This window comes from Melanerpes formicivorus, unplaced genomic scaffold (assembly GCF_026170545.1).
Source record: "Melanerpes formicivorus ecotype bairdi unplaced genomic scaffold, bMelFor1.0.p_v2 SCAF_19, whole genome shotgun sequence".
Classification (NCBI taxonomy): domain Eukaryota; kingdom Metazoa; phylum Chordata; class Aves; order Piciformes; family Picidae; genus Melanerpes; species Melanerpes formicivorus.
This window is the reverse complement of record NW_027142371.1, coordinates 15,267,697-15,328,644: the sequence shown is the minus strand read 5'-3', so window position 1 is coordinate 15,328,644 and position 60,948 is coordinate 15,267,697. Positions and strand designations below refer to the sequence as shown.

Here is a 60,948-nt window from a genome sequence, read left to right as displayed (position 1 = left end):
GGGAGCCCCACTGGCAGACAGAGAAGCAGCAGCAGCTGATGAAGCAGGCTGAGTTTATGCCAACCTTACACTAAGCACTTCTGCTGGGGGGGTTCTCTCTCAGTGCTCTAAGCAATGTGAATTTAAACAGCATCCAGCACTCCAGACACCAGGTGGGGGCTGCAAGAGCCTCCCTGAGCCCCTGGCAAGAGCCTCCTGTCCCACACAAGGCTGACACTGGTTGCAGTGGGTAGGCAAACCCCACAGCACAAGCACACTTGGCAGCCCCAGGGGTCCAGCCAGGCTTCCTCAGTCCCCTGGCAATGCCAACACCACCACAGGGCACAAAGCAGCTGAGAGAGGCAGGCCCCCTGCCCGAGCAGTGCACAGGGGACAGATGCTCTCCCAGAACCCCCCCAGGGGCACACTGCTGTCCCTCTGCACCCCCTCCAGGGCTGGGACAGGAGTGCCTGTGGAGACACACCACACCTGTGGTGCTTAGCAGCTGGCACACAGGGGTTTGACCCCTCCCTGCCACAGGACCTGGGGGGTTCTGTGTTCTGTGTTCTGAGTGCAGGCCGTGCTCCACAGCCCCTGCCCCGAGCCTCAGAGCATCACTTGCTGAGGACAATGAGCACTGATAGCCAAAGCAGTGTGAAAAGGCTGCAAACCCAAAAGGGGAGACTGAAGAGGAGACTAAAATGGCTCTAAAGCATCACTGTGAGGAAGCAGCAGCACTCTCCTCCCACCCCCAGAGGCAGGGAGGTCGACAGCAACAAATGTATGTACAGACAAATAGGTAACAACTCCCCACAGACACCGCGGGCAGAAGGGACCTGGCATCTCCTGGGGGCAACACCCCTGCATTCAGCTTTGTCCTGGCTGTGTTTGGGGGATCCCCCCACCCCCAGGAGGGAAGGGGCTCCAGCTCCAGCACCTCCTCCCGCAGGAGGCTCAGCACCTGAGCGTGCTCCACGGCCCGGCAGGAGCTCCTCCTGCTCCCCCTCAGCCTCAGCGGCTGCCCCGCGGCACACAGCTCGGCAGCGCTCCTGAACAGCAGCCTGCAGCTCTCCAGATCAGCCTCCCCCTCTCAGGAGGCGCTGGGAGAGGTGCTGAGGAGGTCCCACTGAGGCAGAGCTCTCAGGCAACTTGCAAGGACAAACACAACTTGTAACAAACAAGACAGACAGACAGACAACAACAACCTAAGGGTTTAACCCTGGCAGCCCACCGGGGAGGCCAGAGGTGCCCAGGGGGAGTCTGGAGGGAAACATTCTGCAGGTGAAGCCAGGGGAGGGCTGTGGTGCCTGCAGGGCCCCCTGCAGCAGGGTGCTCTCCATTCTTCCCAGCACAACTCTGCACTTAGCTGGGGGCCATCTGGAAGTGCAACTCATGCTAGAGGCCAGGGCTCACTTGCAGCTCACCTACAGGAGCAGGAAAGAGTGGGAAGAGCGGGGATGAACCCAGGAGGTGTCCTGCTGACACCAGCTCTGCTCTGCAGGGGACACCTTGGAGCAGAGACAGGCCAAGAGCAGCTATGCCAACAGGGAAGGATCTGCACTGCAGGGGTCGGAGCTGGGCAAGCTTCAAACAGCTCCAGGGCCCAGGAATGTTCATCTACAAACCTCTTTTCCTACCACTCCTCCTCACTGGGGTGTCTCAGACTGCTTTCTGCTGCAGCATCAGCTCCCAGCAGCGTGCACACAGCCCCCACAGCCCCAGCTGGGAGGAGGGTGGGCTCCCAGGCTCAGGCCTTGCCAAGGGAGGCCTGAGCCAGCAAATGCTGTCTCCTGCCACAGAATATAGGCAACAGCTTCTCCTCTGATCCTCTGGTGCTGGGAGTGACCCCTGGGGCATCACACACCAGAGCCACAACCTCCTGCCAGCCCTTCCACTCCAGTGGCAATAGCCCAGAGGGGTTGAGAGCTAATTCCCAGTGAACACTGAAGAGAAGCCCAGGGGGGTCAGACCTGCTCCACTGGCTGTGTGTCAGCAGGGTGGCATGGAGGGCAACAAACTGCAGCACACAGGGCAACAGCCTCCTCCTCCTGAGCCCCTCTGAGCCCTCACAAAGCTCCAAGCCCCAGCACTTCATCCCTTTTAACCAAGAGCATCACCTGCACAGCAAAGGGGGACCTGAACCGGTGGCACTGGGGGCTCAAGGCTTGCAGCTCCCCAAGCACAGGCTGCAGGCAAAGGCAGCAAGGACAACCAATGTGACATCCATTTTTAAGCCCAAAAGACTGCCAAGGGGTCAAGCAAAGGCTTGGAATTAAATAAGGGTCCCTCCCTGGGGGTGTTCAAGGTCAGGCTGGATGAGGCCTGGAGTGACCTGATCTAGGGGAAGGTTGGCAGGGGGGTGGCAGGGGGTAGATGATCTTTTAGGTCCCTTCCAACCTAAACCATTCTATGAACCTTGAGCCAAACCACTCTGTCCTCAAGGCCACCCAGGAGACCTCTGCAGCTAGGGGAAAAAGAAGGGAAAAGTTATCTCCCAATAATGCACCAAACTTCATCAGGTCTGAGAGGTCTGCTGGGAAGGGAGGAACAAGGCTGCCACTGAAGTCCAGCCAGCCCCTTGTCAGCTCCTGGGACCTGAGGGGACATCACAAACAGGGGAGAAGGGAAAGGAAAAGGGGAGGGACACCCAGGGGAGGGACACCCAGGGGGAGGGGAGGGACACCCAGGGGAGGGACACCCAGCAGAGACTTGGTGACACAAACCCACAACGATCAGAACAAAACCAGCTGTAAGTAAGCACTGAAAGACAAAGCTCTCTGGGAGCTGCTGTAGCCCCTGGCTCTGTCACAAGGATTATTAACAGCAAAATAAAGCCCAAGGAGACAACAGCTGCCCCCACCCCCCCCAGAGGAACAAGCTTTTTGAACAGCTACATCTTGGCTTCTAGAGCAGAATCCAAACCAGATTTGGTTTCACTGCAGTGCAGGAAGCCTCTCAGTGGTGTCCCTGCAGTCCCTTCTGAGGGGCACACTGGTGGGGACAAACCCAGAGGCCAGGAGGTGTGCAGGGCACACATCAGCCAGGCAGCAACAGGAGGTGGATTGCTCTCAAGCAGCCTTCTGAGTCCTTCACAAAGAGGCTCATGAGAAAAGGAAAGGTTGGGTGTGTGAGGAAAGCTTGAGCAAAAGCCACCCAGGCCCCACTGCTCTCTCAAACTCTCAGGTTAAGAAGCCACATGTTTAGACCCCAGGGATTTCTGCCCTTAGCATTGGTGCTGTTCCCTCCTTGCCTGCATTGCACACCCTGCAGGACTCAGCCTGCTGCAAGCCACCAGCCCAGCTCCACTTTGTGTGTCTCATCCACCCCAGCACCCCCCAAGAAAAGCCACCTGAAGGAAACAAACTGTTGCCCTCTGGCCTTCAAAGCACCCAAACCCGACCCAAAAGAGGATTGTGTTGGAAGGGAGAACCCCAATAGCCACCACCCAAGCTGGGTCTGTGGCCACACCACCCCTGAAGGCCACCTCAGAGGTGAAGAGCTGCTCATCAATTAATGCTCCCCACACCCTAAACTCTCCTCTGCTTTGTCTGTCTGCTTCCCAAGGTAGGTTTGTTTCAGCTGAGAACCAGCAGCAAGGAGGACTCCACCTCTGCAGCACTGGCACCTGGGGGGGTTTGGTTCTTGGCTTTGTAAACTCGTGGAGATAGTGGCAGAGGAATGGGAGGAGGAGGAAAGGATTTGGTTGGTTGCACTCCAGTGGAAGCCTCAAGCTTTTGAGAGGCCTTGAAGAGCTCAGCTGTACAGAAGAATGCTGACTGCTGGCAAACTTCAAACCTCTTTTGGGTTTGCTTTTGGGTCTGTTTTTGTTTTTCAGGCCAGTAGCACTGCTTGGAACTGCAGAATGTCTCCATCAGAGGGACAGCTCAAGACAGCACAGCACAGACACTGAGCAGAGCTCCAGACATGCTAGGGAACAAAAACCAGGAGGAGGAAACAGAACAACCAAGAAAAACCAAAACCAGGGGGGGAGGGCACCCAAAAAGGAACCAAATGAAGACCCTAAGCAGACTGCTTTAAATCCTGCATGCTACAGCACTTCAGCTCATCACCAAGGTACAACACTGGAAGGGGACAGGAGGCTGAAGGGATTACAAAAAGGAATCTCCCTGGCAGGTTGGAAGCTGCCTGCTGGCTGGGGCAGAATGAATTCCCCTCCCCACCCCACCTCCCCATTCTCTACTTCTAATGTTCATGATTCTAGTGTTGAGTTGGCCATGGAATTCTGAAGAAGAATAATTAATAATAATAATAACAACAACTCCTTTTCCTCCGTCCCACTGAGGGGCTCCTCGGCCTAGTTGAAGCCGTCGGTGTGGTAGCTGGGGTGGGAGTCAGCTGTCAGCTGGGTTGTCTCTGTGGCTGATGCTGGCTGGATCACTATAGGTGTGTCTGAGGCCTCTGGAAAGGGAAGACAAAAGGGTTTTAGGGCACCCAGGAGAAGAAAACACAGAAGAATGGAAAGGGGTTGAAAGAGGATCTTAAAGGTCATCCAAGGCCAGCCCTCCCCCCCTGCCAGGGCAGCATCACCTAGAGCACATCACACAGGAATGCAGTGGGGAGGGGAGGGGGGGAGGGGGGGTTGGAAGCTCTGCACACCAGGAGACTCCACAACCTCTCTGGGCAGCCTGCCCCAGGGCTCTGCTCCCTCACACCAAACAACTTTCTCCTCAGGGAACCTCCTGGCTGCCACTCTGTGCCCATTGCTCCTTGTGCTGTCCCTGGGCACCACTGAGCAGAGCCTGGCCCCAGCCTCTTGCCCCCCCAGCTCCTTTAGCTCCGGCTGAGCACTGCTTAGCTCCCCTCTGGGGCTGCTCTGCTGCAGGCTCTCAGTCATTCCTCCTCTCAGAGCTGCTCCAGGCCCCTCAGCATCTCTGTAGGCTTCACTGGACTCTCTCCAGCAGCTTCCTGTTGTGTATTTAACTCTTGTGCCACAAGCAGTCCCTCACCATCATCCACAATCCAAGACCTGTACTGATGCCTATCAAGCTTCTCAACCAGCACCCCCAGCTCTCAGAGCCTGAGGACCACTGCAGAACCCCCCAGTGTCACTTACCCCTTTCATCTGACTGCAACTGTGCCTCCAAGTCCTCTGGAGAGACGTAGTACTCCTGCTCCTCACCTTCAGGAGGTTTAGGTTTACACTTCCCACAGCAACAATTACAGCAGCAGCACAGACAGCAACAGCAGTAGCAGCCTGTGATGAGCCCACAGAACACAAACAAGGCCTGCAGGGGAGAGGAGACAGAGACATGGTCAAAAGCTGTGCCCACTGAGTGTGTGAGCCTCAGGAGAGGGAAACCAGAGAGCAAAACTGCAGCCACAGAGTTCAGCAGCTAGAGTTTGCCACTCCTGCACCAGGACAGCCAGGAAAAGATGGGCAGAGCTGGCTGGGGTTTATTTAAGCTGAGAACCAGCAGCAAGGAGAAGTCCAGCTCTGCAGGACTGGCATTCTCTGGTTCCTGGCTTTGTCAACCTGCTGAGAGAACAAGGCAGGAGCAGGAGGAAGAAGAGAAGCTCTGGTTGGTTGCACTCAAATGAAAGCATGAAGGGAGATCAAGACCAGGACCAGGCTTGCTTTGCAACCAGGCAGCAGACATCAGCAAGGAGAACACTCCCAAAGCCTCTGCAAATCTACTACAGGCTGCAGGCTTCCCTGAGAAGTGAGGGCTCTGGGAGGCCCTGCAGCACTGACAGCCACAAAAAGCTCTCCTGAACTGCAACACAGAGAGAAGGTTCAGACTCAGCCTGGATGGGAAGGGACTCTCAAAGCTCCTCCAGCCCAACCCTCCTGCAGCCAGCAGGGACATCCCCAGCTGGATCAGGCTGCTCAGGGCCACAGCAAGTTTGGTCCTGATTCATCTCCAGGGATGGGGCCTCAAGCACCTCCCTGGGCAGCCTGTTCCAGTGTTCCACCAGCCTCACTGCGCAGAGCTTCCTCCTGAAGTCCACTTCCAAACCCCTGCCCCTCAGCCTATCCCCACAGCCCCTCCTGAGCAGTCCCTGCCCAGCCTGCAAGTCCTCCTCAGATACTGAGTTGCAGCTCCAAGGTCTCCCTGGAGCCTTCAACTCTTTCAGCCTGTCCCCACAGCAGAGCTGCTCCAGCCCCCCTGATGACCTCTGGCCCCTCTCCAGCAGATCCATGTCCCTTTGCTGGGGGTCCCACAGCTGGCCACAGTCAGTTACAGAGGTTAGAAACTCAACCTGAACCCAGTGGGAAGGGAGCTCCTCAGCTCTCCTGCCAGCCCAGAGCACCTCCTCCCTGCCCTCCTCCTTACCTTGGCCCACCAGCTGGACAGCACAAAGTAGGTGTTCACATTTTCCTCCCCAAACTGCTCTGCCACATAGAGCCCCAGGGAGCCATACTTGTCATAGATGTTCCTCTTGGTGGCATCAGTCAGGATGGCATGAGCATTATTGATCTCCTTGAACTTCTCTGCTGCCTCTGGGTTATCAGGGTTCTTATCAGGGTGGTATTTCAATGCCAGCTTCCTGCAGAGAGAGAATGGAGATTGGCAGCAGATTAGGATTTGGGATTTGGGCTCCTGGGGGTTGATTATTTTTCTCTCTTGGCTTTTTTTTGTCAGCTCTGTTGCCTCTCCCTCAACTTCCAGGTGGTTTCCTTCATGGAATGAAGGAAATTATGGAATGAAGCTGGAGGTGGGGAGATTCAGGCTGGATGTGAGGAGGAAGTTCTTCACCATGAGAGTGGTGAAACCCTGGAATGGGTTGTCCAGGGAGGTGGTCGAGGCCCCGTCCCTGGGGGTGTTTAAGAGCAGGCTGGATGAGGCTCTGTCCAGCCTGATCTAGTGTGGGGTGTCCCTGCCCATGGCAGGGGGGTTGGAACTAGATGATCCTTGTGGTCCCTTCCAACCCTGAATGAAACTATGAAACTATGAAACTATCTCTGATCCAACCTCCCTGATGGTTCTCCTTCAGCTGATACCAAAAGGCTACAGCAGGGCCCTGCTTAGCTCCCAGGCTTCAGCCTGGCTGCACTTGGCCCTCACAAAGCCAGTGGGGAAAAGGAAAAGGAAACTGAACCTTCCTTTCTTCCTGTCCCACCCCTCAGACCCATTTCCACCAGGGAGTCTGGCTCTGCTAAAGCAAAGCCCAAGCTGCCAGGGACAGGGAAAGGAAGCAGCCACACCACAAGCCTGAGACACAGACCCAAAGCCTGACTAACAGCCAGGCTGCCACAGCTCCTCTGCAGAGCTGAGCACAACCCCACAGCAGTCACTTGGGGTTAGTCACCAGGTCCTGGGCAGGAAGAAAGGACCTCCCAGACCCAAATGCCTCAGAGTGCTGGGAGGTGAGGAGATCACAACCTCCCCAGACCCTGCTGGATCTCTGACAGCCAAATGACAGCCCCCAGGCTCTCCCACAGCACCAGGTCAGGTGAAGCACTGAGCAGCTGCTGCCCCTGCCAGGGCTGGGGGCAAGCTCTGGCTTCTCTCTGCCAAAGCTTTGCACCATTTGCCATTCTTCAGTCCCAGCACCACTCCCAGAGGTGGCTTCCTGCACTCAGGGAGTGAAAACAGCACAAAGCTACCCAGGGGATTAAAAGTGAGTATTAGGGATGAAACCAGGAGGCTGCTGGGGCACTGCACCCAGGGAGGGAGCTGAGGCCTCATGGCTGGAGCTGTGCAAGGGGAGGCTGGAGAAGGCTGTGAGCAAGCTGCTGCAGGGCAGGATGTCCCTGCTGAGGGCAGGGGGTGCACTGGGTGGCCTTTGGAGCTCCCTTCCCACCCAACCCACTCTGTGACACACATCTTCAGAGCAGAGGAGTCAGGAAGGGCTGAGCAGCTGCACATGAACCAGGAAGGAAGGTTTTCACACCCTGCAATGTAAAATGTTTCATAGTTGCTAACCTGAACATTCCCTTCAGGCCCTGAGCCTGGCTGCAGAGCACCCACAGAATGCTGCAGTCACAGAGTGGGTTGGGGTGGAAGGGAGCTCCAGAGCTCACCCAGCCCAACCCCTGCCCTCAGCAGGGACATCCTCCCTGCAGCAGCTTGCTCACAGCCTTCTCCAGCCTCACCTTGCACAGCTCCAGCCATGAGGCCTCAGCTCCCTCCCTGGGCAACCTGCTGCAGGGTTCCAGCAGCCTCCTGCTGCACTTCCTCCTCACCTCCAACCCTGTAGCCCTTCAGCTACTGGCAGCTGCTCTGGGGCCTGCCTGGAGCCTTCTCTTCTCCAGGCTGAATGTCCCCAGAGCCCTCAGCCTGTCCTCACAGCAGGGAAAGAAGTTTGGGTAAATGTTAAAAGCCTGAAAGAAAGCAACTGGAGAGAGAGAATCCTCATGTGAAGGCAGCTGCTGACCTCTAGTTGTCATCTGCACACACTGCCACTGCACAAGGCACTCTGCAGGGTCCTAGACCATGCTGGAGGTGCAGAACCAGTGACACTGAAGTAGATTCTGGGGGCATGTGGGAAGGGAGGGTGCTGGAAGGCTCCTTTGTTTGTTTGTTTTCATCTGGTCACTGGGAAGCCATTCTGTGTGTCCAGCTCAACCTGAGGGCTCCCAGCAGGCTGCAGAGGGACTGCTCCCAAAGGCCTGCAGGGACAGCACCAGGGGCAGGGGTTTGAAATGAGAGCAGAGCAGATTGAGATTGGAGGTGAGGAGCAAGTTGTGCCCCAGGAGGCTGCTGGAACCCTGCAGCAGGTTGCCCAGGGAGGGAGCTGAGGCCTCATGGCTGGAGCTGTGCAAGGTGAGGCTGGAGCAGGCTGTGAGCAAGCTGCTGCAGGGCAGGATGTCCCTGCTGAGGGCAGGGGGTTGACCTTTGGAGCTCCCTTGCAGCCTAAAGCATTCCAGGATTCTCTGGGCAGTGCTGCAGAGCTGTGGTCCTGCAGGGGACACAAGGCTGTGTCACAGGAACAACTTAAAACTCTGCTCAGCTTCAGATGAAGGCCTCCCAGCAGGCCCCTGCCCTCCCCATGCCCAGAGGGAAGATCTAGGATTCACTGCACTCAGCCAGAGCTCAGCTGCCTCTCCCTGCTGGGTTTGCCCCCAGCTTTGTCAGCAGGGGCTTGAACAAACCAACCCAAGCCCAGCTCAGCTGCTCAGGACCTGACCCAAGGCAATCTGTGCTGCTGGGGAGCAGGTCTGAAGCCTGACCCTTCACCTGTATGACTTTTTGATGTCATCTGAAGTAGCATTCTTGTCCAAGCCCAGCACGTGGTACAGGGATTCCCCAGAGGTAGAGAGGGAGCGCTGCCTCTGGTCTGCCATCTTCAGCTGCCTGCAGAGACACAGCTGGGCCCTGCCAGGAGGAAAACAAGGCTGAAGGAATGCCTAGGCAATGAGCAGTGCAGAGCTGAGTCACCAAACCATCCTTAAAGCTAGAGTTTGTGGGGGAGCACTCATCTTGCACAGGGTTTGCCTGTGCCCTGAAGAGGCTCAGTGGGTAGGGGAGGTCAGAAGGAGCAAGCCTCAGGGAACTGTCACTGAAAGGCAGCCTTGAACTGCCAGCAAGGCAGCCACAGGCACCCTGAGGGCCTTCTGAGCTCCCTTCCCACCCACAAGCACCCTGAGGGCCTTCTGAGCTCCCTTCCCACCCCAACCATTCTGAGACTTCCATTTCCTATTGCAGACATTCTGTTACATTAAAAACCCCAAACCCCAAACCTCCACACAACTCCAACCCCCCCAAACCCACACACCCCCCACCCCCCCAAACCCACACACCTCCCACCCCCCAAACCTCCACACACCTCCCCCCCCCCAAACCCACACACCTCCCCCCCCCCAAACCCACACACCTCCCACCCCCCAAACCTCCACACACCTCCCACCCCCAAACCCACACACCCCCCACCCCCCCAAACCCACACACCTCCAACCCCCCCAAACCCACACACCTCCCACCCCCCAAAGCTCCACACACCTCCCCCCCCCCAAACCCCAGCCCCCCACCCTGTCACTGCCCCCAGGCCCAGCAGGCTCCCTGGGCCACCCAGCTGGGGTCACTCTGCAGCCCATGAGGACACCCTTGGCCCCTCAGGGACACCTCCCCTCTGCTGACTGGGAGCCAGGGAGCAGCCACTGAGCATCTCTCGTGGCAGCCATGCTGTGTGACCAGGGATTAACCTCCTGCTCCCAAGCCAGGTGTGAGAGGCCCTGGAGGTGGCCCCTGTGCCACAGCACAGCAGCTGGGGGGTCCTGAGGAGATTAGCCCCTGCCAGGCAGCACTGCAGTGAGGATGAGCACTGAGGGAAGGCTCCTGGCTATTTCTGGCTCCTGGCTTTACAGCCAGCCTGCAGCAGCTTAGGGAGCCTCTGGCAGAGGTATTTAAAGCAGCAGCCCCTTCTAACTGAACCTCCACCTTGCATAACAAGCCAAGAACTGCAGCCTGTAACAGGCCACCTGAAGGGAGGCTCTCAGGCACCACATCCTGCACTGCCTGGCCCCTGGTGTGACCTCAGGATGGGAAACACCTCAGAACAGTCAGCCCTGCCTGCACCAGCCCATGGGGAGCATCATCTGCCAGTGTGACTTGGGGACAAGGGCAGGGATGGAGGGGCTGCAACCTTCTTGCTCACCTGAGCTCACTGGTAGCTACTCTCCACCTTTGGCCTCCCCAGCTTTAGACCAGCTCAGCCCTGGACACTGTGTCCAGCTTCTCTGAGGGGAACACACCAGCTGAACTAGAGTGGCCTAGGTTGGAAGGGACCTTAGAGAGCATCTCCTCCAGAGCAGGGACCAGGAGAGCATCTCCTCCAGAGCAGGGACCAGGAGAGCATCTCCTCCAGAGCAGGGACCAGGAGAGCATCTCCTCCAAACTTTCCACCTAGGAAACTGTCATCTACCTTCACTCAGGCTGTCAGTGGCAGCTCTGCTGAGCTCTGATGACAGCTGCCCAACAGGAAAGATGCACATTATTGTGATCATTCATTAATAAGAGGCCTAATGCTTTGGCTAGGAGCCTAAAGTGCAGCCCCAGCGTGGAAGGTCTGAGGGCAGGGAAGGCAACTCTTCCCTTTTCCAGCTGCCCAAAGCTTTTTGGAGGAGAGGGAAACGATCTGAGTGCTGCAGGGCAGAACACAACTGCCTCCCTTAGCTGGGCACAACTGAGCCCAGTGCAAGGACAGAAATCCCTCAGGCAGACACACAGCAGGCACAAGCCTCCAGGAGAGCCTTTTCCCACCCCCAGGCTGCTCCCAGCCCCCTCCACCCCAGCAGTCCCTGTGCTGAGGTCAAAGACTGATGATCCTGGAGCATAATCTAGCTAATCACACAGGCCTGCTCTGCCTGCAGCCTCTCTGCTCTCCCACCACAGCCACCTCTGCTTCCTCCCAGGGCACTCTCAGCAGCTCTGCCTCAGCAGTGACTGCCCCCAGGCAGCAGCAGCCAAGGACAGGCAGTCCATCACTACTGCTCTTTGCCAGGGACTGCTCAGGAGGGAAAGCTGATCCTGGCTGAGAGTGGACATCTTGGTGCAGCTCTTCCAGTGGGGCTGCTTCCAGCTGCAGCCTTCAGGGCATGACAGAATCACAGATGGGTAGGGCTGGAAGGGACCTTCAAGATCATCCCAGTCCAGCCCCCTGCTATGGAGGCTGTGGCTGCCTCCTCCCTGGAGAGGCTCCAGGCCAGGCTGGATGAGGCCCTGAGCAGCCTGGGCTGGTGGGAGGGGTCCCTGCCCTGGCAGGGGGCTGGGGCTGGCTGATCTCTGAGGTCCCTTCCAAGCCAAACCATTCTGTGACTCCATGAATCTGGAGCCAGGGAAGCAGGGGCTTGCTCTGAACTGGTATGGAATGGCCAGGCTGGCCCTGGCAGAGGGGGGAGGACAAGGTGGCACTGGGAGTTCATTTGGGAAGCTTCTCATTCCCAGGAACAGGAGAGGACTATTGCAAGGAGTGCAACCTTTGGCTGCTCAGACCCAAAGCAGACAGTCAGGGTGCAAGCTGTGGAGGCTCAGAGTGCCCCAGCAGGCAGGACATCCTCTCTCTGCTGCCTGGAGAAGTGCCTCTAATCCTCAGCCCTGGAAGCTGTCTGTGCTTGTAGAAAGTGGTGTGGTGTGCTCAGCAGCAAGCAGCCATCTGCTGCTGGGGCTAACCAGGCAGGATGCCCTGCAGAGGTTCCTCTGGGCAGGCTCTGAAGAGAGGTAATCCTCTGGATTAAACAGCACAGCTTTAACCACCTGAGTGCCAGAAGCTCTGCTGCTGCTCAGCTCTCAGCACTGAAGAGTGGCTGAGCACTGGAACAGGCTGCCTTGGGCACTGGAGGAGTCCCACCCCAGGGGGGGTTTCAAAGCCCTGGAGATGTGGTGCTGAGGGCCCTGATGGAGCAGGTCCAGAGGAGGGACACAGAGATGCTCAGGGGGCTGGGGGCCACAGGGCCAGGCTGAGGAGCTGGGGGTGTGCAGCCTGGGGAGGAGAAGGCTGCAGGCAGAGCTCAGAGCAGCTCCCAGGACCTGCAGGGGGCTACGAGCAGGCTGCAGAGGGACTGCTCCCAAAGGCCTGCAGGGACAGCACCAGGGGCAGGGGTTTGAAATGAGAGCAGAGCAGATTGAGATTGGAGGTGAGGAGGAAGCTGTGCCCCAGGAGGCTGCTGGAAGGCTGCAGCAGGATGCCAGGGAGGGAGCTGAGTTCAGGTCTCACAATCTGGCGTTTTTCAAGGGTGAAAAAAGGTCATTTTTGAAAGAGAGAGGAGAGAAACTTGGCCAAGGCTGTGTGGTGAAGAAAAGAAATGGTTTAGGCTTTGTGAGGCCTGGGAGGTTCCTCTGAGCAGCTCTGAGCTCTGTTTGCTCTGCATTCTTTTGCACCTAAATGAGTGGGGGGTTGTTTAGCTGGAAGGAAGCAAAGGCTGCAGGACTCACCTTCAAAGACTGGATCTGGAGAGCAGGGCAGGGGTGACAGCCTCCACACACCACCAGAAGTCAACCTCCTGGAGACAAAACAGAAAGCAGAGCAGCTGGGTCAGCAGCTCCTGTGGGGCAGGCTCCTTGCAGGGTGCTCACACTGTCTGCTCCCAGCACTGCCTGGGAGCCTGCTGGGGACAGGAGGGAATGGAGCAGCAGTGAGGTCACCTCCTGTGCCTCTGCACCCAGGGCAGCTGAGTGTGGAGAGCAGCAGCAGCACTGAGACACTGCACACCTGCCTCCCACACAGCTGGCACCACACAGCTGGCACCACACAGCTGGCACCACACAGCTGGCACCACACAGCACATCTGGGAGGCTCTGGAGCAGTATTTTCCTTATGCTGTCACTCAAATCACAGAACCCCAGAATGGGTTGGGCTGGAAGGGAGCTCCAAAGGCCACCCAGTGCACCCCTGCCCTCAGCAGGGACATCCTGCCCTGCAGCAGCTTGCTCACAGCCTTCTCCAGCCTCCCCTTGCACAGCTCCAGCCATGAGGCCTCAGCTCCCTCCCTGGGCAACCTGCTGCAGGGCTCCAGCAGCCTCCTGGGGCACAACTTGCTCCTCACCCCCAATCTCAATCTGCTCTGCTCTCATTTCAAACCACTGCCCCTGGTGCTGTCCCTGCAGGCCTTTGGGAGCAGTCCCTCTGCAGCCTGCTGGGAGCCCTTCAGCTGCTGGGAGCTGCTCTGAGCTCTGCCTGCAGCCTTCTCCTCTCCAGGCTGAACCCCAGCTCCCTCAGCCTGGCCCTGTAGCAGAGCTGCTCTAACCCCCTGAGCATCTTTGTGGCCTCCTCTGGATGCTCTCCATCAGGCCCAGGTCCTTGCTGTGCTGAAGGCTCCAGAGCTGGGCCCAGCCCTGCAGGTGAAGGTCTCAGAGAGCAAGGTGCCTCCTTGATGTGCAAGTCCAGAATGGGACCTGGCTGTTTCTCCTGCCCAGAATATTCTACACCAGGGTGAGTCTCCACAATGCAAATACTTCTCTTTGGGATTGATCAGCTCTCCAAGGCAGTTACAGCTGCTTTAAACCACAGATTAGTCAATGACTCTGTGCTTCCATCTGCAGCTTCAGCCTCCTCTCCCCAAGCTGTCCCCAGGCACTTGTCTGAAACAGAGGCCCTGGTGACACAGGAACTCCAAGAGCCCTCAGCAGGACTCTGGGCTGTTTTACCTGGGTGTCTGTGCAGTGTCTGTCCTTAGAACAGGAGAAGTTTGTGTTTCAGGTCCTGGTGATCTGTGATGTTGTTAGAGAGAGGCTGCTGAAGCAGCTCAGCTGAGACAGCAGGCTGGCAGCTCCAGCACAAGCTGGGGGCAAGGTGAGGCAGAGCCAGGCTCTGGCCCCAGCCCACAGAGCTCTGGTGGTGTTCAGATGCTCTCACAGCTGCTAGAGGCTGCTGGGCTTTGTAACTGCCTTAGAGAGAAGAGCTTTGTCTGCCCAGCAGCTTCCTCCACAGAGCACAGCACAGCTGGGGATGGGGAAGTGCATGGAGAGCTCAGTGTCACTGTGCCATGATCTGTGCCACCCTACCTGGGCCATGGCTCATGGAGAGCAACACCAGCTCCTTCTGCCACCCACACCACCACATCCTCACCCTGTGCACATCCCCTCAGCCTGCAGCACAGCCCCCAGCAGAAAAGCCAAGTCTCACTTCAGAGCAGGAGGAGGAAGGGAGCCCGAGGTGACCAGGACACAGCCCCCCCAGCTCAGCTGGCAGGGCAGGGGCAGAGGCCAGGTAGGGAGAGAAGGCTCAGAGCAGCCAGCTCAGAGTGTACTCAACCCAGGGGATACAGAAGAGGGTTGCTGTCCTCATCTGGATGCAAGCAACAAGATTTTCCCCAGCCTCCCAGCTACTTCAACACAGCCTGGGGAGGAGAAGGCTGCAGGCAGAGCTCAGAGCAGCTCCCAGCAGCTGAAGGGCTCCCAGCAGGCTGCAGAGGGACTGCTCCCAAAGGCCTGCAGGGACAGCACCAGGGGCAGGGGTTTGAAATGAGAGCAGAGCAGATTGAGATTGGAGGTGAGGAGCAAGTTGTGCCCCAGGAGGCTGCTGGAACCCTGCAGCAGGTTGCCCAGGGAGGGAGCTGAGGCCTCATGGCTGGAGCTGTGCAAGGTGAGGCTGGAGAAGGCTGTGAGCAAGCTGCTGCAGGGCAGGATGTCCCTGCTGAGGGCAGGGGGTGCACTGGGTGGCCTTTGGAGTTCCCTTCCAGCCCAACCCACTCTGTAAGGTTCCATTCACAGCAGAAAACCTGATTTACAGCTGGAAATAACCAAAGGAGACCAAAATAAATCCCAGGGGAAAGTTCCTCTGCTAAACATTAACCTGCATGAGAGAGCCCTGCCAGCTCCTTCCCCTCCCCACAGGCTGGCAGCTCCCTGCCCACCGCAGCCCCTGCTGGGCTGCTTCCTGCTGCCCCTGGCAGCTCTTCCTTTAGTGACTCAGGAATGTTTTGATCTCCCAGCTCAATCTCATTATGCAGCCAGCCAGATCCACTGACCCAGAGCTCTACATAATACCCAGCCTGTAATGCCCTGTGAATGCCTGCCCCCTGCTCCTGCAGGCCACTCAGGCTACCAGCAAAGGGAGGAGAGGAAGGCCGAAGGGAGGGAAGCCTTCAAGAGCAGAGCCTAAGGGATGGAGCCCAGCCTCAAACCCAGCACCCAGAGGGAAACAGGCTGGGGAAAGGCAGAAGTGCTAGATAAACACATCTGTGTGTGTGAAAATCCCAAGACAAGGTTAAGGAATGAAGGGGAGCAGCAAGAAAGCTGGGGAGGGAGTTTTGGCAGCAGATGGCAGTGACAGGATGAGGGCAAATGGCTCTGAGCTGGAAGAAGGCAGATTGAGACTGCAGATGAGGAAGAAATTCCTTCCAGTGAGGGTGGGGAGACCCTGGCACAGGTTGCTCAGGGACCTTGTGGATGCCTCCTCCCTGAAGGTGCCTGGATGAGGCCCTGAGCAGCCTGGGCTGGTGGGAGGTGTCCCTGCCCACGGCAGGGGGCTGGAGCTGGGTGAGCTTTGAGGTCCCTTCCAACCCAACCACTCCATGAGGATAACCAAACCAAGGCCCCATGAATGCAAACTCAGGTCAGCAGCACAGCAGCACTGTGCAAAGTCTGTACCACAGAGAGGGAAGATGCTGAGGACAGCCTGGGGCTCCCCCAGTCTGCTCACACCACAGCCAGCTCTCCCAGCCCCATCTGCCCTGCAGCTCTGGGTCTGATTACCTAAGACAGTGTTTCCCCCACAGGAGTGCTCAGCACCTCCTCCTCTTCCAGCCCCCAGGCACAAATGAACCTTCCCCTTACAGAAACCAGGAGTTTGCTCAGATCTTTCTGCTGGGAAGCACAGCTGCTGCCTCTGCCCTCCCTGCCCTCTGCCAGGGGCAGCACAACTTCTTTATTTCACCACTTCTCCCCAGGACTGTCCCCACCCAGCTCCAAATGCTGCTGACAAAGGCAACTGTCTCTGGGATGCACTGCTGCAAAGTCCATCTCTGGCCTGGGCCTGAGCTATTCCACAGCCATCAGAGAGAGTGCTGCAATGAGGGCAAATGAAGTCAGTCATGCAACACGTCCCTGGCCAGAGCAGAAGCTCCCAGGGCTCCACTTTCACATCCTGGCTCCCTCACACCACTTGCAACATGAATCAGCATTGGAGAAGTGATGTGAAAAGGCTGAAGGCAAAGCAAACTGCTTCAGGCTGCACTCAGCCCCCTCCCTAGCATCACACTGACTGACTCACAGCATGGTGGGGGCTGGAAGGCACCTCTGGAGATCACCCAGCCCAAGCCCCCTGCCTAGCCAGGCTCACCTGGAGGAGTCACACAGGAACACATCCAGGTGGCTTGTGAACCTCTCCAGAGCAGGAGACTCCACCTCCTCCCTGGGCAGCCTGCTCCAGGGCTCTGCAGCCTCAGGGCAGGGCAGTTCCTCCTTCTGCCCAGCTGGGAAAATCCCCTTGCTTGGGACTGCAGCCATGCTGCCACAGCAGGAAACCAGCAGAAGGATGCTTGGAAGACAGAGGGGAGCTCCCCCACAGGAGGATGGAACTGGCACTGCTGGGTCACAGCAGTCTGACAACAGAAGGTTTACAAACAGTAACACAAAGTTGTCTGCTGTCTCCTGGGGCAAAAGGTTCAGGTTGGATCAGCTGCCAGGATGTGAGCACAGAGCTCCAGTGCTGCAGGTTGGCACCAGGCTGATGGAGCAGCAAATGCACCACAGGGATCAAAGTAACTTCAGCAACAGGCTGGGGAGACAGTGCTGCTCTCAGCATCACCTTCCCACTGCACAGGCAGCTTCTGCCTGCCCAGAAGGCTGGGTGAGGTTACAGAGGACATCTGAAAAAGCCACAGAGGCAGTCTGAGGCAGAGACCATGCTGCAGTGATCCTCTCCTGCATGAAAGGAAGGGCAAAGGAGGCTTGGAAGAAACCTGGGGACAGACTTCTGAGCAGGGCCTGCAGGGGTGATGGTTTGAGTCAGAGGTGAGGGCATTTGGGCTGGAGAGAAGGAAGAGATGTTTGCCACTGAGGGTGGGGAGAGCCTGGCCCAGGCTGCCAGGGAGCTGGGAGCTGCCCCATGCCTGGCACCACTGCAGCTCAGGCTGGTTGTGGCTCTGAGCAACCTGCTCTGGTTGGGGCTGTCCTGGGGGCTGCAGGGGCCTGGACTGGGTGAGCTTGGAAGGTCCTCTCTGGGATTCTATGGTTTATCAGAGACTAATCTGGCAGGGCAGGAGGTGACAGGCTGCACTCAGCAGACAGTGGCAGGAGATGGAGCAAAGCAAGGCCACATCATCTTTTGCTCTCAGCTGTGGAGGCAAATGAAAGGTGAGCAAGGCTCCCCAGCTCCAAAGCCAAACAGTGCTCAAACCTCTGCATTATCAAAGCTTACAAACCAAGTACTAAAGCTTGACAAGCTGCCAGCCAGACCAAAGTTACTGCACAGCTGCCTTAGGAGCAGAGTGAAGACTCTCAGCAGCTTCACTCCTGGACAGTTGGCAATGACTTTGAAATGGTTTCCTCTAATGGCCTAAGGGACAGCAGAAATGAATCACAGAATGGTTTGGATCAGAAGGGAGCTCCAAAGGCCACCCAGTGCACCCCTGCCCTCAGCAGGGACATCCTGCCCTGCAGCAGCTTGCTCACAGCCTTCTCCAGCCTCCCCTTGCACAGCTCCAGCCATGAGGCCTCAGCTCCCTCCCTGGGCAACCTGCTGCAGTGCTCCAGCAGCCTCCTGGGGCACAACTTGCTCCTCACCTCCAATCTCAATCTGCTCTGCTCTCATTTCAGACCTCTGCCCCTGGTGCTGTCCCTGCAGGCCTTTGGGAGCAGTCCCTCTGCAGCCTGCTGGGAGCCCTTCAGCTGCTGGGAGCTGCTCTGAGCTCTGCCAGCAGCCTTCTCCTCTCCAGGCTGAACCCCAGCTCCCTCAGCCTGTCCTTGTGGCAGAGCTGCCCCAGCCCCCTGAGCATCTTTGTGGCCTCCTCTGGACCCTCTCCATCAGCTCCATGTCCTGTCTGTGCTGAGGGCTCCAGAGCTGAGCACAGCCCTGCAGGTGAGGTCAGAGCAGTGCAGAGGGGCAGGATCCTCTCTCTCCCTCTGGCCACACTGCTTTGGGTGCAGCCCAGGCTGCCCTTGGCCTCCTGAGCTGCAGGCTCCCACTGCTGGCTCCTGCCCAGCCTCTCACCCAGCAGCACCCCCAAGTCCTTCTCTGCAGGGCTGCTCTCAATCTCATCACCCCCAGCCTGGACTGCTATCTAGGATTGCCCTGACCTAGGGGCAGGACCTTACACTTTGCCTTACTGAACCTCTGGAGCTTCTCTCCAGCAGCTCTGCAGCCTGCCCAGCTGCAGGGTGTGCCACCAGGAGAAGGGAATTCACACATCTCCAACCTGGTCTCACCCCATCAGCTCTGGGGTCTGCCTTGGAGACACTCTGCCTGCTGTCAAGCTCTTGTTCTCTGCCACTGGGGTTTCCCCCACCCAGCAGGCAAACCTTCCTCTCCAGGAGTTATGAGTAAAAAAGCCAAGTGTCAGAGCTGGGCACAAAGGACAGAGCCAAGCTTCCAGACAGCAGGGAAAGGAAAGCTGAAGCCCCTTTAGAGGAGCACCAGGAAGCCAAGGTGATTGCCTCTGTAACACCAAGGTCTCCCTTTTTGCTCCCCACTCCCAGGGCAGTCTGTAACCTGCCACACTCTAGGACTCTACCATTCTGGGATACACTTTACTCTTTTCTCCCCTACCTGATTTTCCTCTAACAATTAAGCTTCCTAATTCCAGAAGACAAACAGGAAAGAAACTTTCCCTCCCCCCCCCCCAGTTCACTTTTACCTCACACATCCAATCAGGTTCTGCCAGCCCAAGAAGGTCCCCAAGGACTCCAGCAACACTCAGCTGAGTTGTGGAGGCTTCAGACCCAAAGCTTTTTGTCTTTTGCAAAGTGAAGTGTACCTAAAATCCCCTTTCCTCTCCCAGTTGCTCAAGAGTATTTCCCCAGGTTTGGAGGGGAGAGGGGAGGAGACTTCACTCTTGAGCTGTTTCACTTCCTCACACAAACTGCCAGAGGAGAGAACAATCCCATTTCCTCCTGAAAGAAAAAGCAAAACAAGCTAGAGAGGGCTTCTGAGACACATCCAAAGGCTTCCCTGTGAGGCCATGAAGCAGCAGCAGCAGCAGCAGAGCAGAGCAGATCTGTCTGCTTTCCAGAGGGGCCTGGATGCTGCGGGGAGGTCAGAAGCCAAACCAGCCCCAGGGAGCCTGACTGCAGGGGCTGGGTCCCACAGCAGGAGAGAGACCTGCAGAGCAGAGCCAAGCCAGGGGAGCTGTGGTGCTGAGCAGGCACCGTGGGGCTGGGCAGGCCTGCCAAGGCCAACAGCCCCCAGCTGCAGCACCAAGCTGCACTGCTCAGGAGGCTGCATGCAGCCAGGGCTCCCCATGGCAGGGCTGGCAGCAGAGAGCTGGCAGCAGAGAGCCTGTGCCAGGACAGAGCCTGTGCCAGGACAGAGCCTGTGCTGGCACAGAGCTGGCAGCACAGAGCCTGTGCCAGCACAGAGCCTGTGCCAGGACAGAGCTGGCAGCACAGAGCCTGTGCCAGGACAGAGCCTGTGCCAGCACAGAGCCTGTGCCAGGACAGAGCCTGTGCCAGCACAGAGCTGGCAGCACAGAGCCTGTGCCAGGACAGAGCCTGTGCCAGGACAGAGCCTGTGCCAGCACAGAGCTGGCAGCAGAGAGCCTGTGCCAGCACAGAGCCTGTGCCAGGACAGAGCCTGTGCCAGGACAAAGCCTGTGCCAGGACAAAGCCTGTGCCAGCACAGAGCTGGCAGCAGAGAGCCTGTGCCAGGACAGAGCCTGTGCCAGGACAGAGCCTGTGCCAGGACAGAGCCTGTGCCAGCACAGAGCTGGCAGTACAGAGCCTGTGCCAGGACAGAGCCTGTGCCAGGACAGAGCCTGTGCCAGCACAGAGCTGGCAGTACAGAGCCTGTACCAGCACAGAGCCTGTGCCGGCACAGAGCCAGCAGCACAGAGCCTGTGCCAGCACAGAGCTGGCAGCACAGAGCCAGCAGCACAGAGCCTGTGCCAGCACAGAGCCAGCAGCACAGAGCCAGCAGCACAGAGCCTGTGCCAGCACAGAGCCAGCAGCACAGAGCCAGCAGCACAGAGCCTGTGCCAGCACAGAGCCAGCAGCACAGAGCCAGCAGCACAGAGCCTGTGCCAGCACAGAGCCTTTGCCAGCACAGAGCCAGCAGCACAGAGCCTGTGCCAGGACAGAGCCAGCAGCACAGAGCCTGTGCCAGCACAGAGCCAGCAGCACAGAGCCTTTGCCAGCACAGAGCCTGTGCCAGCACAGAGCCTTTGCCAGCTCAGCTCCGGGCTGAGGCACCTCAGGCTCTGCCAGCAGCTCTGGGATGCAGGGCAGCAGAGCTCCAGCAGCTTCAGGTGCAGGCTCCTGGGTGTGAAGGCTCCAATTGTCAGCCTGCCCTGGCAGCCCAACCTCGCCCTGGCACTGGGCTGCTGCTCCTGCAGCCTGCAGCTGAGCAGAACAGGCCAGCAGAGAGCACTGGGGGTGGAAGAGGTGGCTGAAGGTTGAAAAGCCTTTCAAACCTGCCCCAAACCTGCTGCTTCCAGGAGACTGCAGACAGAATCACACAGCACAGCAGTAAGATTCTAACTGGAAGCTCTTTCCCACCCTAGAAGCAGCACTCTGCAGGGGCTGAAGTGCTGGGAGCAGGCTGCAACACTGACCTGAGCACTGCCTGCTGAACTGCACCATGCAGATGAGCCCCAAGAACCCTGCAAACCCCCCCCAAAATTAACACCAACCCCCCCCCAGCAAGACATCACCAGGGGTAAGTGGTGCCCTGAACACAAACAGGGCACAGGCTGCAAGATAAAGACCACAGAACTGTCAGGGCTGGGAGGGAGCTCAAGGCTCAGCCAGCCCCAACCCCCTGCCATGGGCAGGGACACCTCACACCACAGCAGGTTGCTCACAGCCACCTGCAGCCTGGCTGCAAACACCTCCAGGCAGGAGGCTTCCACCACCTCCCTGGGCAGCCTGTGCCAGGCTCTCACCACCCTCCTGGGCAACAACTTCTTCCTCACAGCCAATCTCAATCTCCCCACCTCTAGTTCTGCTCCATCCCCCCCAGTCCTATCCCTCCCTGACCCCCTCAGAAGTCCCTCCCCAGCTTTCTTGTAGCCCCCTGCAGATCCTGGAAGGCCACAATGAGGTCTCCTCAGAGCCTTCAGTCTACCTCCACAGCAGAGGAGCTCCAGCCCTCTACTCATCCTTGAGGCCTTTCTTTGGAGATGCTCCAGCAGATCCATGGAGCTCAGCCCCTGTGCCAGGGTGAAGGGCTGAGCACCAACCCAAGCTCATCAAGCCCCTCCACACAGACCAACACCTCCCCAAGGGGACCAAGCAGACCACCTCCAGGTCCCCAGACAAACCTCTGCTCCCAGAAGGCTGCAGAGGGACTGCTCCCAAAGGCCTGCAGGGACAGCACCAGGGGCAGAGGTTTGAAATGAGAGCAGAGCAGATTGAGATTGGAGGTGAGGAGCAAGTTGTGCCCCAGGAGGCTGCTGGAACCCTGCAGCAGGTTGCCCAGGGAGGGAGCAGCCTCATGGCTGGAGCTGTGCAAGGTGAGGCTGGAGAAGGCTGTGAGCAAGCTGCTGCAGGGCAGGATGTCCCTGCTGAGGGCAGGGGTTGGGCTGGGTGAGCTCTGGAGCTCCCTTCTGATCCAAACCACTCTGCAGTTCTCTGCACACATTTCACCCACACACTGCCTGGTGCATGGTGCCCCTGGTGCATGGTGCCCCTGGTGCCTGGTGCCCCTGGTGCATGGTGCCCCTGGTGCATGGTGCCCCTGGTGCATGGTGTGCCTGGTGCCTGGTGCCCCTGGTGCATGGTGCCCCTGGTGCATGGTGTGCCTAGTGCATGGGGTCCCTGGTGCATGGTGCCCCTGGTGCCTGGTGCCCCTGGTGCCTGGTGCCCCTGGTGCATGGTGCCCCTGGTGCATGGGGTCCCTGGTGCATGGTGCCCCTGGTGCATGGTGTGCCTGGTGCATGGGGTCCCTGGTGCATGGTGTGCCTGGTGCATGGTGCCCCTGGTGCATGGGGTCCCTGGTGCATGGTGCCCCTGGTGCATGGTGCCCCTGGTGCCTGGTGCCCCTGGTGCATGGAGCCCCTGGTGCATGGGGCCCCTGGTGCATGGAGCCCCTGGTGCATGGGGTCCCTGGTGCATGGGGCCCCTGGTGCATGGGGCCCCTGGTGCATGGGGCCCCTGGTGCATGGTGCCCCTGGTGCATGGGGCCCCTGGTGCATGGGGCCCCTGGTGCATGGGGTCCCTGGTGCATGGGGTCCCCGGTGCATGGTGCCCCTGGTGCATGGGGTCCCTGGTGCATGGGGTCCCTGGTGCATGGGGTCCCTGGTGCTCTCCCTCAGTCTGGCAACAGCATTTCATGGCTGCCTACAAACCCAGAAGAAACCAACCCAACCCCAGAGCCGTAATTCAGCAGTAAGAGAGCAGCTGGGGATGGTGTTTGTCCTGCTGCCTTCCTCCTAACTCAGCAGTGATGAGCAGGGGGAGACACAGCCTGCATTTCAGGCTGCAGACATGCCTTGGGACCCTGGCACTAAGGAAAAACCATGGGTTTGCCCCTAACTGTGACTGAGCTTCCCAACATGAGACCTGGGGGAAGGAACAGAACATCTGAACACATCTACAGCTCAGCTGGGAGGCTGGCAGCACACTTCAGGAGGCTTAAAACTCAAAGGCCAGAATTACAGAGTCACAGAGTGCTCTGGGTTGGAAGGGACCTTCAAGACCATCCAGGTCCAACCACCTCCTTTCTAAGAAGCTGGATTTAGATCAGACCTTGGAAAGAAATTCTTCCCCCTGAGGGTGGTGAGGCACTGGGACAGGTTGTCCAGGGCAGCTGTGGTGGCTCCAAGCATTGCAAGCCAGGCTGGATGGGGCCTTGAGCAAGCTGGGCTAGGAGGAGGTGTCCCTGCCCATGGCAGGGGCTGGAAATGGAGGAGCTTTGAGGATCCCTCCAACCCAAATCATTCTGTGGTCCTACTGATGTGTAACTGCATCCCTGCCTCTGCCAGGGCACAGCCCTCCCCCCTGCAGTGTACAGCACAGCATCAGCACATTCAGCCTCTCTTCCACCTAAAGCAGCAAGAGAAGAAAGGCAGAAGGCCCTGCAGCCCTGGGAGGGAAGCTCAACCCTGCTTCCTCCATCTCATCTCAGAGCCCTGCTCCTTCCAGTGCCTTGTTGACAGCACAGGTAGTGACTCCTCCTCTCTCTGATGGCTTTGACTCCTCCTTGCTTGCTCTCTGGAGGCTGCTGAAGTGCATAGATGCATTTTTCTTCCTCCCTCTCAGCAGAACATCTCCTGGAGGCACACCTCAGGATGGGAACTGTGTGGAGGAGCAGCATCCCTGTGCAGCAGAGCTCCTCAGTTATCAGATGGAGAACACTCCCCAAGTCCACAAAGAAGAGCAGCTTGGATTGAGCCTGGAACTGGAATCAATTCACTGCTCTGAGCAGTAACCAAAGCTCTCAGCTCCATTAGAGCAGGAAATCTGCCTGCTTCTGGGAACAGCTCACCTCAAATGTCAGGCACTGCAGAGTTTCATGGTCCCTTCCCTCCCCCTGAAGAGCAGGAGACAAGGAGCAGGGAGGAGCAGAGGAGCAAGAAGCAGCCAAAGCTAAAGCACAGAGGCAGGAAGGGAAAACCAGGCACCAGCTCCAAGGTCCCACACTGAACCACCTCACCCCCAGCCAGAGCCCACACTGGCAGTGAGGTCTCTGACCAAAACACCACACAGATCAGCTTGGTTCAGGTGGAGCAGCTCAGGCCAAGTGTTCTGGATCCAAGCAGGACTCAGCCTGACCTGGAACCGTACCAGGACAGCTCCAGTCCCTGCTGGACCTGAGCTAGAGCAGAACCTCCAAAAGGAAGCACTGCTTCAGCTCCCTCTGCAGATCCCAGTTGATCCCAGAGGGATCCTACAAGCACACTGAGCACTCAGTAGTTTCACCTCCCAGACACAGCCTGCCATGCCCAGCATCCCAGCCAGGTCCCAACACCTCCCTTTGCTCTGCTGCCTCTTGCACGCCCCAGCAGCAGGAGTGCCAGCTCCCCTGCTGACAGAAGCCCTGGGGAGGAGGGAAATCCCTTAATTGCTTCCCACTGAGGAACCTGAACTGCCAAACCTCTCCCTTGGTCTTGCCTGGGTGAACCTCCTGTGCAGGGCAGGCTCTAGAGCGCTGCAGACATGGTCAGTGTTGGCTCCTCAGGCTCCCAAGAGCATCTCCTGCTCCTCTCTCAGATAGCTCCAGGCCTGAGTGTCTTTTCTTTCTCTTTCCAGGAATTGGCTTCCAAATCCTCCTGCCATGAGGAAAGGAGAATCCTCCAGTGCCTGACCCGGCCCAGGCACAGGCCCCCATCACACCCCCTCCACTGCAACCCAGCTGCCAGCCCTCAAACCACTTCTGAGGCCGAATGAAAGTGCCAAGATCTCAGCATCAGAGGAAGAGAAAATCCTCTGTGGCATCAACTGTGGAATGGGGAAAGGGCAAAGAGGATTCTCCTCTGAAATGCAGCCCAAAAAGCACAGAGATCACAAAGAGGAGCTGCAAACAGAAACCTTGGGCAGTTTCTACTTCTTGGAGCTCCTACTTGGTCACTGCAATGACCTCAGCAACCTTTGGACTTTCCTCCTCTGCCCTGCAAACTATCATCAGCCTGCAGGGCTCACAGGAGTTGGCTGAGTGTGAAGGATGGGATGGGTGACACCCACAGGGACCTGCACAGGCTGCAGAGGTGGCTGAGGAGAAGCTCAGGAGGTTGAATAAGGCAAAGGGTAAGGTCCTGTGCCCAGGTTGGGGCAACCAGCCCAGGCTGGGGAATGACTGAGAGCAGCCCTGCAGAAAAGGACCTGGGGGTGCTGGGCCCCTGAGCATCTTTGTGGCCTCCTCTGGGCCCTCTCCATCAGCTCCAGGTCCTTCCTGTGGTGACAGCTCCAGAACTGGACACAGTGCCCCAGGGGAGGTCTGAGCAGAGCAGAGGGGCAGGATCCCTCTCTCCACACTGCTTTGGGTGCAGCCCAGGCTGCCCTTGGCCTCCTGAGCTGCAGGCTCCCACTGCTGGCTCCTGCCCAGCCTCTCACCCAGCAGCACCCCCAAGCCCTCCTCTGCATCACTCCCAGCCTGGATTGATATCTGGGATTGCCCTGACCTAGGTGCAGGACCTTAACACTGTGCCTTAGTGACCCTCCTGAGCTTCTCCTCAGCCACCTCTGCAGCCTGCCCAGGTCCCCCTGCCTAGCACCCATCCCACCCTCCAGACTAATGCTGTGCAGACCCAAGGTCAGATGCAAGCAGAAGTTGGCAGGACATAAACCCCCCCTGGAAGGATGGTCAAGGCATCTTCCACCCTCCCATGAGGAGCCCACACCTCAAGAATGCAGTGAGAAACCTCCCCAGCTGGGATGCTCTTTCATGCTGTAGCTCTCCTGTGAGCACAGCCATTGCTCCTCTCTTGCCAGCTGCTAGCACTGGGGCTGAAATATCCAAGCAATCTTTGGAGGCACTTTTTCACTCTGGAATGTGGGTTTTCTGGGAGCAGTTTACACTGCCTGAAATAGGAAACAAAATGAGTTGGAAGCTAACCCAAAACATTTGCTGACAGCTCTGGGGTTTGTGTTTGGGGTTTGTGGTTCTGCTTTCTTCATTGATTGAGGAAACTTCTGAGTGAACCTTTGAGACATGGCACCCTCCCAGCTCCTCTCCCCCAGGTGCAAAGCAGTCCCTGGGTCCCCCAACCAGCATCAGCACTGAGCACCTGACAGGCTAAAAACCCAGGAGGATGAAAGGAAAGCATTAAAACAAGGCCAGGCCCTCACAAGCAGCTCTGCAAAGTGTGGGCAACCTGCTGGCAGCCTGTGCTGAGCAGCTGCCCCAGGTCTGCTCCTCAGCTCCCTTCTGATCCTGCAGGCTTGGACTTCTGCAGATGTCCACTCACCATCATCCTGGATGTGTGGAAGAACTCTGATGGCCAGGACAGGTAGCCAGAGAGTTCAACCCCTAAATCCCAGCAGGGAGGGGTTGGAAGGGACCTCTGGAGCTCACCCAGGCCAAGCTCTGCTCCAGCAGGGCACCCACAGAGCCTGCCCAGGAGCACAGTGCCCAGGGGGGGTTGGAAGCTCTCCAGAGGAGACTCCACAACCTCTCTGGGCAGCCTGCTGCAGGGCTCTGCTCCCTCACACCAAGGAAGGTTCAGATGGAACCTTCTGTGCTCCAGATTGTGCCCATTGCTCCTTGGCCTGTCCCTGGGCACCACTGAGCAGAGCCTGGCCCCAGCCTCTTGCCCCCCACAGCTCCTTTAGCTCCCCTCTGGGGCTGCTCTGCTGCAGGCTCTCAGTCATTCCTTCTCACAGAGCTGCTCCAGGCCCCTCAGCATCTTTGCAGCCTCTGCTGGACCCTTTCCATCTGCATAGGCAGAGGAAACCCTGCTTATGAGCACTCCTGGTGCTCTGAAAGAGCAAACACTGGCAGAGTGACTGAAAAAGGGCAACAAGCCAGTGAGTGCAGGGCAGGTACAGGGGGGTGCTCTGAGTCATCCCATGGACAAAGAGCATTTGCAGGACCCCCTTGGGAGGCTACTCTGGACTCCTCAAGGTCAATATAAAGAGACACAGCAGCACCTTCAGGCTGCAGCCCCACTCCCTGACTCCTCCAGTTAGGCCTCTGCCAGTGCTCACTACCAAGATGCTCAAACACAGACAGAGAGCCTCCCTGAAGCTCCCCAAGGGAAGAGAGCTGCTGGTGGACAGCACCACTGCTGCCAGCCCCCAGCACACAGGCCAAAAGCCTCCACAGCACTGAGTCTGCTGTCAGGTCCCCAACTCCCCCTGGGGCACCACTCACCTCCTTCTGCAGCCTGAGGACTCTAACTCTACTGCCTGGATGGACACCTGCCCACAGGGCAAGAGGACAAAGCTGCACTGAGGCCCTCTGCTGCAGAACACATCCCTGGCAGGCTCCAGCCCTCCTGGGTGACTTCAGCAGCGAGGCAGGAGGGTGGCTGTGCCACCTCAGCCACAACCCACATGAGCTCACTGCAACCCCACCACAGAACAGGGCAGAGCAGCACCAGCTGAGCAGAAGGCTGACTGCTTGGCATTCAGGAGAGCCTGGAAGGGTGTTGGGAATCACCCCCAGGGTGAGAAGCTGGGAATCACCCCCATGGAGAGAAGCTTCACTCTCAGACATGCTACAAACCCATCACTTCTGTCAGGCACTGGCTGGTAAAAGGTGGTTAAATGTAGCAGGCAGCTCCCCTGTGAGGCTGGGAAACCTCTGCTTTGGTTTCCCCCAGCCTCTGAACCTGCAATCCATCAATAGAAGCCATCACAAATTCAGGAGGAAAATGACCACACTGCAGCACCTCCCCTTCAACAGCAGGGGAAGATGAAGATGAAAGAGAGAGAGGAGGGAGAGAAAGAGCTCTCTGTGCTCAGGGAAAGGTGCAGATCTCACCTCACAACTCAGGGGCATCCATAAAGCAGTTCCTGCATGGCCAGCACCATGGCCAAAGCAAACCATGGGCTGGGCTGCAGCCAGAGCAGGGTGGGCAGCAGGGCAGGAGAGGGGATTCTGCCCCCTGACTGCTCTGCTGAGACCCCACCTCAAACACTGCCTCCAGCTGGGCTGTCCCCAGCACCAGAAGGACACAGAGCTGTTGGAGAGAGTCCAGTGGAAGGCAACATAGATGAACTAAGGGCTGGAGCAGCTCTGCTGTGAGGACAGGCTGAGGGAGCTGGGGGTGCTGAGCCTGGAGAAGTCTCCAGGGGGACCTCAGAGCTGCCCTCCAGTACCTGAAGGGTTCTGCAGGAAGGCTGCAGAGGCACTTTTCATGAGGGTGTCTGGAGCCAGGACATGGGGGAATGGTTTGAAGCTGAGGCAGAGCAGGGTTAGACTGGATCTTAGGAAGCAGTTCTTCAGTATGAGGGTGGTGAGACTCTGGAACAGGTTGCCCAGAGTGGCTGTGGAGGCCTCCCCTCTGCTCAAGGCCTTCAGCAGCAGACTGGAGAGAGCTGTCCCTGTCCATGGTGGAGAGGTTGGAGTAGATGATCTCTGAGGTCCCTTCCAACCTGAGCCCTTCTCCAAAGCCCTCAGAGCTGGAAGCCCACAGGAAGATGCTCTAATAACAATAAACTCTGTCTATTGAATTCATTTTCCCTTCAGCTCCAGCTTTCTCTTCCCTCTTTGCCCCCTTCCAGAGCAGAGCACCCTCGAATTATCAGAGGCAATTCATTAATGCAAGCGAATTTGGCATCTGTTTCTCAGCCAGATTAGGCCTCTGTCCTTTCCCCTCCAAAGCAAAACAAACTGCAAACCCTGACCCTAAGCAGCCCCAAACCCAACAGCTTGGAGAAAAACAACAACAAGCCCCAAGCCTTTAACTCAAACTGTGGCAGAGGGAGAAATTCCACCCAAGGTGGCTGCTGCTGCTGCTGCTGCTGCTGCTCCAGCGCTCCCAGAGCTCCACAGCCTGACGCATTTCAGAAGGAAAGCCTTGCAGCTTGCCACTCCTGAGAGCTTGGTGCAGGCACCAAATGGGTGAAGCACCAAACGGGTGAAGCACCAAACGGGTGAAGCACCAAACGGGTGAAGCACCAGCGGGCAGCCACTGGGTGACTGCGGCCTGCCAGGGGTTTGCTTCCACAGCAGCAGGCACACAGAGGGAACATCTCCTCTGCCTGAAGAGAAGGCAGCATGAGGGCAGGAGGCAGGGCATCAGCTCAGAGAATGATTTCATGCCAGGGGAAGATGAGCTACCAAATTGATGCCTTTTGCTTTGCAGCTCTGCCGCAGGAGACAGAGCATTAAAGCCTCCACGGCTCTACAGCGCAGGGGAGTTGACACCCCCAGACAAAACCGACCTGCAAAAACCCAACAGGAGCCTTTGGCTTCCCTCTCTCTGCCCCACGGATGGCTTTCACCTTGCCCAGCGAGGGAGGAAGGGCTCCGGGAGGGGAACAGACTCCAGTCAGAGAGCCAAGGGGCTGGTGTCACCCTGCCTGCGCCAGCAGGCTGTTGATAAAGCAGAGAACCAGGAGAGGCTGCGAGCAGGGAGCTGCCTGCCCCCGATCCGCCCGGCGGTGTTCCCTCTCCCCCCATCACCTGCCCGGAATTCCTAATCCAAGCAGCCGAAGGAGCCGCAGGAAGGAAGGGAATTGTGCTGCCTTTGCAAGTTTCTCCCGAGGAAGGCTGGATTTACTTCCCGGTGCTTAGTACGTCATTCATTAAGCACATCCTAATCTGAGCCGGGGGAAATGACTGTGTGGAGGGGCAAATAAAAAACCCCAACCGCCCCCAAACCTGGAGGCAACAACCGCGTCGGGCAAGGGATGTCAAAAATGAGATCAGTGCTGAACCGCAGCCCCCAGGCAGAGCCCGGCCAGGGCGGATCGCGGCCCCCACCCCGCTGCCCTTCGCCATCCACCTTCCCAGGCCTTTTCCTTTCGCTTTTGGGGGCTGGGTTGGATTTTTCCCCCGCCGGGAGCAGAGGCCGCAGGCCCCCAGCCCCTGCGGGGATGTGCATGCGGGTGGCAGGCAGGGAGCGAGGATCTCCCCCCGGCCCCAGCAGCAGCCTCCCGGGGAGGGGGACCCCGGCGCGGGGATGCTCTGCGGCGCTCGCCGGCCGGCGCCAGGACCCCGCAGCGCATCCTGCCCGGGGACACGCCGCCAGCCGCTGCCCTCCCTCCTCCTCCTCCTGCCCCCCCGCCGCAGCGCTCCCGTTCCGCCTCCCTGCCCCGTGCCGGTGCCCGTCCGCCGCCTCGCCGCCGGCAGCTCCATCTTGGCCTCCGCCCGCGGGCCGGGCCCGGCCAGGCCCAGCCCAGCGCCGCCGCTCTCACCTGCGGCCCCGCGGGCGGGCGGGGGCCGGGCAGCCCCGGCCCCACGCTGCGGCTCCGGCTCGGCTTCCTCCCGGCGTCAACGCGCTCCGGCCGCGGCGGCGTCCCCTCAGCCGCTGCCGCCGCCGCCAGACACCGAGCGGGACCCGGCGACGCCGACGGCGGGCGGAGGAGGGGCGGGCGGGAGGCGCCTGCGCACCGAGAGCCCCCGCACCGCACCGGCGAGCGGCAGAGCGGCCGCGGTGCGCGGCTGGGGTGCGGGCAGCGCGGCTGCGTGGAGCGGGGGCGAGGTCGCGGATGACGGAGGGAGGGGACGGCGGCAAAAGACAGGGAGAGAGAACGGCAAAAGGGGAGCTTCCCTGACCGGGAATCGAACCCGGGCCGCGGCGGTGAGAGCGCCGAATCCTAACCACTAGACCACCAGGGAGCGGTGGAGAACGAGCTCCAGCGTCATGACTCCAGCCTCGCCGGCGGGGCCGGGACCCGGACCGGAGGCTGCGGCAAGGTCAAGGGCGTCAGGGAAGGGGCTGCAGAGCAGCAGCTGCAGTGGGGCTGGGGGCTGTGGAGCGCGGGGTGCGGCGGAGCTGTGACATGGAGAGCAATAGGGCTGAGGGCTGCAGAGCAGCGGCTGCAGCGCGGCTGGGGGCTGCGGCACATGGAGCGGAGCAGTGGGGTTGGAGGAACAAGGGGCTGCGGCAAGGCAGGGAACACAACCAGCACATCCCCTGTGGGGTGCAGACTGGGCAGGTTGCTGCCTTCGGGGGCAGCGTCCGGGGTGCCCAGCCCCCAGGTTTGTGCAGCACCCTCACCCTCTGTGCCACTCCTCGAGGTGCTGCACGCAGGCTGCCACCAGGAGAGGCTCTGCCGTGCCCCAGGAGCAAGGTGCTGAGCCAGTTCCTTCCACTGAGCACAGGAGCGCTGACAATCAGAGGCAAACAGGTTGAGTCAAGCTCCAGTTGCTCCCATTTTCCCCTGGCAACTGAAAGCCTAACTTCACACTGGGCCGTGCTAGATGAGGAGCTGAGCCTAGTGCCGGCGCGGGAGGGCTGCCCAGGTACCACAGCTCTCCCCAGCCGTCCCTCTGGGCACCCCAGCACGGCGCTGCTGGCCTCTGACCTCTCCCCCCGGCTCCACCGGCACTTCCCGGCGGCTGCCTCTGACTCATGTCTTGAAACCAACGATGATGAATCCCATTTGCCCACGGAGTCATCTCCAGCAATCCCACACCTTCTCCTTGCTCCAGCCCCAGCTTCCCTCAGAAGCTGCCAAGTGCCCAGCCCCAGAGGACTAAAACCTGCCCAGGACAAACCCTCTCCAAGCTCCAAGGCAGCCCCAGGCTGCCCTAGAGAGCCTCTAGGGCTGTTGGCAGGGGTGAGGAGAAGGGGAATGTTGCTGCCAGACTTCTCCCCCTTACAACAGAGCTGGTGGGTGTTCCCCAGGCTTCCAGAGCTTCGTGGGCTCCTGGTCCTGGGTTTGTGCAGGGAAGGAAGCCTTGTCTCCCTGTCCTCTGCACAGGGCAGTGCAGCCCACAACCCAGCACTGAAGGAAACCAGGGGCTGGGACCCGTGACTGCTGCCAGGAGCATGCTTAGAAAGCAGGAAGTGACAAAAGCTGTCAGGGCTGTAACCAGGAAGGGAAGGCTTCAGCAACCTGCCTCCAAAACACCCCAGAGCCCTCGCTGCAGGGGCTGGGGAGGTGGCAAAGCATCCCCAGGGAGCTCCCAGCCCCAGCAGCTCCAGGCTGAGGCATCACACCAACCCCTTGGCAGAGATGAAGTTTTACCTGTAGGAGTAGGGGGGGAAAGGAAAAGAGGAAAAGAAAGAAAGACAGAAAGAAGCCCCAGAAGCTGCAGGCCCAGCTGGGAGCCTCCCTCTGGAAGCTCAGCAGGCTGTGCAGTTCAGGCTTCTCTCAGAGCCTGCTTCCTGCTGCCCTGTGAGAGCCACGATGGCAGCTCCTGCCTCCAGTCCTATCCCAGGACAGGGGAAAGGAAAGAGCAGGCTGCAGATGTTCAGCATTTCCCCTTCATGAGAAAGCAGCCCAAGAGCTGATGGACAAACAGCCCAGAGGGCTGGGCCAGGAGATTTCAGCTGCTCCTCACCAGCAGCCACTGCAGGCAGCTGGTACTGGCCTGGTAAGTTCATACCCCCCAAGAGCAGACTCCAGCCCTGCAAGAGACAGCCAAAGGAGCTCCATCCCATTTTTCTCCCAAAGGAAAGCTTTATTAACAAGTTTCCTCACTCTCCCTCTGTATAAACAGTTCAACACCCAGGCCCCAGCACTCCCAGGGGCACTGCCTCTCTTGCTTGCAGGAAACCAGTTTCAAACGGGGGGCAGCAGTGGAGGACACGCCATGCTCCACCCCCAGCCCAGCACACCTGCCTTCTCATGCCACCCTGGGGCCCCAGGTCCACAGGAGGGGAGCAGGGGATGGGGGAAGGGGTTCAGCAAGCAGGCAAGTGTCAAATCTTGCTCCTCTAGAAGAAGGGAGAGAGAAGGCTGAGTCCCTCCAGGGTGATAAACCACCACAACTGCCCTGCTCTGCACATCAGCCAGTCAGACCTGAGTCAGTGCCAAGGTGCCTCTAAGGCACAGGATCGCTCACCCCAGGCACTCCTACTGCAGGCACCTCACCTGGAAGAAGATCAGGCCTCTGGGAGAACACTCAGCATCCTTCAGCTCCTGAGCAATGGAGTTGGACATCAGAAGAGCTCCTGAAGGAACTGGCTGAGCTCTGTGGCTCTTTAGCCACTTGTGGAACCCAAAACTTACAGCTGGGGCCTTCAACAGAGAACACCCATCCAGTCCTGGGCAGGTGGAGGAGTCCACAGGGAACAGAGTCCCTCCACCTGTGTCCATAGTGCTAGAGACAAGGTTGGCCTTGGTATGCCTGCTCACTAGCAGCCCTCTGCCCTTTCTCCTCCAGGAACCAAGGTGTGAACTGAGGAGGGAGAAGCAAGCTTCACGCTCAGGAAGCAGAGTGCACCACTGAACTGAACACAAGGACTGGCTCACAAGCATGCTGCTGCTGCTGGGGATGGTGCAGAACTCCAGTGCTCAGCCCTCCAGCTTCACACCCTCCTCTAGAGACAAAACCCCCCGCCCTCAACAAATAAAGCATGAGGTGATGTAAGGCTTGCAGTCCAGTTCCAGAGTCCAAGGCAGCACTGCCCTAAGAGGATGCCAAAGCTGCTGCTTTTATTATTCATTTTCTTTGTGGTTGTTTTTCTTTCATTTTAAGCTTTATTTCCTTAAAGTTCATTGCATTTAAAAATAAAGATCTGGAGTTGTAAAGCTAGAGCATTAGTGTAACAGCCAGGCAGCTGCTCAGCGAGGTTTCCCCAGCCCAGAGGAGAAGACAAAGCAGCACAAACCCAGCCACACCACCTCAGCTCCACCCCCATTACCTGACTGCTCTCCTTAAGAGCCAGAGAAAACAGTAACAGGAGAAGCCTGGGAGCTCAGGGAGTAGCTGCATGGCATGCTGTGGCGGGAGAAGGCAGCCAGAAGCTGAAGCTGAGATGCTCATGCACTTGGGCTTCTCCAGTGACTGCCCTGCTCACACTGCTCAGGGGCTGTTCCAAGCTATGTCAGACAAGAGGGGGAAAGGTTAAAAACCAAAGCTGATTCTTTCTCTCTCCCAATGGCAATTCTGAGCTACTTGAAGGAACCTCTCTCAGCTGCTCTGCCAGAGGCCAGCAGTGACACTTCATCTACAAAGGTTAGTGTAAAATACATTTGTGTACAAAAGGTGGCGTTCTCTACCGATGGAGAGCCAGCAGCAGTGTCTAGGGAGGGTGATGGAGCTCCCAGCCTGCCTCTCAGCCCCTGCCAGGATTTGCTGTTGGGCAGATTTGAGAGGGAGGGGGCTGGCTCTCCGCTGTGCCCAGCCCTGCAAAGCCAGGTCCTGGGTCTAGAAGGGAGTGTTGTCCTGTGGAGGCTTGTCCCCAGCCCCCGACGGGGAGTGGAGGCTGTCAGTGCTGTTTTCCCTGCTGCCCACCACTCTGGACTGAAAGGAGAGAAGAGAGAGTCAGGATGATGAGAAAGCAGCACTGAGAACACCAAGTCAGTGCCCCTTGCCAAGGTCACCTGCTGCAGCCAAGACCTGACATAGCTGAGAGGTTACAGAATGGTTTGGGTTGGGAGGGACCTTAAAGCTCATCCCAGCTCCAGCCCAGGCTCCAACCTCCCACCAGCCCAGGCTGCTCAAGGCCTCCCCACCCAGCCTGGCCTTGGACACCTCACCCAGCCTGGCCTTGGACACCTCACCCAGCCTGGCCTTGGACACCTCCAGGGAGGAAGGCAATCAAAGTTTCTGCATCACACTATCTTCACAAGACACAGATAAAGTTACCTTTATGGTCCCAACTCTATCTTCAAATGACTTGAAGGTTGCAGAATTCCTTGAAGGAGAAAACAAAAACAAATGAGCACAAGCCAAGCTGCTGAACTGCCCCAAGCCACACAGCAGGGCTGGGGCTGGGCTCCCTGAGCACTCCCAGGCAGTGCCAGCAGCACCCAGAACGCTTCCAGCTCCTCACAGCCTTTGGCACAGATGGCTCAGGCACACCAGCCAAGGCCCCCACCCCAAGCTCACACCATGTGCAATCCACTCCACTGCTCAAGCTGAGGGAAACAGGCCCCAGCTCACAAGGAATGGACACAAGCAGAGAAGGAACTACCTCTCAGTGTTGCAGGGCTTCCAACCAGAAGCTGCTGCCTTAAATCATGTCAAGGAAAAGCTGGGAAGGGTTTGAAACAAAGGCTTTGGTTTCCCAGGTTACATCCCAGCTGGCTGGAAGGGGAAGGGCCATGTGCCTGCACCTCTGGGCAGCTCCCTCAGCACAGGAGGGCTGGCTGGCACCAGGCAAGGCTCCCAGGCCCCACTGTGCAATGAACTAAGCAGGATTTCATCCTCCCAGCAGAGAAAAGCAGGTCAGTTGTTTGACAAGCTGGGAAGCAGCTCTGCCTGTGCAGGATTCCAGGGGAGTGCTCTGCACTGAGCATGCAGACCAAGCAATTACTCATCAGGAGCTGCTCTCCCCGGGCTGGGCTGCAGGAGCCCTGGGAGAGGACTTGCCTCAGCTCAGCTATTTCTGTTCCACAGAACTGCTTTAGATCTGTGCCCATAAAATAACCTCTGTTGATCTGCAGGGAGGAGGAACACAGGCAGGGCCTCTGTGAGCCTCACAGAATCATCTTAGTTGGAAGAGACCTCAAGATTATCGAGCCCAAGCCTTCCCCCAGCACTGCCAGGGCACCACCAAACCATGGCCCTCAGCACCACAGCTCTGAAACCCCTCCAGGGATGGGGATTGCACCACTGCCCTGGGCAGCCTGGGCCAGGCCTGGAAAGCCTTTGGTGGGGGGGACCAAAACCATTGTTCCTCATGGCCAATCTGAACCTCCCTTGGCACAACCTGAGGCCATTTCCTCTTGTCTCACCACGTGTTCCTTGAGAGAAGGGCCCAGCCCCCACCTGGCTCCAGCCTCCTTTCAAAGAGCTGTGGAGAGCCAGAAGGTCTCCCCCCAGCCTCATTTTCTGCAGGCTGAACACCCCCAGCTCCCTCAGCCACTCCTCACAAGAGCTGTGCCCTAGACCCCTCCTGCAGCCTCTGCTGTGCTCCTCCTGCCAGGACACCTCCACCTTCTGCACAAGGACATGGCAAGAAGGGAGCTGAGCTTCCAGGCTGGAGACAGGGGGCTCAGGTCAGGATCCATCCTGACACTGGCAGTGGCCACACCACACACTGCAGGAGGAGAAGGACCTCTGACAGCTGAGAGCTTTGGTGAGACTTTGGCAGAGCTGTGGCTCCGGGCTGAGGCCAAGAACCACCCAAGAACCACCCAGGTGCTGAGAGCCACCCCAGGAGTCTGGGCTCCAGGGAGCCTGAAGGACTCCAGCCGCAGGCCGCGGCGACTGCATGCACCCAGCGGGGGCTGCTCAGGGAGGGAACCAGGCACAGGCAGGAGAGGATAAACCCAACCAGGATGCAGTCAGCTGCACTCTCCCAGCAATTCCCCTCACAGACCCAGGAGTTGGCTACGTTACCTCATGGCTGGCATGCTTATGGAGTGCCGGATGGAGTAGCTGCTGCTCGGAAGCATTCGGAACAAGGAGAGAGGCAAAGTGACCATCGGGTACTGACACAGCCCAGGCCCTGAGCACTGCCTGCCCCCACACAGCCTGCTGTGGGCAGCCACAGCAGCTGAGAGCCAGCCCTCTCTTCCCACACTGAGGAGCTGCAGCCCAGTTTTCCACAGCTCAGCATCAGGCTGCAGCTGGGACAGGAGTCCCCCCGGGGGCAGCGCTGGGGGAGGTTTCTCAGTCTGTGTCAAGGGGGGGCAGAGTTTAAATCAGCCTCCCCTTCAGCATCTGCAAGGGGCTGCCCAAGAAGCAAATGCCTTCCAGGAGCCTTCAGAGTGTCTTACCTAAAGGAGTTGGAGAAGGGGTGAGCCCTGGGAGAGGCCACAGGCAGCAGAGAGAGAAGGGAAGCAAGAGTCAGATACTTGTGCAGGACTCAGCAGTCAGCGCAGGGCGGCGAGGGAGGGACATGGTCATGGGACAGTGAAGCCAACCTCCCAGCAGGAACCCTCACAGTAAACTCCACAAGCAGGCAGACCCCACTCACTGCTCCTGAATCAGGAGCTTCAGGGAACAAAAGGCACCAGCAGTACCTCGGAGGCAGGGTGCTGGGGAGGGAGAGGTGGTTGCACACCCCCCCAGCACCCAAACCACTTGCCCTGCCTCTGCCCATTGCCTCCAAGGCACCCTGGGGCTTTCTGGACTCTGTTGTAGATTCAGCTTAGCAAATTAAGCAGTGCTTGGCAAAAGACACTCCCTTCCCCCCCCCCAAGCTCTCATACAGAGACAGCATTGCCAGGGCTCCTGGCTGAGCACTTCTGTAACAGGAAGCTGCAAGGGCTACTTGGCAGCAGGCCTGCAGACCTGCAACTCACTGCTCAGAGCAAGCCCCTCTCAGCAAACCACAGACAAGAGCCTCTGGAGAGCAGGCAGCCTGCTGGCCCACCTGGAGCTTGCAGGGCAAACTGTCCCCCAGCAGCTGAGCAGATTTCCACCTGGGATTTTGCCAGGCAGCAACATCCCAGCAGTCTGAGACAGGTGAAGCTTTCCTGCCCTGCAAGGCAGAGCACCAAGATGCTCTCAGGGGGCTTCTCCCACCAGCAGCAGCGCTTCACCCCACTCCAGCACAGCAAGTTGGATCTGAAGGACCTGGCAAGGGGCACAAGGGCTCTTCCCTGCAGCCAGAGCTAAGCATTAGGCTGTGTGGCTTCATTCCCCCATGCATCCCAGGCAGCTCCTTGGCAAGGAGGCTCCTTGAAATGCTGTCTTTGCATGTCAAACATTCACCTTCCACTCACTCCTGCCTGAAGGAGAGCACAGCTAACACGCCTGCCTGCACCCTGCAGCCCTGCCTGCACCCCCTGCAGCCCTGCCTGCAGCCCTGCCTGCAGCCCCTGCCGCCCTGCCTGCACCCTGCCTGCACCCCCTGCCTGCACCCCCTGCAGCCCTGCCTGCACCCCCTGCAGCCCCTGCCGCCCTGCCTGCCGCCCTGCCTGCCGCCCCTGCAGCCCTGCTTGCCCCCTGCCTGCACCCCTGCCTGCGCACCCTGCCTGCGCACCCTGCACCCTGCCTGCACCCCTGCCTGCAGCCCCTGCCGCCCTGCCTGCAGCCCCTGCCTGCACCCTGCAGCTCTGCCTGCACCCCCTGCAGCCCTGCCTGCACCCCCTGCCTGCACCCCCTGCCTGCAGCCCGTAGCTCTGCCTGCACCCCCTGCAGCCCTGCCTGCACCCCCCCCAGCAGCAGTCCCTTGCTCAGCAGCTTGACCTGGATCTAGCAGCAAAGCCTTCTCCTTTCAGAAGAGGTTTCAAGTCCACCTGAATTCAGGGATTTGCAGCACCTTTGGGGCTCAGGCTACCATCTCAGAATGAATTTGCCTGTAGCATTCTGCAGAGCAGAAGGGAAGTGTCTGGGACACAGAAGCAGAGGGCAAGCTCTTGTCACCAGGAGGAAAGCACTCTGCAGCTGGCAGTGCTGGGCTCAGGAGGGTGCTAGGCAGGACACCCAGAAGCCCACTGACTCTCCCCTCTAAGCGGAGAGAAGAGGCACAGCCAGAGCTGGCCAAGACTTGGTGACTCCCATCTGCTACTGAAGGTCCATTTGCTGCCCTCAAGCCAAGCTGAAGGCAGTGAGGGCTCCTCAGCTCCCAGCAGCTCCCAGCCCACAGCTCTTCCTGCTGCCACATCAGCTGGAGCAGAACACAGCAGCCCTGAAGGTTTCAGCCAGGGGCTTGCACTCCCCAGCAGCCTCCCTGGCTCTGAGGGTCAGAGGCATCAGGGCCATCCATCACTGCTTCCCTTGTGTTCATCAGCCCCTGAGGCTGGCTAAACAAGGAAATCCCTTCTGTTATCTCACCACTTCCAGTGGTGGAAAATGAACTTGCTCTGCAAGTGAGTGTGGGGGGAGAGGGGAAAGGGAAAGTCCAGCAGCAGAGGTTGCTCTGAGGCTTTGGAACAGATTCCCTGGGGACAGAGATCAGAACTCTTTGAGAAGTGATCAGAACACCACACCAGGCCCCTGGCCAGCTCTGATCACACCTCAGCACCCCACTTCCACCTGGCCAGGGGGGAAGTGGGACAGGTCCTGCAGAAACTTCTGCCCAGAGTTAAACCTTTCCAAGAGCCACAGACCCCAGAGTGCAGCACAGGAGACAGAGCCTTGTTCAGATACACACAGCAGAGAGGGAGCCTTAAACAACCAGCTTCAAGCAGTCACCCACTGCTGTGTGCCCCCCCAGAGAGCAGGCAGAGCCTGCTGGAGTGCTTCTGGCAGGGATTCCCAAGTGGCTGCCTCTACTTCCTAACAGCCCCTCAAGGTACAAAGAGAGATGCAGTTGTTTGGGGTAGGGATTTGTGCTGAGCAGCAGCAGGGCTGCAGAGGCCAGCAGCAGAGGCTGCAGAGGCCAGCAGCCTGCACAGCCAGCCCTCCCCTCCCCTCCCCTCTGGCAGCAGAGGGTCAGGCTCACTCCTCACAGGGCTGTGCCTTTCCTCCCTCATCACCTGGTCCTGGGATGGGCACAAAGATTGCTGCTGCTGAGTGGGGATCTGGATTGTCCCAGGCCTGCCCACAGGGTGGCCATGTGGGTTCAGGAGTTCCCTGTCCTGCTCTCCAGAAGCAGTTCCCCATCCCTGTGGCACCAGAGTGCAGAAGTCAGGCACCAAATGTACCTCACTTCTAGAATCCCAGAATGGGCTGGAAGGGAGCTCCAGAGCTCACCCAGTGCACCCCTGCCCTCAGCAGGGACATCCTCCCTGCAGCAGCTTGCTCACAGCCTTCTCCAGCCTCACCTTGCACAGCTCCAGCCATGAGGCCTCAGCTCCCTCCCTGGGCAACCTGCTGCAGGGTTCCAGCAGCCTCCTGGGGCACAACTTGCTCCTCACCTCCAATCTCAATCTGCTCTGCTCTCATTTCAAACCACTGCCCCTGGTGCTGTCTCTGCAGGCCTTTGGGAGCAGTCCCTCTGCAGCCTGCTGGGAGCCCTTCAGCTGCTGGGAGCTGCTCTGAGCTCTGCCTGCAGCCTTCCCCTCCCCAGGCTGCACACCCCCAGCTCTCAGTACTAATTTAGTTGGCTTCCCCTCAGCAAAATGCATTGCCCACCCCCACCCCCACCTTGGGCTAGCATCTGATCTGCTAACTCCTCCTGCACATTGGAGCAGTTTCCAGGAAAGAAAAGTCAGAACTCAACTGCTGGAAGGGGCAGGAAGCCAGCTCCTCCTCTGCCAAACTCAGAGGAGTGAGCTACTGCAAACAGCCAGAGTGCCCCTCCAGGCCCACAGCAAACCACTCAGGACAGACCAGAGCAAGGCAGCACTCTGAGCAGAGGCCAGCAGGTTCTTACCACTTGGATCCTCCCAGCCACAGCAGAGTAGCAAACTCCCTACAAAGAACCACAGCCTGGCACTCAGTCCAGGGGCTGGGACAGGCTGTGAGGCACAACACTTCCTCAGGCACTCCTGCCCAGAACCAGGTCTCAGTGCCAAGGACAACATGGGCAGGGACCCTGCCTGGGAAAGCCTGAAGGGGAAGCAGCCTCTGGCTTGGATGTGAAGGTCAGGTGAGGCAGCAGCTGAACCCTGAGCTCTGCAGAGCAGGCAGCTCAGCCAGCAGCTCAGGGAGCCAGCTCTCCAGGTTCCAGCCAGAGGCCTGCACCTGCAGGCACCTCAGAGCTCCTCTGCTGGAGCAGTCAGACAAGCAGCAGCCAGAGGAAGCCATGTCAGTGGCCATGGCCCCCTGGGGCCATTCCTATCTTCCAGGCTCCAGGACACCACTGTGCCTGCAAGGGCACAGCCAGGGCTGGAACCTGCATGAAGCAGCCCCACTGTAACAGAGCAGAGCACAGGGCTGAGCTCTTCCCACTCCTAAGCAGTGCCACTGAGGAGGCAGCCCTCCAGAACCCACTCATGGACTGGGGTGGGTGGGAAGGGAGCTCCAGAGCTCACCCAGCCCTCAGCAGGGACATCCTGCCCTGCAGCAGCTTGCTCACAGCCTTCTCCAGCCTCACCTTGCACAGCTCCAGCCATGAGGCCTCAGCTCCCTCCCTGGGCAGCCTGCTGCAGGGTTCCAGCAGCCTCCTGGGGCAGGACTTGTTCCCCAGCCATGAATGGGAAAGGTAAACTTGAATCTAGTTTCTTGTACATGCTGTGAAGCTGCAGGGGAAGCACAGGGCAGGAGGAGGGGAGAGGCTGCTGAGAACCAAAGCCACACAGCAAGGTGTGGCAGCTCCCAGCCAAACCAGAGCTGAATGCCTCAGAACAGGTTTGGGCCATCAAAAAGTCTCTAAAGAGTTCAATCTCTCCTGAGCCAGGAGCAAGGGACTGCTGGATATGCAGCAAGGCACAGGGCAGAGCCCCAAGCCCAGCTGCTCCCTGGAGCCTCACTGCTGGGAGCAGCCAGGATCAAAGCAGCACAAATCTTACCTCATGTCACCAAACTTCCTGCTGAGAACAGAGCCCACATTGGACAGGGCTGCTGAAGTCTTCTGCCCTGCCTGGGAGAGGGTTTCCTGGGTCTTCTTGTAGCTGAAAAGGAAAGATCAGAGCCTGAACTGCCAGGTGGGCTCTGGAGGCAAGGAGCAGCCCCCCAGCCCCTTGGGTGAGAGGAAGGAGAGGAGCTGGGTTAGTGAGCTGCACTCCCCCCTCAGGGAGCCCCTCCCAGCCCTGCCTGCATCCAGAGGCTGAAGTTAAGAAGCCAGCAGGTGGAGGATCAACCTTTCCACACACTGCCCTGCACCACATGCTCTGAGGGCTGCCCAACACTGGCAGGCAGCCCCCAGGCCCAGCCTGTGGCACCTGCAGCACCACAGCACTGTGTGCCCTGCAGCTCTCCTGTGCTCTCCTTCAGCTCTAGGAACCACCCCAGAGACCCTGCAGCAGCACAAGAGCTTGCTGAGGGTTAGGCTATGGAGCAAAGGAGCCAAGCCAAGCTGAGTGCACAGGAAGCACTGGAGGGCTCAGCACCCCCTCCACAGCTGCTCCCTGGGGAGAAAGAAGCTGGGGCAGAAGCTTCCCATCAGTTACCATCAGCCACAGCACCAGAGGAGCTGACAGCTGCTCCTTGGCAGCTGATGGCAGAACCACTGAGTGCTGGGGGCTGGAAGGGATCAACTGCAACCCCCTGCCACAGCAGGACCCCCCAGGGCAGGTCCCCCAGGGATGCATCCAGGCAGGGCTTGACAGTCCCCAGAGAAGCTCTGGCAGCTGCTCCAAGCTCTGCCTGCAGCCTTCTCTTCCCCAGGCTGAACTCCCCCAGCTCCCTCAGCCTGGCCTTGGAGCAGAGCTGCTCCAACCCCCTGAGCATTCTCCTGGCCTCCTCTGGGCCCTCTCCATCAGCTCCAGGTCCTTCCTGTGGTGACAGCTCCAGAGCTGGAGACAGTGCTCCAGGGGAGGTCAGAGCAGAGCAGAGGGGCAGGATCCTCTCTGGCCACACTGCTCTGGGTGCAGCCCAGGCTGCCCTTGGCCTCCTGAGCTGCAGGCTCACACTGCTGGCTCCTGCTGTGCCCTGCTCAGCACCAGTGCTGCTCTCACACACTTGCAGCTGCTGCAGTGACTGAATCCCAGAGCCAGAGCTGCTCTGGAAGGGCAGGATCTCAGTGCTGGCCTCCAGCAGCTGGGCTCCTCCCCAGCTGCCTGAGCTCAGTCCTGGGATTTGATGTACAGCTGGCCCACAGAACCCCCCAGGACCTTGTGCTGCCTGAGGTATTGGTGCTGACCCCAGGCCTGCCTGGCACTCAGCCCCCAGAGATCAGCACTGAGCCAGGAGAGGAAGGGCTCAGAGACTCCCAGGGCACCATCACAGCCTGCACAGCTGCAGGCTCCCAGCTGTCCTGTCCAGCTCCAACAGACAATGGCAGGGGCTGGAAGGGACCTCTCCAGATCAGCCACTCCAACCCCCCTGCCAGGGCAGCATCCCCTGGAGAAGGTTGCCCAGGAACACATCCAGGTGGGCCTGGGATGCAGTGCACCCTTCAATGGAGGTTCCTCCTCCTGTTTAGCTGGAGCCTGGGGCTGTTCCCCCTTGTCCTGGTCCCATCCCCCTGACACCCACCCCTGAAGCACTGATCAGCACTGATCAGATCCCCCTCAGGCTGCTCTTCAAGACTCCAGAGCCTCAGTTCTCTCAGCCAGAATCCAGCAGATCAAGGCCAGAGGCCTCCCAGGAGCTGACAGCAGGATTCTTAAGGAAGCTGAATCTGCAGCCCTCCAGTGCTGCTCCCCCAGCAGAGCAGAGCAGAGCTTGTGCTGGCAGCAGTGCAGTCTGCATGCTGCAGGTGACCGTGGTGCAGCAACCCCCAGCAGGGCAACCTCCCAGCTGAGTGTAAACTTGGCAGAAGAAAGGAACTCCCCAGCAGCAGCTCAGCCCTGCAGCCACCTCGGCCCCCGCAGCCACCTCGGCCCCTGCAGCCTGCTCCTGCCCCTGCAGCCACCTCCTGCCCCTGCAGCCACCTCCTGCCCCTGCAGCCACCTCGGCCCTGCAGCCACCTCGGCCCTGCAGCCACCTCGGGCCCCGCAGCCACCTCGGGCCCCGCAGCCACCTCGGCCCCCGCAGCCACCTCGGCCCCTGCAGCCACCTCGGCCCCTGCAGCCACCTCCTGCCCCTGCAGCCTCCTCGGCCCCTGCAGCCACCTCGGCCCCTGCAGCCACCTCCTGCCCCTGCAGCCTCCTCGGCCCCCGCAGCCACCTCGGCCCCCGCAGCCACCTCGGCCCCTGCAGCCACCTCGGCCCCCGCAGCCACCTCGGGCCCCGCAGCCACCTCGGCCCCCGCAGCCACCTCGGCCCCTGCAGCCACCTCGGCCCCTGCAGCCACCTCCTGCCCCTGCAGCCTCCTCGGCCCCTGCAGCCACCTCGGCCCCCGCAGCCACCTCGGCCCCCGCAGCCTGCTCCGGCCCCGCAGCCTCCTCGGGCCCCGCAGCCTCCTCGGGCCCCGCAGCCTGCTCCTGCAGCCACAGCTCCCCCACACCCCCACAGCCTCCCTCCACTGCTGCAGTGCAGGAGGCAGAGCCAGGGAAGAGCAGCTGAGGAGCTCTAACCCAGAGCTGCCACCAGAGATGTGGAGCTGCCCTGTGGCAGCCAGGGCTCAGGTTATACAAAGCTTTCATGCAGCTTAACTGCTCCCAGCCCTGACCTAGAGGCTTCCACTGCTCTCCCCCATGGCCAGGTCCATCAAGGCTGAAGCCCCCAGCCACTCACCACCTGAGCACAGGAGAGTGAGCCACACCTGAGGGCAACCAAGGGGAGCTCTGCCTTGTCCCTTGCTCTGCCCTGTGGTGCTCAGCCCTGTGGTGCTCAGCCTGGGGCACTCAAAGCTTCCATCCCAACCCTCTCCTACAAACCCTGAGAGAGAGGAGCCAGGGCTGCAGCCTCCTCCATCCAGCCATCCACATCACCTTCCTCTCACTTGTTCCCATCCAGCTGCCTGGCTCCAGAAGTCATCCTGGGGCCTGCTGACAGCCAAGCTGGAGCTGGGGACAGGCTGGGCTGAGTCCTGGCCTGCCTGGGCAAGGCTCACAGAGGCCAAGTCTGAGCCCAGCAGTGGCCACTGCCAGGAAAGTGAGCAGTGCACAGGAGCACCAGAGGGTCACCTCCTGGGCCTGCTCCCAGTCCAGCCAGGGTCCTGGTCAGGGACAATTCTGGGAGATGCCAGCAGCAGCTGAGAACAGAAGCAGAACTTCCCCTGCCTTTATCTGAAGCTCAGGAAAGGCAGAGAGGCAACAAGGAGGAGTTTTCACTCCTGGGTTTGGGGCTTTGTGCAGATGCCTTCAGGCTCTTCCCTGCTGAGCTCTGCATTGTCCCTGACCAGGTCCAAACCCCCCCTGCCAAGGCAGGTCACTTAGAGAAGGTCACCCAGAACACAGCCAGGGGGGTTTGGAATGTCCCCAGAGATGGAGGCTCCACCACCTCTCTGGGCAGCCAGCTCCAGGGCTCCAGCAGCCTTAAAGCAGCTCCTCCTCATGTCCAGATGGAGCTTCAGATGTCCATGTGTGTGCCCCTTGCCCCTGGGCAGCACTGAACACAGCCTGCTCCCATCCCCCTGCCACCCATCTTTGATCAGCATTGATCAGAGCCCCCTCAGGCTGCTCTCTCCAGACTACAGAGCTCCAATCCTCTCAGCCTTTCCCCCTCAGCGAGGTTCCAGCCCCCTCAGCAGCCCTGGAGCCCTTTGCTGGACCCTCTCCAGCAAGTCCCTGTCCTTGAAGTAGGGAGCCCAGAGCCAGCACTCCAGCTGCTGCCTCACCAGCTACTCCTGCATCCCCATCACCCCTCCACTGTCACCTCACCAGCAAGAGCTGCCAGTGCCTGCTGCCAGAGCAGTGCTGCCCAGGCTGCCCAGCTCGGGGCCAGCGCCGCGGCCGCAGGCTTCCGGCACTCAGGGAAGCTGAGACCAGGAGAGCTCTGCAGCTCCAGCAGCCACAGCCAGGCTCTGATTAGACAGCCCTGGGCTCACAGCCACAGCTGCCAGCATGGGTGAACACCAAGGCAAGTGGAAGAGAGGCCACTTCCATCTTCAGCCAGCCACAGGCAGCAGACACTGACAGCAGGCTGCCTGCCTGCAGGCCTCTGTGCTGCTCCCACCTCTCATCCCTGCTCTTTGTCTGAAGAGAGCCTCCTGCTCTGCCACACACTGCTGCTAACCCAGCTCCAAGCACTGAGCTCCAGACCCACTCCAGAGAGCAGGCCAGGCTGCCTCCCCTAGACCCAACCAAGCAAGGTTTCAATCAGCTCAGAACACAACAGCACAGGCTGCCTGCTCCCACTGCCTGCTGGGGGGAAGATGCAGGGAGAAGGCCAAAGGCCAACTTCCACACTGCCCTTCCACAAGTCAGTCCAGGGGAGACCTGAGTTCCAGGCACTTAACAGCATGACAGAGTCCCAGAAAGGGTTGGGGGTCATCCAGTGCACCCCCTGCCCTCAGCAGGGACATCCTGCCCTGCAGCAGCTTGCTCACAGCCTTCTCCAGCCTCACCTTGCACAGCTCCAGCCATGAGGCCTCAGCTCCCTCCCTGGGCAACCTGCTGCAGGGTTCCAGCAGCCTCCTGGGGCACAACTTGCTCCTCACCTCCAATCTCAATCTGCTCTGCTCTCATTTCAAACCTCTGCCCCTGGTGCTGTCCCTGCAGGCCTTTGGGAGCAGTCCCTCTGCAGCCTGCTGGGAGCCCTTCAGCTGCTGGGAGCTGCTCTGAGCTCTGCCTGCAGCCTTCTCCTTTCCAGGCTGAACTCCCCCAGCTCCCTCAGCCTGTCCTTGTGGCAGAGCTGCTCCAGCCCCCTGAGCATTTTCATGCCCCCCTCTGGACCCTCTCCATCAGGTCCATGTCCCCTGAGAGCAAGCAGGCACCCGAGGGCCATCACCTGGCCCACAATGCAATCATGCAAACAGTGACCTGAGGAAAAGCTTCCTCACACAGAAGAGGGTTAAGAAAGGTGAAGGCTAGAAAAGAGAGAGCTCCAAAGAGAGCCAGGTGAAAGCAGAGCTGTGGGAGCAGAGCAGAGGAGAGCAGTGCAGGCTGGCAGGCCAGCTGGAGGAGAGGACACTCCCACTCCTGACTGAGTTCATTCCACTGCCCCAGTGTGCTGCTGGCTGAGAGACAGCTGCAAACACAAGGGAGGTTAGATAGTGAGCCCAGGCTCCTGGCAGATGCCTCTCTGGACACCTTCCACACCCTGAGCTGTCTCTTCACACTTCAGAGTGTCACAGGCTTTAGTTCCCTGACAATGGAGCCCCCTCTGTTACAGCCAGAAGGGAAGGAGCTGTGGGGAGGCAGGGAGACAGCTAAGGCCCAGGTGTTCAAGCACTGAGCACACAGAAACCAAGCCTGCAGCTCAGGGGTGGCAGGAATTGGAAGCCTTCACATCTGCTGCTGCCTCTCCACAGGCACTGTGGCAGGCCTGGGCTGGAGAGCACAGAGCAGTGAACCAGCTCAGGGCCAAAACCAGAGCAAAGGAAGCAGAGGGCCACCCCCAAAGCCCCTCACCCATAGGCTGACCTGCCCAAGCTCATTGATCTTCAGCAGTCTCTACAGCCCAAGGGGCACCTCAGGGGCTGTGGGAACTCAGAGTGGAGGTGCAGAGCAAACACAAGCACTGCAGAAAGTGGCTGCCACCAACCCAGGCAGAGGGCCTGCAGGTGGCATGGTACAGGCAGCTGAGCTCCCCCTGCAGTGGACTAAGCCCAGCTGGATCAGTGACCCTCACTGATGACTGGATGCTCCCCACCCAACCCTTCCTCTTAGCTACACACTCACCCCCTTCACCACAAGAGAAAGGAGGGGAGAGACTCGAGTGCAGAGCACACCCCAAGGCTCCCTGAGGCTCAGCTGTGCAGCAGGAGTCACTCTCATGTCTAACAACCAACAGATACTCTACAGCCAGCCAGATGTCCTCTGCCTGCATCTGGCACCTGCTCAGCTGCACAGCAACGACCAAAACTCATGGCTTCCCCATGCTGGCATCAGAAGGGTTCACACACATCACCATCAAGGGATGTCTCAGCATTTGCACTGCCTCCACTGCCAGCCACAGCTGAGTGCCCCCAGCACCTGCCCCTGGCACAGAGTCACACAATGGGCTGGGTTGGAAGGGACCTCAAAGACCGTCTGGTTCCAACCCCCCTGCCATGGGCAGGGACCAGCTTGCTCAAGGTCCCATCCAAGCTGGATGTGAACAGTTCCTGCCTTGGAGTCTCCCCAGTTTCTCTGGGGAAGCTGTTCCAGTGCCTCCCCACCCTCATGGAGTTCTTCCTAATGCCCAACCCAAATCCAGCCTCTTCCACTTTGAAGCCACTGCTCCATCTCCTCTCACTGCATGCCTTCACACAAAGCCCCTCCCCAGCCTTCCTGCAGCCTCCTTCAGCTGCTGGAGGGCTGCTCCAAGGTCTCCCTGGACTCTCCTCTTCTTCAGACTGAAGAACTCCAACTCTCTCAGCCTGTCTCCAGCCCTCAGATCATCCTCATGGCCTCCTCTGGACCTGCTCTAACAGCTCCACATGCAATGAGAAGATAAAACAGTTTAAAGGCAAGAGGCTCCTTAGCAAGGCCCCTGAGCACAGCAGCCTGCCCTACCCATGAGCAGCTGAAGGCTGCTTGAGAGTTTGGATTGGGTTTCTCATCCAGTGGGGTCTGGTAACTGATTGGGATTATCTTCTGTAGTGGGCAGGCCATGAGAGAGCTGAGAGCAGCAGCATGCACTCCTCTCCTCTGCAGCTGAGGGGTGCTCACAGCTGGAAGCCAAGCATGCTGCTACTGACAGTCCTGCTCCCTCCAGCTCCCAAGCCAGCCCTGGGGCCTGTGAGGACAAGCAGTAGCAGAAGCTGGGGAGTGCAGCAGGGAGGAGGTGCTGAGGAGCCCGAGGCACTCACAAGTCAGACTGGGTCACTCTGTCATTCCACTCGCCAAGTTTCTCTGAGGTTTTCACATAGCTAGAAACAGAAAGTGTTCATGAATATAGCTTCAGTATTCATTTCTCTGCAGAAGACAAGGACAGGTTTCAGGGACAGCAACAGAGACCAGGCAGGGGTGCAGGGAGGATGAAGAGGAAAAGGGAAGGGACAAAGAGATGAACAGCTCAAGGATCTGCTCTGCAGCAGCACTGCCAGCAGCCCCAAATCCCAGTCAAGGTACCAGGTACTTCAGACTGGTCACAGCTCTAGGGGCACCTGTACAGCCAGGCACAACTGCAGGGCCCAACTTACCTCTTTCCCCCTCCTCCTGGCACTGCCAAGGCAATCCAGGCCTTGAAGATGACGAGAAAGGGCATCCAGCAGCAGCTCAGCAGCAGCTCAGCCACAGGAGGGGCTGTTTGTGCTGCCATGCAACAGCAGTGCAGTGCTTGCTTTTTGAGTGCCTTGTGCTCCACAGATGCACCAGAGCAAGAGCTTCCAGCCACCTGGGAGAGCCCTGGCACAGCCCCTGCTGGGACAGAAACGCTGGAGAGGCCTCCTGGAGCGCAGGTGGATCACACTTACGCGGTGGAGACTTGGACGTCGTGCCAGCTCTTGGAGAGGTTCTGCTTTAGCCCATCCAAGGGAGTCAGGCCCAGCTTCCTCTTCAGCTCCCCACAGTGCCTCTCTTTAGCAGCCAGAACTTGTCTCAGAGTCCCAATTTCTTCTTCAACCTTGGGGAGAGGTGGAGGTTTGCCTTAAGTCACAGCTCAGGAAAGCTCTGGAAGCTGAGCCAGGGCTCTACCAGCCTCAGCACTAGCAAGGTGCAAAGAGCTGGTAGGAAGGAACAGCAGCTACAGGCAGAGGAACCCAAGTGGACAGAACAGTGCTAGAGTAAGAGGCCTACAACTCAGACTGCAATGAGGAAAACATCCTCACAAGTCTCTGTGCTGGTGACTTAATGGCAGCAAGATCAGAGCTCACCCCTGGAGGTGCAATGTCACCACCAGATAACCATCAGTTGCCAAAACCTATTCACTAAGGTTTTATCTACAAGTCTTGGCCTCTGATGTCATCAAAGCAAAGAGTTCCTCAAAGGCCTTTCTGACATCCTTTGCAAAGCTCTCTGAAGTCATTTTCAAGCAGGGAGGGTTTGGCTCTCCCTTAACTGAGTGGTGCCACCAAGTCCTTCCCTGCTAACACCTGGAGGATAAATTCCACCACAGGAACACAAGAGAAGAGCAGAGCTGCAATTTCAGCCAGAACTTATAAACCGACCTTGAAACCTCCCAAAAGTGCCCAAAACGTAGGATCTTACAAGCTGCCAGCTCTTCAAAGGCACAGAGACACCAACCTAGCTGCCTGCACAGCAGAATAGATGTTGAAGAGAAAGAGGCTGGGAAAGAGTATGTTAAGTGCTCCATTGTTTCAGCTTCCTAAGGAAAAAGGACTCTCTTCTGCATTCCACTTGCCTGAAGTGTTTTCTTGCTTCAAATTGGAGCTGAGAGCCTGGGCTAAGCTCACAGCACCACAACCCACTTATTTCCTCAGAGCTCTAAATTAAGTGACTCTGGGAAGGAGCTGCAGCGTTTGATGTGGCTGCCAGCTTTGTGCCTGCTAACAATCAGCCCAGAGATCCAAAGGGAACAGCACTGCAGAACGAGAAACAACCACCCCAGCTGCTGCTCCTGCTTGCTCCTGCGCCCGGGGGATCACAACTGGGGCCACACAGAACCCAACTGACCAACTCTCCACTACCTTGGCAAGCTCAGCTCTCAACTCCTCCTCCTCGGCTAGAGTCAAGCCCTCGGGCGCGGCGGTGCGGGCCGAGGCGGCGGAGTCCACAGGCACATCTGTCATGGTGTCGGCCAGCAGACCTTTGTTGGGAGAGTTAAGGTTGATATCTGTCACAGACAAGGAGCAGAGGGCAGACAGAATAAGCAGCCAGCAAGCCAAGCACGTTATGCAAACCTGGGGGCTCCGTGGGGAAAGGTGAAGAAAGGCACTGTGCACAAAGGGGAAGAGAAACCTCCGCTGGGGTTTCCTCCACCGGCATCTCTCAGCAGCGACACAAGCACAGGGCTCTGCTCATCCAAAATAGCTCCTCTGCCCAGCACCAGCTGCTACGTACCGCAGGACCCACGTGAGCCCGGGGAGAGAATGGAGACGACGAACCCCGGGGGACAAGGGCGACAAGCCCCGGGGGAATACGGGGACGACCGTGGCGGGGAGCTGCCCCGGGGGGGGCAAACAAACCACATGGCAGGGCCCTGCCCTTACAGCCCCAGAGGGGCTCACCCGCACGGCAGCTCCCCTCCCGCGCCCCCCCGCCGCCCCCGGGCCTCTCTCCACTTCTCCTGGGTCCATCTCCCCCTTCACGGCAGCAGCCCTGCCCCGCCTCGGGCCTTCATCGCACCGGGGCCATCTCTTCACGCACACCGCCCCGGGGCTCATCACCCCCTCACGGCAATAGCCCCCTCCCCCTACCGCCGCCTGGGGCCTTCTCGACCCCACAGGCCGCCTCTGCCCCTCACGGCCTCCCCGGGAGCCCCGCCCCACAAAGCGTCCGGAGGCGAAAGCTGGTCCCGGGCAGCCCAAGCGCGGCAGCCGCAGCCCTACCCTGGCTCGCACTCTCCATGGCGGAGCCCCAGGCCCGGCCCGTCCCGCTACCGCCGCTGGAGAAGGCGCCGCCGCCGCCGCCGCCCCCCGTGACGCAATCAGCGCGGCGCCGCCCGCCCACTTCCGGGGAGGGTCGCGGAGAGATTGCGTCACAGCGGCGTCGCCATGGGGACGGCGCCATGCTGCCCCCAGCCGACCCCCCCCCCGGCAACGGCGGCCAGGCGGCGGTGACGTCACGGGGCAGCTGTGACGTCACGGGGCGGCGGTCAGCGCGGCCGGGCGGGGCCGTTCGGCAGGGCGGAGGGCAGGGGGCAGCACTGCGCGGGGCGCCCGGCTCGGCCCTGCCGCCGCGCACGAGCGGCCCCGGGGGGACCCCCCCGCCGCCATGGGCCCCGAGCGACCCCCCCGGCGGCACGGCCCCGAGCGACCCCCCCGGCGGCGCGGCCCCGAGCGACCCCCCGGCGGCGCGGCCCCGAGCGACCCCCCGGCGGCACGGCCCCGAGCGACCCCCCGGCGGCGCGGCCCTCGGCACCGAGGCGGGGGCTGCTGCCCGGCGCTGGCAGCTTCCTGCCGCCGGGCTGCTGGCGGAGGGGCGGGGTGGTCCAGCCTGAGAGAAGAAGGCAGCAGGGAGACCTCCTGGTGGCCTCGCAGCGCTGGAAGGGGCTGCTGAGAGAGCTGGGGGCAGGCTGCCGGGCAGGGCCTGTCGGGGCAGGGCAAGGGGAGGTGGTTTGAGCTCAAAGAGGGAGAATCAGGCTGGAGAGAAGGAAGAAATGTTTGACACTGAGGGTGGGGAGAGCCTGGCCCAGGCTGCCCAGGGAGCTGGGAGCTGCCCCCTCCCTGGCACCACTGCAGCTCAGGTTGTTTGTGGCTCTGAGCAAGCTGCTCTGGCTGGGGATGTCCCTGGGGGCTGCAGGGGGTTGGACTGGGTGACCTTGCAAGGTCCCTTCCCACCCAAACCGCTCTGGGACTCCAGGATGATTCACCATGAGCCCTGGTGCACTTCTGCCCTTTCCACCCACCAGCACCCGCAAGGCTTTGGGGCTCCCAGGTGGATCTGAGGGTGGCTGTGGTGCCCAGTGCCTCCCCCAGCTCTCCCAGCCCACCCCACTGAGTGCCCACCGGCCGCTGCCAGCAGATGGGGAGGCAGTGGCAGGAGAGGGTTTCAGCCTTCCAGGCTGCTGGCAGGCAGAGCTCAGCCCCTCTTGCCAGTCATTTGGGGGGGGCTGGAAGCAGGTCGGGAGCCAAAACTCCCCAGCAGCATCACCTCCAAGCCTGCCTCGGTTTTGAGAGGCATCTCGGGGCAGGGGGAAGCTCTGGGCTGCCCCACTTCACCCCATCTGCAGCCCCCTCGTCACAAACCCGGCTCTGGGTGTTGGTTCTCAGCCACTTTCATTTTCAGAGCCCTTCCCGCTCGGTCTCTGGGCGCTGCCGAGGGCGAGGCGTGAAAGGGGAAGCGAATAATCAGCGGGGAAATGGCCATGAATATTTCAGCGCCCTCGCAGCAGCGCCTCGCCTGCCTGAGCAGCAGGTCTGCGCTTCGTGCTGCCGGCGCTGCTGGAAATGCCCTCTCTGGGCCACAGCCCATCCCTGCCGTCCTTGAAAGGAGAAGGAGCCCCCGGGCAGCTCTGCCCTGCGCTCGGGGGCTTCGCGGGGGTCGTTGTCAAAGCGGAAGCCCCAGCACGGCCCTGGGTGTGAAGCTGAGCTCGCTGCAGACCCAGGGAGTGGCTGAACGCTGAGGCCATGAGGGAGAGGGGGATTGTCCCCCTGCCCAGCAGAGCCTGGGCTCGGGCAAGCCTGGCCAGGAGAGGTGGCTGCAGCAGGAGGAGCCTGCAGAGCTGCGGCTCCGGAGGGCTGTGGCTTGCAGGGAGCCGCAGTGGCCTCTGCCAGCTCTGCCAGGCGTGAAGCCTCGCTGCCAAGTCCATCCTTGCCACGCAGCCAGGGACCAGGCTGTGCCTCCCAGGGATGCAGAGGATGCTCCTCCGAAGCTGCACCGCCCCAGTGGCTAATTCTGCTCTTCCTTCAAGCCCTGGCTTTTAATTAAATGCATCACGCTGTCAACTTAATTATTCCCCGTCCCGAGCCTTTGCAGGGCGCCGGCAGCCGAGAGCCAGCCTGCTCCTGGGGAGGGGGAGTGCAAACCATCCTTAGTGGAGAGCCTTGCTTTTGTTCAGGCCTGCTGCGGGGCCGCCAAGGCCGGGGGACAAAACGCCTGGAGAGGTGTTGCTCGCCCTGGCAGGCCCGGCTCTGCTGCCCCGAGTTCCCCTTTCGCTGCCCCTGGGCTTTCTGCTCGCCTGGGGCTTTCCGGTTCATTTTTTCCCCCCTGGCTGGTGAGTGCTGAACCGGCAGCCCGGGGCCGGTGCCCGTGGCTGATCCCCGGCCAGCCCTGCGGAGGCAGAGGGGAGGGACGGGGCCGGCTCGGAGGAGGCGAGTGGCATCTCCCCGCGCCCGGGCACGGCTCCGTGCCTCCGGGGAGCTCACCCCCCGGGCGGCAGGCTGCTTTCCAGCCCCGCCAGAGCCCGGGGTCCAAGCTGCGCCTGTTTCCCGGCGAAGCAAGGGGCTGCCTGCACAGCCGCGCAGCTGGCCGGCGGCACCCTGGCTGTCCTTGTCCTTGCGGGGCGGCGATGCTCAGCCCGGCCTCCATCGGCGCTGGGCTGGGGCAGGCGTCGCCGCTCGGCGGTTCGCTCGGAAGCCGACACGATCTGGGCTCCGTGCCCCCTTTGCAAGCAAGCCCTGACCTAGATTCCCCTGCCTGCTGCAGTGCCGGCTGAGCTCCGCTCTCCTCCTGGCTCCTCCAGCAGCTGGAAGGGGCCCAGCAGGGCAGCCCTGGCTCCTGCTCCCCCACCGGCGGCTCCGAGCCCCGCGGTGAGCGCCCGGCGCCCTGCTGCCTTGTGCCCGGCTGCAGGAGGGGTGCTCCTGGGGCTGCAGATGGGTGACCAGGCACTGTGTGTGCCACCCCTCGGCACGGGGGCATGGCATCAGCAGGGGATGTAACAGTGGAGTCTGGGTGCAGCGTGACCATGCTGTCTATATCCATCCCTCCCTCCATCCCTCCCTCCATCCATCCATCCATCCATCTATCCATCCCTCCCTCCATCCATCCATCCCTCCCTCCATCCATCCCTCCCTCCATCCCTCCCTCCATCCATCCATCCCTCCCTCCATCCATCCCTCCATCCATCCCTCCTTCCATCCATCCATCCATCTATCCATCCATCCCTCCCTCCATCCATCCATCCCTCCCTCCATCCATCCATCCATCCCTCCATCCATCCCTCGCTCCATCCCTCCCTCCATCCATCCCTCCTTCCATCCATCCATCCATCTATCCATCCATCCCTCCCTCCATCCATCCATCCCTCCCTCCATCCATCCATCCATCCCTCCATCCATCCCTCCCTCCATCCCTCCCTCCATCCATCCCCCCATCCATCCATCCACCCATCCATGGGTCCCCAGCACACCCAGTCCCCCACTGGCAGTTACAGCCCCAGCCCTTCCTTGGAGAGCTGTCACACACACACACCCCCTCACCCCCAGTGTCACCCGCAGTGGGCAGCTGCCCAGGGTGGCACTTCCCTGAGCGCTGGTGGCAGAACACAACGTAAAAGCAAACCATTAAAGCCCAGCAAACTTAAAAGCAAAGCACTAGGAATGGCGCCGGCCCCCTCCTCCCGTGGGACACGGAGGGGGCAGCTGGGAGCTGGGAACAGGAGGGGAGGCTCCTGCCAGTGTCACTCCCCAGACGTCACCCTGGGGGCTGCCCCAGCTCCCCTGTGCGGCCAGCCCCCGCCCTTCGGCGCTCCAGGTGAGCTGGATCCTTCTCCCCTGCCGCGGGGGGCAGCGGGGGGCACGGCTGGGGTCGGTGTTCCTCTTTCCCATCCCCTGCGTGCTGGGGGCAGCGTCGCTGCTGCTGGCTTCTGCTTTTCTCCAAACCCAAAATAGCCTCCGGGCCGCGGGGGGGACACACACGCTTCCTCTTTCCAAGCCACCGGCACTGGGGAGGGGACAGAGACTCGGCAGGGCTGAGCCGAGGGGCGTGGGGGCAGCTGCTGGGGCTGGAGGACAGATGTCAGCTGTGGGACCCGGACTGGATCTGCACCAGCGCAGCGTCCCCCACTCTGCCGTCTCCCTGCCAGTGTGGGCACAGGGACTGTGTGGCTGCATCCCATGGAGCAGCCTGGGCTGGCATCCCGGCATCTCCCGAGGTTCCCATGCCCATCTTCCCACCCTGAGCTTCTGCCTCAGCTCCACACCCCATGGGCTGTCCAGGGATTCCCACCCAGACCCTGCTCTCCCCAGAAAGTGTCTGTGACTCCTCGCCCACCAAATCCCACCCCAAACACCCTCAGAAGCCATGGGACTGGTCCCAGCCAGGGCAGGTTGGACTCCTCTCCAACCACCCTGCTCCTGCTTCCTTTGGGGCCGGTCTGGGAGCCCCTCCTGGCATCCCTCTGCCTGCAGACAGATCCCTTCCTCCCTGCTTCACTGCCCCAGCTCCTCTGGCTGCTGAACTCATGGAGCCAATCCCCCACTCAGGGGGTTCCTCTTTGGTCCCCACCTTGTCACCTCCTGAGCCAGCTCTCATTCCCACCCTGGGAACTCCCCCAGCAGTGCTTGGGGTGGAGTTGCTCATCCTGCAGTCACAGCAGAGCCATCAGTGCCACGGGGCAGGAGGCATCACCTGTCCCAGCCCCACTGCATCACCCTGCTGCCCACCAGCTCCATCCCCGCGGCCAAGTCCCCCCTCAGGGGATGCAGGGGGACATGGAGGGAAGGCTCTGGTCGCAGGGGCTGCCATGCACTCATGGAAGGCTGTGCAGGATCCCCTCGAGCGTGCACACTGCTGGGGATGTGCTGCTGAGGGACCAAAGGGGTGATGGAGCTGCATCCCAACCCAGGGTCTGGAGCTCCACAGCCTGTCTGGGGGGCAAGAGATGATTCCCAGGGGCACAGGCTGCAGGAGTCACCCTGCTGCCAGCATGGCTGTGACCAGCCCTGGGTGCCATTGTGAGCCGTTGTGGCTGGCCCCTGCCTGGGGGTGTTCAGGGCCAGGTTGGGTGAGGCTTTGAGCAACCTGGGCTGGTGTGCCCGTGGCAGGTTGGAACTAGATGATCTTTAAGGTCCCTTCCAACCCAAATAATTCTGTGATTCTGTGTCCTCACTGGTACCCAGCACCCGTGGGAGGTGAGGGAAGGATCTGGCCCTCCAGCCCTCCCTCCTGCTCCTGGCCGGAAACAGGCTGGGCAAAAAAATCCTCCTCCTCCTTCCTGCTCTTGCCTGATTTTCCCTTGCCCTGCCCAGGGCTGCTCAGGGACCTGCTTCCCACCCTGCTAACCTCACCCTGGGATCCATCCAGCACCATCTGCCGCTTGGAAAAACCCTGCTCCTTAAGCTGCTCTAATCCCCGAATCCTATCTGCGTCCCGCAGCCGCTGCCAGCCGCCGGCAGGGAGCCTCTCCCCGGGCTCCCACAGCCTGGGGCCGCGCTCACCGCAGCCTCCCCGGCTTCTCCTGCCCATGCTGCCGGGGCCGGGAGGGTGCTGGGCAGGAGCCGGCTCCGGCACTGTGGGAAAACGCAAAACGCTGGGAGAGAAGAAGGCAGAAAAGCAATAAACGATTCCCAACGCACCCAGGGAGCAGGATGAGCTCTGCAGCCAGGGCAGAGGGCTGGAGTGCAGGATGCGGCCAGGGGGGCAGAGCCCCCGCCAGGGCAGGGAGCTGCGGAGCAGCTGGCAGGAGAAGAAAGGGAGCGAGGGGCTGGGAAGAGGAGGGAGAGGAGACGGAGGGGATGAGCTGGCAGCGCAGAGCCGAAGGGCAGCAGGCAGCCCCAGTGGCTCAGGAAGCTGGGAATGGAGGAGCAGGGGGCCGGGGGGGGTCTCCCCCTGCTCTCCCCCCCCCCCCCCGAGGAAGCACAGGGGAGAGCTTCCCGGAGGATGCAGGGCACGGCGAGAGAGGAAGCGCCGGAGACAGCTGCACAACATCTGGCAGCGGCGTGGCCCCCGGGACCCTGAGGCAGCCGAGCCAGCGCCACGCTTCCTGCCACCCCCCCCGCTGCCAGATGTGCACCTCGCCCCCCCCCCCCCCCCCGGGCTGCACCCCCAGGCCCTGCACCCCCACCCTTGCCTGCAGGCTGTGCCCAGCACCTGCTTCCAGCCCAGCCCCAGCTCGCTGGCGCTCCCAGGACCCCGCGGCCACCCCCGTGCCCAGGGGACCTGTGGCCCTGTCACCTCCGGCAGCCTCTGCTGGCCTCCCCGGCTCCTGTGGGGCCCCAGCTGTGCCCACAAGGGGCACGATCCCCGCTGTGACACCACGATGCCATTGCCCACCGGCTGGCCAGGCAGCAGCAGCCTGGGGACCCAGCAGAGAGGGGCAGGGGGGCCAGGACCGCCCCAGCCTGGCCAACACTTCCCACCCCATTCATGGAACTGTTTGGGTTGGAAAAGGCCTCTAAGGTCACCCAGTCCAAGCAGCAACCCAACCCCACCATGGCCACTACACCCTGGCCCCAGGTGCCATGGCCACAGGAACCCCTCCAGGGATGGGGACTGCACCACCCCCCTGGGCAGCCTCTGCCAGTCCCTGACCACTCCTGCAGCAAAGATCTCCAACCTAAGCCTCCCCTGGGGCAACCTGAGGCTGCTGGTGCCCTTCTTGCCCACCTGGGCACCCCCTGGCTCATTGTCAGCAGCTGTCAGCCAGCACCTCCAGGTCCTTTTCTGCTGGGCACTTCCCAGCCCCTGCCCCAAGCCTGGAGCCTTCCTGGGGTTATTGTGACCCAAGTGCAGGACCCAGCCCTTGGTTTTGTTGAACCTCACCCAGCTGCCCTCAGCCCATGGATCCAGATCCCTTTGCAGAGCCTTCCTACCCTCAGGCACACCAACCCTCCCACCCCATTTAGTGTCATCTGCAAACAATTCCTTCTGCTCCAGATCCTTCTGGATGCAGGATGCCCTGAGCAGGGAGCTGCCCAGCCCTGGCAAATAGCTGGGTAATGTTGGAGAGCAAGACAGGATTAGCCTGGGGCAGGGCAAGCAGCCTCTGGCCTCCAAAATAGCTCCTGGGAGTAAAAATAGCCAGAGGTCCCCAAGGCTCTGCCGCGGGGCACACAGGCACCAGCTGGGCAGGGCTGCTCCCAGGCTGGGGGACAATTAGGGGCATTATGGGGAGCTTAGGGCTCCACAGAGCCATCTGGGCACAGGCAGAGGCCCTCAGCACTGTCCCTGCTGAGGGATCAGATCCCTAAGGCAGGGTCAGGCCCCCTGCAGGTGCTCTCAGTGAGCCCTGTGGTGGGGATGGTGCTCAGACTCTGGTTGTCCCCTGCCCAGGCCAGCTCCGGGCTGGTCCATGGCACAGAGCAGAGCTTTCCCCATGGGCAGGACCAGGACAGGCCAGGGGCAGGCACAGCTCAGCCTGGGGCTCTGTGGGTGTTCCACAGCATGGGGGTTACCCCAGTCCCAGTGCTGGAAACCCCCAGCCTGGGGTGATGCTGGGACATGGCCAAGCCCTTCCCATCCTGGGCAGCCCTGGGAGTTTCTGCCCTGTGCTGCACCCTGAGAATCCTCACCCCTCTCCCTGCAGCCTGGGCTGAGATGGAGCAGAGCCATTCCCCTCTCACCCTTCTTGGGCAGGGCACAGGGAGCCACAAAGAGCTTCCCTGCCCAGGCATCTGCCAGCCCCCCCCGGGATGCCCACGGGACCGAGGGGACACGGGTGGGAGATGTCACCCCCCCCTGCTGGCACAAGGCACCACTGGGTGTCAAACAGCACTGCCCACCACCAGCACCACGCCAGAGGTGCAGGGAGAAGGGCAGGGAAGCTGGGGTAGGACGAGAGGAAATGGCCTCAAGCTGCCCCAGGGGAGGTTCAGGTTGGCCATGAGGAACAATTTCTGCCCCTGGAGGGCTGCCCAGGCCTGGCCCAGGCTGCCCAGGGCAGAGGTGCAGGCCCCATCCCTGGAGGGGTTTCAGAGCTGTGGTGCTGAGGGCCATGGGCTGGTGGTGCCCTGGCAGTGCTGGGGTCAGGCTTGGACCCAAAGCTCTTGAAGGTCTCTTCCAACCCAAACAATTCTGTGCCTGTGTGACCAGAAGGCACCAGCAAGCTCCACGTCCCCTGCACAGGGGGCAGCAGCTGGCTGCCACTCTTGCACCGCCAGCTCCGGTGCCCTGCCCTCCTCCCACCCACCGCTTGGAAGCAGCTCCTCTTCCTCCCCCTGCTCCTCTTCCTCTCCCTGCTCCTCTTCCTCCCCCTGCTCCTCTTCCTCCCCCTGCTCCTCTTCCTCTGCCTGCTCCTCTTCCTCCCCCTGCTCCTCTTCCTCCCCCTGCTCCTCTTCCTCTGCCTGCTCCTCTTCCTCCCCCTGCTCCTCTTCCTCCCCCTGCTCCTCTTCCTCTGCCTGCTCCTCTTCCTCCCCCTGCTCCTCTTCCTCCCCCTGCTCCTCTTCCTCTGCCTGCTCCTCTTCCTCCCCCTGCTCCTCTTCCTCCCCCTGCTCCTCTTCCTCTCCCTGCTCCTCTTCCTCTGCCTGCTCCTCTTCCTCCCCCTGCTCCTCTTCCTCTCCTTGCTCCTCTTCCTCTCCCTGCTCCTCTTCCTCTCCCTGCTCCTCTTCCTCTGCCTGCTCCTCTTCCTCCCCCTGCTCCTCTTCCTCCCCCTGCTCCTCTTCCTCCCCCTGCTCCTCTTCTTCTCCCTGCTCCTCTTCCTCTCCTTGCTCCTCTTCCTCTCCCTGCTTTGCTTCCCACATTTCCCCTGCCTGTGTGCTTTGCACAACGTCTCCCGGGGGCAGAGGGAGCGCTGGGACCTCCTCCTGCTCAGGCTGGGGGGCACAGGGCAGGGGGCAGGGCTCCTGCCAGAGAAAAGCTTTCAGCAGGAGCCTTGCCCGGGAGAGCCTCCCCCAGCCCCTGGAGCCAGGGCAGCCTGCAAGTGGCCCAGCTCCGGCTGCTGCAGCCAGAAGGATGCTCAGGGGCCGGGAGTGGGGACGGCTAGCAGGGGACAGCAGCGTCCCAGCCTTGACTGGGGAGCCCGGGGGGGCCTCTCTGTGCCCCCCGCTTATGATCAGCTCCATCCCCTCCCCAGCCCCCCTCTGTCCCCCCAGGCATTAGCCAGCTGATCCTGCTCCCAGCCTCCCTAAGGCACTTACAGGGGTTAAAAACAGCAACTGTCCCAGCCCTGACCCCAGGGGACCCTCACATGCCCCCAGCTCCCTTGGCACACCCTGGCACTGCCCCTGTGGCCACCCTCCTGTGCCTGGGTTTCTCCCCATCCCATTCCAGGAGGGTCAGAGGTGTTATCTCTGGTCCTTCCATCCCCTCCCAGCCGGGATGGACACAGCGTCACCCATCTGCCTCCCCCCTCCTTGTCTGCACCCGTGCTGGGGGCTGCTGGGTGACATCACCCAGGGGTGCTGGGCTGGGGTCTGTGCTGGGCTGGGGTCTGTGCTGGGGGCTGCTGGGTGACATCACCCAGGGGTGCTGGGCTGGGGTCTGTGCTGGGGGCTGCTGGGTGACATCACCCAGGGGTGCTGGGCTGGGGGCTGGGCTGGGCTGGGGTCTGTGCTGGGGGCTGCTGGGTGACATCACCCAGGGGTGCTGGGCTGGGGTCTGTGCTGGGGGCTGCTGGGTGACATCACCCAGGGGTGCTGGGCTGGGGTCTGTGCTGGGGGCTGCTGGGTGACATCACCCAGGGGTGCTGGGCTGGGGGATCATGCTGGGGGCTGCTGGGTGACATCACCCAGGGGTGCTGGGCTGGGGGCTGGGCTGGGGGCTGCTGGGTGACATCACCCAGGGGTGCTGGGCTGGGGGTCTGGGCTGGGGGCTGCTGGGTGACATCACCCAGGGGTGCTGGGCTGGGGTCTGTGCTGGGGGCTGCTGGGTGACATCACCCAGGGGTGCTGGGCTGGGGTCTGGGCTGGGGGCTGCTGGGTGACATCACCCAGGGGTGCTGGGCTGGGGTCTGTGCTGGGGGCTGCTGGGTGACATCACCCAGGGGTGCTGGGCTGGGGTCTGTGCTGGGGGCTGCTGGGTGACATCACCCAGGGGTGCTGGGCTGGGGGTCTGGGCTGGGGGCTGCTGGGTGACATCACCCAGGGGTGCTGGGCTGGGGGATCATGCTGGGGGCTGCT

General features: G+C 60.3%; 2 protein-coding genes and 1 non-coding gene across 14 annotated transcripts; all 3 read right to left on the bottom strand.

Moving 5' to 3' along the window:
• Positions 1 to 681: 681 nt before the first annotated feature.
• On the bottom strand, positions 682 to 30,450 carry DNAJC5 (DnaJ heat shock protein family (Hsp40) member C5). 3 transcript variants are annotated; one of them, XM_068150306.1, is made up of 6 exons: positions 30,279 to 30,450; positions 12,816 to 12,883; positions 9,123 to 9,260; positions 6,276 to 6,489; positions 5,054 to 5,225; positions 682 to 4,398 (listed from the first exon to the last, which is right to left on the bottom strand). In XM_068150306.1, the coding sequence occupies exons 3-6, from the start codon at positions 9,227 to 9,229 to the stop codon at positions 4,295 to 4,297; spliced, it is 597 nt and encodes a 198-aa protein (XP_068006407.1). In that variant the 5' UTR covers positions 9,230 to 9,260; positions 12,816 to 12,883; positions 30,279 to 30,450; the 3' UTR covers positions 682 to 4,294. The 3 variants fall into 3 exon arrangements, with proteins under 3 accessions (XP_068006407.1, XP_068006408.1, XP_068006409.1); XM_068150307.1 differs by lacking the exon at positions 30,279 to 30,450 and adding an exon at positions 19,298 to 19,433; XM_068150308.1 differs by lacking the exon at positions 30,279 to 30,450 and adding an exon at positions 19,178 to 19,257.
• Positions 30,451 to 30,630: 180 nt separating this feature from the next.
• On the bottom strand, positions 30,631 to 30,702 carry TRNAE-CUC (transfer RNA glutamic acid (anticodon CUC)). The gene has a single exon. It is a non-coding gene; the product is annotated as a tRNA-Glu (tRNA).
• Positions 30,703 to 33,445: 2,743 nt separating this feature from the next.
• Positions 33,446 to 50,949, bottom strand: TPD52L2 (TPD52 like 2). Of its 10 annotated transcripts, none has more exons than XM_068150234.1 (10): positions 50,842 to 50,949; positions 49,981 to 50,126; positions 48,808 to 48,956; positions 48,202 to 48,261; positions 41,271 to 41,372; positions 40,193 to 40,231; positions 36,705 to 36,731; positions 36,325 to 36,366; positions 34,627 to 34,675; positions 33,446 to 34,281 (listed from the first exon to the last, which is right to left on the bottom strand). In XM_068150234.1, exons 1-10 carry the CDS (start codon positions 50,858 to 50,860, stop codon positions 34,186 to 34,188), a joined length of 729 nt encoding a protein of 242 aa, XP_068006335.1. In that variant the 5' UTR covers positions 50,861 to 50,949; the 3' UTR covers positions 33,446 to 34,185. The 10 variants fall into 10 exon arrangements, with proteins under 10 accessions (XP_068006335.1, XP_068006336.1, XP_068006337.1 ...); XM_068150235.1 differs by having other exon boundaries at positions 49,981 to 50,099; positions 50,842 to 50,948; XM_068150236.1 differs by lacking the exon at positions 40,193 to 40,231.
• Between the last annotated feature and the right edge of the window lie 9,999 nt (positions 50,950 to 60,948).

What these genes read in the sequence shown, in the direction of transcription:
- DNAJC5 (XM_068150306.1), bottom strand. Translation starts at nt 9,229, where the DNA reads ATGGCAGACCAGAGGCAGCGCTCCCTCTCTACCTCTGGGGAATCCCTG. An exon ending in GACATCAAAAAGTCATACAG is followed by an intron (nt 6,490 to 9,122) that starts GTGAAGGGTCAG and finishes CTCTCTCTGCAG; the next exon opens with GAAGCTGGCATTGAAATACC. An exon ending in GTTGCAGTCAGATGAAAGGG is followed by an intron (nt 4,399 to 5,053) that starts GTAAGTGACACT and finishes TTCCCTTTCCAG; the next exon opens with AGGCCTCAGACACACCTATA.
- TPD52L2 (XM_068150234.1), bottom strand. An exon ending in GACGTCCAAGTCTCCACCGC is followed by an intron (nt 48,262 to 48,807) that starts GTAAGTGTGATC and finishes TTCTGTTTCTAG; the next exon opens with CTATGTGAAAACCTCAGAGA. An exon ending in AGGAAGTTTGGTGACATGAG is followed by an intron (nt 40,232 to 41,270) that starts GTAAGATTTGTG and finishes GGTTCTTTGTAG; the next exon opens with GGAGTTTGCTACTCTGCTGT.